At 51.2% G+C, this 62190-nt stretch overlaps 1 protein-coding gene across 1 annotated transcript; it reads right to left on the bottom strand.

Annotated features, from left to right (window-relative positions):
- Positions 1-4429: 4429 nt before the first annotated feature.
- Positions 4430-61454, bottom strand: KCTD16 (potassium channel tetramerization domain containing 16). The gene is made up of 3 exons (XM_065690451.1): positions 61029-61454; positions 59619-60756; positions 4430-10216 (listed from the first exon to the last, which is right to left on the bottom strand). The coding sequence occupies exons 2-3, from the start codon at positions 60448-60450 to the stop codon at positions 9765-9767; spliced, it is 1284 nt and encodes a 427-aa protein (XP_065546523.1). The 5' UTR covers positions 60451-60756; positions 61029-61454; the 3' UTR covers positions 4430-9764.
- Between the last annotated feature and the right edge of the window lie 736 nt (positions 61455-62190).

Here is a 62190-nt window from a genome sequence, read left to right as displayed (position 1 = left end):
TTAAATCCCAAGCAGTTTCTTCCCGCATCCTCTGCTCGCCCAGCTCTATTTCACGGTAAATGGCCACTCTCAGGAACGCAGGCATCGCCTCCCGGTTCCACCAGTACTAAATCTTGAAATCAGGAACGTTTTGCTTCAATAAAGACTAAATAAAATCTGATAAAGGGTTTTAGATTCGGCAGCCTGGAGCAGCACAGGCACGCCTGACTGCGAGCTCGATAAGATGAGATGGTTTTAGTACCTCTTGGATACTGTTTGCCGTGATCTCTGGGGCAAAATGATCCTGATAGCTGCACCTCGCTTTCTCCGCCCGTAAAATGGGCATAATAATAAAAATACATCTGGAAAGATGCGGGTTGATGGCACAGAGAGGTGTTTACAGTATTAATGCTTTTAGTGATTTTTAACAAGTCTCTGATGAACCCGTTTTTCTCAAGCTTATCTTTGGGAGGCAGCTAATTTACATGCAGTCAAATGGCTTCAAGTTGTGTTTGTCTTGCCGTGCTTTAAAAATCCCAGTGTTTTGGGATCATTGTCAGCTATTAGTGATATTTCTGTCATCTCCATCCCGCTTCATGACCCAGGGTTACAGCAGCAGCCCCAGTGCACAGCAGGACTGTCACCACCATCACAGGGAAGAGCTTCTGCCTAAGAGCTCAGCTCAGTCTCCCCTCGGGCAGGTTCAAGCCATTCCCCTTGGCCTGTCCCTACAGGCCCTTGTCCAAAGCCCCTCTCCAGGTTTCTTGTCACCCCTTTAGGCACTGGAAGCCTTTATATCTATATATGTATATATATGTATATATATTTATATATATGTATTATTATTATTTATGTGACAGAAAATTCTGGTTTGTCTTGAAATTCAACTTCTGGATCTTATTTTTAATCTTCGAATGGGATCTAGACCAACCCCAGCAGAGATGTGGGCTTCCAGGGATAAAAAGGGAATACCCCAGTGCCCTTCTTGGACGAAGAGCTTCCTCCCTCCCTGCAGCTCCCTGTGCTGGTGGGGTCAGGGAAAACGCACTGGGACGATCACAAGACATTTCCTGCTTTCAATGCAGAATTCCTCACTGATTCCACAGGCTTTGTCTGGCCAGGTGACTGGGGTGTGTTCAGCCGCTCAATGGTGTCTGTCCAATAAAAAGCTTTGCAAGACGGCTCCCAAAACGTTAATCTGGACTGTGTGACCCAGGCTCTGCTCACCAGCCTGCTGCTGGGCCCAGCAGTGACCTGGATGCTGTGAGGATCAACCACTGGGTAACCAGCACCCGAGGATGGGGTCACCCCTGGTCACCCCCCCAAGCCCCCACCCAGGGGGTGATGCTGGGTTGGAGCAGGGGCAGGTACCGTCCAGGGTGTGTAAGAGCACGCGGTGGGCTTGCTGCAGGTCACACAAATGCCGAACGCCTTCTTTTGTCTTTGGTTGATTTTTATTTATCAATAAAACAATACTACAAAACATGGGAAACATCTGCATTAAATACAGATCCGCTGTTACTCTGCCAGTTTTTAACCTGCTGTATTTACAGAGCTCTCCCTGCAGGCGCTGGGTGATGGAGCCTGGGGCTGGTCTCCGCAATGGGGAGAGCAGTGGAGCAGGGAGCGAGGTTCTGCCGCGCTCTGCTCGTGTTCCGAGACAACCTCAGTTCCCTGCAGAAGGCTCCTCCTTGCCCTGCCGCTGCCCTTGATCAGTGGGGAGAGGAGGGAGGTGCAGGGGCTGTGTCCTGAACACAATGGTCCCACCAACAGTGGAGGGATCTTCCTTCTGCACTGGATGCCGCATTCCCTCTGCTCTGGGGGCACAGCAATTACGTATTCCCAATCGTGCCAAGCCTTGGAATGATGCACGGGGATGCCTCACCCTGCCTGTAGGAACTGCCCTGCACAGCGAGCAGGAGGGGCAGCAGCATCCCCATCCCAGACCTTCTTCTCCGTATGGGAAGTGCCTGGGCAGCTGGTCACTGGGGCGTTAGAGCTGGGGAGAGGCGTCCTCTCCTCTGACAGGGTTTGAACAGTGATGAGGTGGTGCCATTCTTCCCGCTACCACTTACCTATGTGGTACAGAGCTGGCCTGGTGCTGCCCGCCCCGACCACTGCAACTCCGTCAGTGAGGGAAAGAAATACTCCTATGTGTGTGTGTATATATATATATATATTCCTATATATATAAGCTCCTTTAATTATATAGTTGTAAGGCAGATTAAAGTTATTTTCTCCTATCAACTGGCACCCAAGGGAAGCTCTCCTGCTTCCCATGCACATCGCACAGTGCTGAGTAAGGAAGGTAATTAAATCCTCAGTAATTATCACACAGGTACTGTAACCTGCATTATCTTACAGGGATTCTAACCCAAACATCCACTGCTCTCACGCCGGCCCTGACACGACAAGAGGACCAGGCACTAGTCACAAGTGCCAGGACCAGCAGTGTGCAGGCTCCTGCCCTCAGAGGCGTGCGGGCAGCGCAGGGCTGAGCCCTGCTTGGGACAGAGGCTGGGAGAAAGCTGTGTGGAAGGGGAGATGCAGAAGTGTGTGACAATGGCCACACGGCTGCTCCAGCAGTGAAGGCTTGCGACTCCAGTTCTCATTTTTCAGTTCGAACCTGAACTAATTCAAACAAAAATAAAAAGAGCAGAAATGGGTATAAGAAATCATCATTCATTTCTTTGTTGCTTGAAGCTTTTCTTTCATTTCAGCTTAGACAAAACGATTCTTGTAGTTTCACGTTAAAAAAAGACTGTTTTTTGTTTGTTCCAAACTGTCATTAAAAACCCCCACTCAGTCAGCACGGGCAGGATCCAGCAGTCACAAAGGTCTGGGGCACACACACCTCATCTCCTGGCTCCAGGCACAGTGGGTTCCTCTGCGAGCCGTGACAGCAGCGTGGGGCTGGCAGGGCCCCACTGCTGGCCCCACAGCTCCTGGCATGCAGCCGCCCATGCAGGACGCAGACGCCGAGCTGGGAATCCTGTTTCCATGTGGCTCCGGGGCTTCCAGCGCCGTCCGTCTCCAGGCTGGAGCAGTGCGAGCATCCCGCTCGCCATCCGAGGAGCCTGAACTTCCAGCAGTGCTTTGCCTTCCATGTGCTCGTGCAGACACCGTTAACATCCCAATCCCTGCGACGGTGAAGTGCCATATGGGGCTCTGCAGCGCCGGGATCTTTCACCTTCTCCTGGGAAGGGGCCACTGGAAAGGGCTTCTTCTGAGGAGCAGCCAAGTGCCATAGATTAAAATGAAATTAGAGTCACTTGGGGCACTCAGCCCCCAAACGAGCAGCACCTGGTTTCTGGCTCTTTCAGACCCAGCCTGCAGGGATGCTTCCCAATTCGAGTGGGGATGCTGCACATGGGGCCGGAGGAACGATGCGAGCCGGACCGGCACTGAGCCCTGATCCCACCCCAATGGCTCTGCAGAAGGGAAGCAGCCGTGGCAATAAAGCCAGCTGATGAGCCTGTCATCCCAAGGACAGCACTGCTGGGGGAGAGGATGGCAAAGGGCTTCCTCCCACCCTCTTCTCATCTTTGCAGCAGCCCCGGAGGAATGTCGAGCCTGTTCACCAGGCATCATCTGCGGATGGATGGCACGGGGACAGCTCTCCATCTCCAGAAGAGATACCCCAGCTTTCCTTCTGTATCCTTCTCCTGCCATGCCCTGCACTTCCTCCACTTGCAATGAAGCCAGCCCTTTAGAACAACACAGGATAAAAGTATTTCAAAGTACCCTTGGAAATACCCTGGCAGGTGGCCCCCAATGGCTTCTCCAGAAGTATTGCTGCTGGTGACACTACTTTGAAACCACGGAATCAGAAAATCCCTCTTCAAGTCAGGAAGGCAGAAGAATCCCACCCTGCGACCATCAGCTGGGTGCCAGCCCAGCCCAGCAACGCATGAGACAAAACCAACCCCATCGCCTTCCAGGGAGCGTAACCCCCAGCCTGCAGGAACTGGTTAATAGGAACCAATGCTAGATCACAGTGGGCGAGAAAGCATGTATCTAGGTATGCATGTATGTAACTACGTGTGTGTATATGACAGCCGAGGGATGCCAAGTTACTTATTCTTGTCTGTGCTCTTACAGTGCGTGTGCACTGATTGATCTGGACGGCAGGGCACAAATTAGCTGCAGTTTTCAGCACCCCAACACTAATGGCTGCACTGCTCACCAGCACGCTACGTAAGGCCTAACTAGCACATGGGGATGAGGAACACCAAGCAGTTCTCTTCACCCATCAGCACTGTGAACACAAGGTCATCTGGTGCCAGCACCTCCCAGCCTCTAGAAATAGGTCTTTTTTAGCAGCTGAATCACAAGTACCTGGCAGGTGCCATTGCAGGAATGACTCCACACAGGTCCCTGTGACACGGTTGGGTTTTCCAAGCTGTTCTTTCTTTCACGGTGTTATTTGTACCAGGCAAATACAGCAGGCTAAAAGCTACATGATTATTTTCTTTTTTACATACCACAGTAGAAACAGTTACCGAGTTATATTTGTCAGAGTCACAGTAGTTGATGCATATTTGCTATTCACAGACTGCAGAATATTGCCAATAACCTCACTGGTGGGGACTGACAACACAGAGATACATGCATTCATGTGAGACCATTACCAATGATGTCTATACTGTATTAAGCACATTCATTTCTTTAAACACCTTCCAGTAAAATCGATTCCTTGAAATTGTAGTTGAAACTTTTTGTTTTCTCCACAATTACGCACAAAACAACCTGTAAACAGTTTGACGTTACACGTATGTACAAGTGAACCACGTTGGAAAGTAGAGAGGTAATTCAGTGGGTGCCACTTAATCTACGTCAATGTGCAACAGACTGACTCAGCCTCGGCAAAGTCATCGAGTGCTTGTATGAGGTCCGAAAATGTACCAGAAGCAAGGCCCCGAGTAGGTGAGGACGTCTCCAGCCCCCCCGCTCCGGTGCCGCGGGCCCTGCCGCCTCCTCCGAACCTTCTGCCTGCTCAGCTCCCAGCTCTGCCTTGTCCCGTTTGCTTTCGCATTGCTATAGTTTAAAATCTGTAATAGCATCCTTATAAACTGATCCTTAGCTAAGTGGTATCGCTGCCAAGAAAAATAAAGAGTGTCTTTTTAGAATATAAACAATTTAAATTTAAAAGTGCTTTTTTTTTTGTTCTTTTAATCTACAAAACCCCGCTGGGGCATAAACTATCCAGAAGACTGGACAATTACCTTGTACCATGATACACATGGGGCCTTATGCATAAAGTACTCCGCAAGTCAAGTCCACGTTGTACTCGCAATGGTGGGAAGGGCTTCAGGACAGGGTGAGAACCTGGGGGGTGTTCTCCAGCCTTCCTGGGGCTTGGAGAGCGCGTGTGGTGCAGCTGAAGGGCTCTCTCATGTTACGGTCATTGCCAGCTAAAATCAGCCTTGTTTTCTCCTTCAGCCCGCAACTTTGCAAGTAAAATGAATAAACGGACTCACAAAAGTAGAATTAAAACCCCGAAACATCCTCCAGAGTGCTGTGAGGCCTCTGCATGGTGCGTGCATGTGATTTAGGGAAAGGGAAAAGGGAAGCAGTTTGGTCCCCACAGGTCCATGTAAATCCCATGTTCTCCCTTGGTCTCCCCCTGATGCTCTGAGCCCTGCTCAGGTCCCCCCCATAAGGCACTGGCCCACTGTGTGCTCATACAGGGATACATCAGCCTCCCCCCTCCTTCAGCTCCGTGCCTTAAGCAAGACTACAAACAGACCATGGCAATGAAAGGCTGGGCACACAAGAGCACCCCTAAACACCAGACCTCTTTGCCATACACAGAAGTGATAAGAAGCATAAGTGGATGTGAACGTTATTGGAGCTTAATGGCTTCCCCTCACCCTCACTGGTGTGAGTGCCTGTTCTTCTTGAGAAAAGGTGTTTTGGGGGAGTCTCAGTCCCACTGAAGCCAATCTAAGTTTCAAATTAGTTTCAACAGAACCTGTATTTGGTCTTTGTTGCGTGCAGAAAGTAGCTCAAATCCCATTTTGCTCCCTAGCTATTTTAGAAGGAATAAAGAACTCTGTTAACCGAGTTTTGTTCTGGCTTGCTAGCGCTAAGTGACCAAAAATGTCCTAGGGACAGACACGGGTTCTCTCACTGAAAGAAAGTGGAATTGACCTGAATATTCCCAGAGCTCCAAACCCAGCTACCTTATAGCTAACCTGTTATTCCAGCTTCAATTCCCCCCACTGCGCTGCATCTGTCTCCCACCTTTCCCTGATCGCCCCATTTCGGCTCTAACATTTCCATACCCACCTAGTACAGGAATTTCTCCCACCCCTTCCAACAGTCAATGGTGCCACATCCTGAGACAGGGGAGTACAACCACGCCAGGAGGGCAGGAGTGTGTGGCCTCCTCCCATGGTGCGTGTACCTAACTGTAGGTATGGATACGGACTTGTATGCATGTATGTGTGCACAGCGCTGCTTTGGGGAAGAGTCTTCCAGAGTTAACACCTTCTTGCCCTCCTGCGATAAGAAAACCTCTGTGCCTGCGCAGGGTGAGACCATCAGCACTGGCACAAGGTCTGGTCGCTCTTTCCTGACCTTCTGCCACCCACATGTGAATTAAGGGGCTCTGGAGAGCAGCACTTCCCATGGCCGTGGTGCCTGTCTCTGCCTCGCAGCAGGGTCCAGTGCTCAGCTGATGGTGGCAGAACAAGGTGCCCAAAGCGTGGCTCTTTGGTGGGGGGCAGTTCTGGCCGGGGGGTACTGGTGGTGCAGAGAAAAGCAGCAAGGAAAAGAGGGGGAGAAGGGGACTTGGAGCAGCAGTAACGGATGCTGTGCGGCATCCAGCGGCTGAGCCCCAAAGGAAAGGGGGAGAGAGCTCCCCACCACTGCACAGGGGTTTCTTGGGTTTCTTGGCAGCAGGGACTCTTCCACCTCAAGCCTGCCAGCACAAAGCCTCAAAGCACAGCCCATAGGTCCTGCAAAACAACTGCAACATGACGCTGGGCCAGAATGACATCCCTGCACAACACAGCAGCACAAGAGCGCATGAACACCCACATGTACCCCATGCCCAGGCACCTGCTCTCCTCCAGCCCCATCCTGGCTGTGGTTCCTGGCAGGTTGGGCCTGCCTGTGATTACTGCAGTTTAAGACCTTTATTTCTGTAGCACTGGAGAGTAATAACCATTCCATCTAAAACTGAAGACATGAAGGCCACATAAATCAAGCCCATTCGGGCACGTTTCATTTGGTCTAATTTTTCTACAGTTATTCATCATGGCGCAATCCTGTGCGCCCTGCACGTCACTGGAACACACACACACACACTCACACACACAGTGCCTGTTCTTCTGCTGTCACACATTTACAGAGCCCCGGCATTTCTGGTATTAAAAAGAGAAGGGGATGATCTGGTGTGGTGCGGAGGACAAGGTTTTAGCTGCAGCCTGCTGCTGAGGGGTGACCCGTCCCGAACCACACACAGCTGGAACTGAGGGAGAGCCCTGTCTGTCCCCCAGTTTTGTTTGCTCGGTGCTGGGGGGGGGATCGAGATATGGGAAATGTTGAGTAGGAAAATTAAACTACTATAAACCAACCAACAGATAACTGAGAGCAGCCAAATCCATGGATCCTGCACAAAGTGCTGATTTCCATGCGAAAATGAGCAGGTAATGCAGCACTTCAGGCCTGAGCTGGTTCTAGAGCCTGACCCCAAGACGTGCTGCATTTTCTCACCGAGCCCTGCACTTCCCAGGTCAGCCCCTGCTTCACAAGCTCACCCTGTTACCAGTGCTGCGTGCTCACGGCAAGAAACACCACTCTCCTTGCGTGTAAGGCCTCAGCGGAGATGATGCCAAGCTGCCACATCCAAGCCCTATGCTCCAAAGGCTGGGAGATGCACTGCTGGGGGGGGTTCCCCCTCCCCACAGCCAGCTCACACCATGGATCCCTCTGGACAAGTATTGCCTCCTTTTCTGTGGGTAAAATCTGCATCTCACAATAAGCACGGCTGCAGCTGCACCATGGGTATGAACCTCTGCCCGTGCAGACCCAACACCAGTGTCCCTGTAGTGTCCAGCCAGGCGCGGGCACGATGGAGCCCTGCAAGGATGAAGACATCACCTTGCATGAAGAGAACAGAAATCATCTGCGCAGACTTGACTTCACCTCCCATAGCAGCTTCTGAAAGTTAAGAGGGGGGAAGCCCTGGAACCTGCAGGACACTAGAGAAGTTAGAGTCAAAGAAGTGCTTTGTGTTACCAGCACCATCACTTCCCATACTTTTACACATATACAAAATATCTCCCTCTTCCTATGCCTTTAGAGAACAAACAATTTACCTCAAATACCGCAGCTGCTTTGTACTCAGTTATGGACAAAGCAGGTGACTGCAGTAATGCATTTTTCCATCACTTGCCCTAGCTCAGCAGCCTGAGCTCACCCCCAACCTGTACCTGCACCCGGTTTCACCAGCGCTGTGTCTCGGACCACTTGCCACCACCCAGCACCCTCCGGCCCTTGCTCAGGCGCTACCTAGCACTGACAGCCTGCTGCACCCCATCGCTCCTGTTCCCCAAGCTCTGCACCCCGGGGTCTGATCCACGCAGGAGCAGCCTTGCCCATGGCTCCCCAGCCAGCAGGAGCTCACAGCACGGTTTGCTGGCTGCCGCCCTGCCACCGGCTGCGGATGGGACTGGCACAGACGGGGGTGTCTGCGGGGATGGGAACGCGGGTACCTCCTCCTGGGGCGTGTGCTGCCTCCTGAAACGTGCGTGACTCCCGTCCCGCAGCGAGGATCCCCTGCACTGCACATGGCTCCTGTAATCCCTTGGAATGGCTTCTGCGCAGGAGCTGCGGCCAAGCACGCCTGCAGCACTCCACCATCCTCACCAGCACCGGCAGAACTCCTACAGCTTTCCAACTGGGATCAGCACGCATCCAACCCACTGGTACCGGAGAGCCTTGAGAAACACAACAAGAGGCGCAGGGAGGACACGGAGGGAACAAGATCATCAAAAACAAATGGAATATTTTGCTGACGGCAACAAAGCCCCACACACTGCTCCCTGGTCTCCACTGAAATGCATTTACAGTGTCTCAGAGAAGGAGGGGGAAGAGGGAGAGAGGAGAGGGCCCGTGGGATGGGTTTTCTACTGTTCAACCCTCAAAGACCTGAAGAAGAAACAGAACATCCACAGACTGCTAAAAAATGCTCTTTTCGGAGAAAGTGCAGTTATAAGGAGAGAGCCAAAAAATCTTTAAGCAATATATATTGATATATATATACATATATATATACACAGATATATATACACACATATATATATGCACATATATATATATACACATGCTTAAGGTAAACTGTCATGGCATAGCTTGTTTCTGTGAGCAGTGTACATCCCTCCAAACAAACTGTGCACTACGAGGAGACGGGGGGAGGCAGCAGCCCCGGACCAGGACACTGCCTGCCCATGGGCCACATCCACCAGCAGCAGCAGCCTCCCCTCCCCACTGAGCATCCCTTGCCCTCGGCATGGATGTGCCCTTAAGGTATTCAGCTTGTGTAAGACTCAGAGTTTACAAAGAAAAGCGTTTGTCATTGTGCTTCCACGACTGGAAAAATCTCGTTGCCCTAGGACTAGAAATGTTAAGGTGAAAGAGGCAAATTAGGCAGTACAATAGAGATGAATTCTGTTTCGTTTGTGACCTAACAAATAATTATTATTGGGAATTATTTTTGTATCACTTAGAACCTTGCTCTAACGGTGAGCAGGTCGTGTGCTTCCCCTGCCCTGAGCCTATAGGTGGTACTTCCGCAGCAGTTCGGATTGCCAGGGATGTTTCCTCTCTGGAAACCTGTCTGGGATTTTGATTTTGAGGAAATCCTGGATGCATTTTTCCAGCTCCTCCTCAATGGAGAGCTTCTCCTTCACCGCTTTCTTCTTGCTGGAGTTGGACTCGCGGGAGCCAGAGGTGAGAGTCCGGAGCAGGTCGCTCTTCCTGCGGATCTCGGACTGCTGCAGCAGCTGCACCGGCCCCTTCTTGGCCGGCCGGTCCAGAGTCTGTATGTTGGGCTGGCGGGTGACGGGGCCGCAGATGACGGTCTCCTGCGGGGAGCTGGCCTCAGACTGGCTGTCGCAGCTCGACGTGGACAGCTCGTTGCAGGACGTGCCGCTCTCCCCCTCCTTGTCGCCTTTGCCGTTCTTGCAGCAGCAGTCGCAGTGGGACGAGGACCACCGGGAGGGCTCGCCTGCAAGAGGAACAGACCCGCGTTAGCGGCGGCTCTGACACCCCAGCGTGCCCGAGGCAGGCTGCTCGCTCCCACCTCCCGGGGAGTGTCCCCACAAACGGACACCAAAACCTCCACGGGGCTCAGGTGGGAGCTGATCTCCGCTAACCTGGGAGCTCCCTCACCCGCTCCCCTGGCCTGCGTTGCTCAGTTCCCCTCGGGGTCATCTCCCCCCCATCGGCTTCCAGGAGCTCAGAGAACCACAGAATAAATCCCAGCCTGGTTTGGGTGGAAGGGACCTTAAAGCTCCTCCAGCTCCAACCCCTGCCCTGGGCAGGGACCCCTTCCACTGGAGCAGCTTGCTCCAAGCCCCTGTGTCCAACCTGGCCTTGAGCACTGCCAGGGATGGGGCAGCCACAGCTTCTCTGGGCACCCTGTGCCAGCGCCTCAGCACCCTCCTGCTCTGCACACATTTAGGTCACGGGCACCCCACCAGCTGTAATTTCACAGCCACGGGGAAGCAGAGGGGGTGCAGTCCCTCGTGCCATGCTGGAGGGCCAGGTTCTGCTCAGGGGATGCTCTATGGGCTGGGGGACACCCCAGAAGCAATCAGGCACATCTAGAGTGTATACTTCATTACCACAAAACAAGCCTTTCATAAGTTAATTACGGCCTAATAGATGCTAATTTCACTTAATGAATATTCACCAAGGGTGGGCATACAGCGGGTGAGCAGGGAGGCAGAAATGTGTCTGTTCATGAGGTGGAACAGTGAAAACCAGGCAAGATCAGGCTGCTGAAGACGGTGGTGGCTTTGGGGGGTTCCTGGGATAACCTCAGTGCCACAGGTGGGAGATTTCATTGAGTCTGGGTCTGAGGCAGTGGAGAACCTTTATTCCCCACGGGACGAATGGGAAGCCATCAGCTTCAATCCCCAAGGGACCTGCATCTCGTGGGGATCCTCAGTGCAGGGCATGGGTCTCCTCATCCCGGCTCTGGGTGCTGTCATGGGGGACAGACAACGCCCTGTGTTTTGCAGTGAGGGGAAGCGCCTGCAGCAGCACCCACCCATGCAGCACCCGTAGCTGAGCAGGATGGGTGCTGAGCCCCGGCAGCAGCCACCATTCCCGCAGCAAACTGAACATCGCACTGATTTAACCACTGAATTCATTAATTAATGTCTAAATGCTTTGAGATTCTGAGATAAAAGGGGCTAATTAATTCTGGCCTGGCTTGCCTGGCTTTCTCCCTGATCTCAGCACATTCGTCTCCCAGTGCCCTAATTATAATTATTATTAATAGAAGCTTCTGAAGAAGCAGCAAAGACTCTGATGTATAATTGACACACAAACCATCAGCCTTCCAGTTTTTCTCTCCTCTCCCTCTTCCACAACAAACCCACTGCAAGCAGGGAACAGGAAATCCCTGTGCAGAGGGGCTGCTGGCGTGCAGCAAACCAGGGAGAGAACCGAGACAGAAAATCAAACTGGCGCAGAACCTCCATGCTGAAATCAGTGAAGCCTCTTTGTTGTGAGAGGAGGCGCACAGACCCTCACCCTGGCCATCACAGATAACCAGCTTGCTCCAAGCCCCTGTGTCCAACCTGGCCTTGAGCACTGCCAGGGATGGGGCAGCCACAGCTTCTCTGGGCACCCTGTGCCAGCGCCTCAGCACCCTCACAGGGAAGAGCTTCTGCCTAAGAGCTCAGCTCAGTCTCCCCTCGGGCAGGTTCAAGCCATTCCCCTTGTCCCCTGTTTTCACAGCCCTTTCCCTGAGGCCTGGGGTTGGTTTGCTCTGGGGTTACTTTGGGGTTGTTTTTCCCAGGGGAAAAATTCCATGTGAGCCCAGCAGAGGATAACAAACAGCGGGTTTGTTGCTACAGATACGGAGCTAGCAACAAACTGCTCACCAAGAGGCACTGAGATTTCTTACTCAAAGGGAAGGGACAATGCAGGGCACAGAGGTTTGGCACCGAGTGCTCCTTGAGGCAGTGTCCAGACACTCCTTACCCCTACACACATGGCCTGTACCAACCTTTGTCTGTGAGCATCCCAATTTGAGCCATTCTGTTTTACTGCTCTCAATCCAGTCTCATCCATTTCTGTTGTCCTTGTACACTTCTTGATGCTTCTTTTGCTTTAGAGCCCCAAAGCTGTTAGCTTTAGGTTTCTATTTCCAGTTCATATACCCTTTCTTATCCCTCCACCTTTAGCCTCTCAGCTATCCTCAAGCCTTGCTGATTTCTCCACACTTTATCCCTTCTGCTGGGGCTAATTGCAGCAAATGACCCCCACCTGAGCAGCACCTAACACCACGGCCAGGACTATTGGCACCTGGGAATGGGTAGCTCCTGCTCTGAGCCACGCAGCCTCTGAGGCACCCTTGGCCAGCCCCCATCCCCTCCAGCCCATGGGGACCTACCCTGATGCCCTTGCCTCCATACTTCCCTTTGCAACCTGGCAAAGCAAATATTTTCCCTTCCACACCAAAAACATTGAAGAGTTGAAGCTTTTAAAAATACTGCACATTATTCATGTAGTAAATAAAGAATGGATTGCCGCTAGGTCTGAAGATAAGGTGATGGTGGTGAAGTGACAATTTGATTTAGATCACTCATTCATGCGTGCACAACGCCTCTAACAATTTTGGCATCCATGCATGAATTAAAGGTGTTGTGATTGATGAGAGACCAAGGTCTAATTGGTGTTTTAATAAATATATTCTGACTTGGTAATCGAGCCAGATTTATCAGCAGAAAATGCCCCTGTCTAAATAAAATTGCCAAGGTAAAGCTTAGGAACAATGACAAATGCCATGCAAGTAATTGGCTCGGGGACGGGTGCTGGCAGCAGGACGGGCACGCGGCAGGTTTATTTGCATTTGGGATCGAGTATCTTCAGTCAAATTTCAGCAAGCAAACAAAGCCAGGGACGGACTTGACAGTAATGTTACTGCTTTGAACTCTCCCATATGTTCAAAGGAGGCAGCGAGAGGGAAGGAGGGGAACTGATGGAGCCAGGATGTGAGCTGCTCTCTGCAGATCCCAGCTTCCTGCCTAGCCCAGTCTACTCATTTAATTCTTCTATTTTAAAGGGTTTTCATTTATATTTTAACTTGCTAACCCAGTGTAAAAACCAGAATTATTTGCCCATGGCCTCTCTGTCTGCAGAGGTGTACGCCTCATGCAAGAGAACTTGTCCCCAGCCAGCACATACACTTCTATCAGGAAGCTCTCTCCCAGCACTGTCATTTTACCAGAGCTCCTGTGATTTTCCCTAAAACACTCAAATCTGGAAATGAACTTAGGTAAGAGTATCAGATTTGTTTGAAAATAAAAATAAGTTCCCCAAATGGTGGAGAAAATATGAGACCCGGTGTTAACATACCAGAAGGCATATGAAATGAGCCAAAATATTTATATGTGGATCTTTCTCAAAGTAGCATGTGATGAAGTTAAAATTCAGGGTGGGAAGGGAAGCTCAAAGTGTGAGCAGCAGTATGGTAAGAAACTGAAAGCGTTTGGAGAAATTGCTCAGCCGTGGCCATTGGCATGGTCAGGCATTCCTGACCATTGTGAGGTACCCCACAGCGCACAGGCTCCTCCTTGCGCTTCATAGCAAAAGCCTATTCAGAGGAAAATCACTTCCATGGTCAATTTGGTTTTTTGGGCATCACTTTTCTATGCAATAAACACCCCTGACTTCACATTGAGAACAACCAGCCACTGCAATCATCTCCCCAAGGAAGTGGTGGACACCCCAACACAGGACACTGTTAAGATTTGGCTGGACAAGGTGCTAGGACATCTAGTCCAGGCCGTGTTTTGCCCAGGATGATTGGAGCAGATGATCCATAAGGTCCCTTCTCAGCTGGGACTCTATGATCCTGTGATACCCAGCAAACCCATCCCAGGAGGACCTTTCAGCTTCGGGCATCCCCCACCACAACAAGCTGTCGGTAAGGGTGGCTGTCCCCACGGCAGGAGCAGCCTGGCCTGTCCCGTCAGCATCCTTCCCAGGATGGGGTGATACCTCAGCAAATGTCTCCGTCATTAACTCAGGTCATCTGTCAGCTTCTAATTGTTTCTGATTATGGTTTCTTCAAATCAGTCCTTTTCTGAAACCTCTTTATCAGCCTAACCAGAGCTGTCTGCTTCACCAAATCCTCCTCTGGAAGGACTGTAGACATCATTCAGGCTTGTACAACCAGATTTATCTGCCTTTCCACCCTGTAGCTCTTATCCACTAAGGAAAACCTTTGGCTGTACAGAAGCAAGAGCATAGCTGAGCAATACCCTTCCAATTCTCACCTGCATTCTTCACTGACAGTTTAATAAGCATTTAGCCTGAAGAAGAGAAGGGAAATGAATAGCCTGGTTTGTAGGCTGAAGAGGTCTGACTGTTCAGCATTCCCAGTATAAGAAGTAATTCAAGGATTAATCCAGTGCTGCTGGCCTCCTTGCTTTGTACTCCCCTTTCCAAATACTGTGATCAGAAACAATATTTGGCCATCAGGACTGTGGCATTTATCTTCCCCTGGGAAAATGACACTGATACAAAAACGGAAGCAGAAGTGTTCTCCTGCCCACACTGTTTGCTCTTTCCATCTCTCTGTCAAACATCTCCAGCTTGTTTAAGTTGGGTGCAGAGAGAATTAAGAGCTGCCACTACCACCATCTTCCTCCTTCAAGCCCAGCCTTGGCCCCTCAATGTAAGAGTTTTCTATACCTTTTTGAACTTACTATTGCTGTATTTACACCATATCTTAGTACAATCACTCCTTGGACCTTCTGTTACTTTAAATTTACATCCAAGACCTTGGAAGCGGTATGACTGAATTAAGCCAGCCCTGGCTGAAGAGCGAGGGTTTTCCTCATCTCCCCTGCGCAATCCCTGGCATTACCATGTGGGGAGCTCAGATCTGTGTCACCTTCTCAGCAGGAAAAGACACAACCCCCTCTGACAGGACATTGAATTGACACAAAACCTAGGGAGCAATGCAGGTGAATGGAGATTCACACACACACACCCCCCGCCCCCCCAGGTGTTCTACACTGATGTATTCCTGATGCTTATTAAGAAAGAAATTCCAATCGCCCATTAATTCCAACACAGGTATAACCCGAATCAGCCGGAACCATCAGAAAACACGTCCCCTCCCAGGGCCCTAATTTTAGCATTACCCTCATGAGCATTCCTGCAGGCTCCTCAGCAGCTAAAGCAGAGAAACACGGAATTAGATGAATGTCAATGAAGCATCAGTGCCTCAAGGCAAAGCCAGGGCAGCTTCCTCAGCTAGGGCAGGAGTGCCCACTGCGCTTTAGATCTGCAGCTCCACACAGCTCTGGTCGGGCAGGAAAGACCTCAAGATACACACATCTGTATGTATTTGCATACCTACAAGTAAACCCCACAGTTTACATTGCCACTTGAGCCCTGGTTTGGACACCTCTTGTAGTTAGCCAAGCCAAAGTGTGCACTGCTCCTGCTTCGTGAAGATGTGCTCTGCAGTGTGCTGACAGACGGTTATGGAAATACGGAGCCATCACGTTTGAAAATTAGAACTCATGAACTCAGAAAGGCTCTGGAGATATGAAGCTATCATGTCAGCCTATGTTGTTCCAATTAATTGCAATCAATTGCTAATTGAGAGCTATTTTCAGACTTGCCATTTCTCTGAGCATAATCTGTGTGCTCCACTTTGCCCCCACCACAAATGACATTGGTGCAAAGAAATCTCATGGAAGAGAGCATAGAAGAGGACCAGGAGCCAGATTCCTGATTCCGTTCTGCCTTTTGGGCAGGTACAATGAAATTAGGGGCCGTAGATTTAAAAAATCTACAAGACAAGAACTGAGACAAGGAAGCTCAGTCACCTGTTGGGGCTTCACCTCTAAAACCTTCCAGAAAGGCGGCTCCGATATTCCTGAGTACATCCATTTGCTTAATCCCTGGATTTACAGACAGTACTGAAGTCTCACTTGTTGAAACTAATGTCTTCAAAGAACCAAGCTTGGATACAGGCTGGAAGGGGTTTGGAGCAAGCTGCTCTAGTGGAAAGTGTCCCTGCCCATGGCAGGGGTTGGGACTGTGTGAGTTTTAAGGTCCTTCCCCACACAAACCAGTCTGGGATTCTGCGAATAATGGTGAAAAAGTGTCGAAGGCAGAAGGCAAAGTAGAGCCCAGCCTGTACATTACAGTATGGGAAGGGGCTGTCCAAAAATGTGTCACAGGCTCTGGAGAGGACTTGGAAAATGTGGTTTTACAGGCAGGAAGAAGGCAAGCTTAAACTGCACCTGATTAATGGGTTTGCAATAGCATCACTTGCGTGGGAAGAGGAAAAGGAGAAGGAGAGGTGCTTGGCAGCAGGGACGCAGGCAGAAAGATCTACACTCATGCCTCATGTTAGTATGTTCATGTTTTGAAAGCAAGGGCACATCCTTAGGGAAAGGAGGAGCTGGTTGGGATGGGTTCATGGGCACACAGCAGCTTGGGCTGTGTCTTCCCCTGGACTGGCTTTACAACAGAGGGCCCCAAATCCCAGTGGAGTTATTTTGACATAAAAATCCAATGCCCTAAATAACGGCACAGCATTCAGCAGGAGGCTGGGTGCTTCCTGCCAAAGCTGGTGGAGCAGGGAAATCCAACTGGGGTAGAACATGGAGGCAAGAGGCGTTTACAAGCAAGACCAGTGCACTGAGAGGCAGCGGGTCTGTCACTCAACAGCTGCATTCAGACACGCGGCAGCTTGACAAGCTATTTCATGATGTCAAGCAGAAAAATCCCCAGGCAAGGAGATAACTAATTCTTAAATGAGGAGTTTCTGCTAACGGTGCTGCTTTCAACCAACAAGTGAGACTGTATTTTAATCAACTTGCAGCGCTGCTGTCTTTTCGTTGTATTTTACTATGGTTCCACTTGGAACAAACTCAGCCCTCCTTTTAAAAGACCCAAGTTAAAATTGTTCTTCCTGATTATTTAATCACCTATTCTCTTCCCTTTTACATCCCACCTGGTCCTCATATATAAATACCTATCTCCTTGGATGCTGTCTGTGGACATTTACAGTTGCCATCATCATAGGGTTAAATTCACCCCCTTTCACCTCACGTTTATTCTGTTCTTGCAGTCTCTGTTGCTCCAGTTTCTTCTCTCATCTCTTACTCTCAGTATCAAGTGATTTGCTATTCTTGGAGCATCCTCCCATTGTCTCTTTGTCTCTGCTCCAGTGCTGTTCCCAAAAGTCACCCTTCCCATGAACTCTTCTGGGTCTCCTCACTCAGATCTCCCCCTGGACTCTGCTGTCCAGTTCTCCTTTTCCTTTGGGTTACCACCTTCTTGCCTCTTTTCTTTACTAGTCTTTTTCCTTCACTTTACTCACTCACTGCATGGGGGTTTAGGATGCTATAAATTAGTAATTGAGCTGTAACAACAGGCAGTGAACTGCTACAGCTCAGAACTGAAATCACTCAGTTGAATAAGAGGTGATGATGAACCTAAACCCAATGTTACTACAGGTTCGTTAACACATCCAGGCTGCTCATGCTTGCAGAGCTGAGCCTCCTCCCCGGGAGAAGGGGAGCAGCCGCTGGTTCCTGCCATGCCCCAGGGAAGCTGCAGACCTCGGGCAAGACCCTACACCCACGTGGACACCATGCACAGGGTGGGAGGTGGAGGGAAGCAGCTCCTCAGTGCTCCTCAAGCCCCTGCCAGCAGTACCATGTGCCTGGCAGGGAGTCAGTACCATTGGGACAGGCTGAAGCTGCCTGTTGAGCACTGCTGAGCATCACCTGTGCAGGAGACAGCGGCGGCAGCAGCAGCACGGAGGGACCAACATACAAGGAGTTATTAGCCCAGTGGAGCCCCATTTGCCAGCGTTCCCCTGCACATGGGTGGCACTGGCAGAGCTGAGAGGAGCAGCTGGTGGCTGGGTGGTGAACAGTGACATGATGGATGTCATTATTATGGTGTGAAATGAACCATGGCTTGTGCACCTGGGCCAGGGGCAGCAGGAGGGGAGAGGAACAGCTCACACCAGAAAAGGCTCTGCTGAGAGATCCAAGGGAAAAAGTTACTTATTGAAAACCGGTACTTTGGAAATCACTTTCTTCTTCAATGCTTAAAGCTATGACTGATTTCCTAATTGCCATGAGATGGCTTTTGTCTCACCTTTGGCTCATTTTAAACACTCTAATACCCTTCACTTACCACTCAGTGTTGTATAAAATGTCCCTGCACACCCATCATGGGGACACCAGCGGAGCTGCCCAATGGCCACAGCACATCCTGACCACAGTGGCTTGGGCACCTTTCCTCCATCCTGAGGCTGCGTCCCAAATGAAGCTGCAAATTAAATCCGCAGTTACCAGGAATTAATGCTGCAACAGCAGCGCAGCCGAGTGCTGTACCTGACCAGTGGTGTTTGCAGCTCAGTCCCTGCTTATTTACTGCTTGGGACAACAGTGGGTTTTCACTCACACTAACAAATAACTCTTGTTCTGTGCTGTAGCAGCTTGTTTTCAATAGCATTGACCCACATCTCATTTTCCACAAACTGCTTCTTAAGAAGACCACTGCTTGGTGCTGGCAATCAAAAGCACAGACTGGTCTGGGTCTGCACCCGCAGCCTGGGGCACGGATGGTACCGGTGCTCTGCATTCCTGGAAGTATCAGATACCCCTTTCCATAGGGGCAGATGGTTTTTTTTTACCAGCTATTGAAGACACTCTCTCTGGAAGTTTTCTGTTATTATTTTTTTTCCTGTCTGAACTTTATAAAACAGCCTTCTGCTCCATAGAGATAAATTTGATTTACGTGAGAGAAGCATTCCCAGCCACAGTGGGCTTTGCCTTAAATCCCATATCTCGCTGTTCATTGTTGCTGCGGCTTAGCCTGGTTTATTTTCTATCCTTTAAGTGGTGAATTGAACTTTAAGAAATGAATGGTTTGGTTTATCAGTTTTACATTCTAGACCAAGGTACTTCTGCATCAAATAAATGCATGCAGTGGAGACCCTCCAGATGCCGCTTTATTGCAAACACTTTTAGCACCAGCTCCAAGACCAATTCAGTTAGCCATGCCTGGGCAGTCCTAAATGCTCTGGGATCATGAGCTTTGCTCTTCCATGAAGTCAAGAGCCTCAGCAGCGAGCACTGCAGTAGGGTTTGTCCTCCTGTTCAAGGCAGGTCTGTGCAGGTCACTCTGAGGCTCTCTCGCACAGCATTAGCATGAATGAAATACCTGACTACTTCTATTCTGCAGTGTGGGCACTAGTGTGGAGGGGCACTAGGAATTCCAGAAAATGCACCAGTAGCATTTGTGAACCTGTTCCATGGGGGTAAACCCAAGTGGAATCTGGAATGAGTGGCACTTGGTGATGTAAAACAAGGCACAGCCCCCATGCCTGGGTGTGGAGGGATGCGCTGGAATGCACCAACCAGGCAAAGCTCTGACTGGGAAGTGGAGGGGAGATGGGCACAGACAGAAGCAGGTGGGGCTGTGGCATCCCGAGGTGCCCACAGCCCCCCCATAGTCCCCGGGGCAGTGACATCCCCTGGCACCAAACTCAGCAGCTACCCAGGATATCCATCCTGCAGGGAGGGCTCCTGCCACGTTCCGAAGGTTCGTCCCTCACCCGCCTGGAGGATGCTTTGACTGTTTCAAGGAGGGCGCACCTGGGTTGGGTGGGTTTGGGGAAGAGGCCCTGAAGTGGGTTTGGATCCCACAGCTCCACCCTGTGTCTGCACAAGAAGAAATTACAGATTTTGATCCTGCTGGATCTGTCAGACTATCGGATATTTCCTTCCATACATTTCTAAAGCAGAATGCAAAAAGTCTTTGGGGAAGTCACTGATTCCTATTACACTTCTCCATAACAATGCAGAAAGCCTCAAGGATTATGAGTCCCGTACCTCTGTGGATGGAAACCACATTCACAGGAGATCCCAGAGCATTACACATGTATCCAAATAGTAATAACAGAAGGATTTTTTACATGCTGCATGTGGAAATCGGTCAAACACAGAAAAAATTGGACTCTGTCTTTTGACCTAGAAGAAATGCTGCAAACGTAAGTAAGCTCTCAGCTACGGGAAGATGTATCCTAATCCCTCTGGAAATAGTAATGTATTTCCACTGACCGACAAGGATTTCAAAGGAGCACCCCAGCAGCATCTGTAGCATCGTGATGCACTTCTGTGCTCTTTACCTTAGAGAGTCTTTACTTCTTTGGAAATGCCTCCATCCCACAGCCACCCCAAAGCTAACCAGGCAGGTTGTGAGGGCAGGCTGGGCCCAAAGAAAGCTTCAGAGGGACAAAGTAAATACACACACAGAGTGAACTGCAGGATTGGTCAGCCAGGCTTCCCAGCCCGGCTTAGGGATTGCTCCTCAACACAGCGCCGAGCAGCCTGGTGAGGGACTGTGGTTCTGTGATAGCCCGTGAGCACAGCCCTTGCTGGGGCAGACCCAGCCCAGCTGGTCCTGAGTCTGGGAAAGGACCCGGGCTGGCTTCACCCACTCGCACCCACCCCGAAGGAGAAACAGGATCTGCAGCAGAACTCAGGAAACCCCCCACAAAGGGAGAAGCAGCCCTAACTCCTGCAGGTGCTCAAGCCCAGGCTGCTTCCGACCTATAGCAAGATGTGGGGTTGTTTTTCTAATTAAACCCATGGGCCTGATGTCCTGGAAAGCAGCTCTTTAGAAGAGGGAAAGCAGAGGCATGTGGGAAATGGGGCTGCCAGAATTCGGGCTCAATTGTAGACAGGCTTCCTTGACTCCCTTCTATAATGTCCTAGCACTGCTTTACAGCAGAATGAAGGTAACTGGTACAAACACATTTCTTCAAACACAGAATTTCCGGCTTGTTGAACAAACTTTGCATTGATTTTTTTAATTGCATTTCAAAGAAAACAATCACCATAAAATCCACTTTGGAGGAAAACCCTGATATTTCCCTTAATGTAGGAGTGCTCATTCAGGGCAGAATTAAGAACTCGCTGTTGGCATTGTGACTGTCTGGTGGGGACAGCTCTGAGCTGAGGCATCGCCATGCCCAGGTACATGAGGGCTTTCTGCAATAGGAAACCTCACGTTCCTGCTCAGCTGAAGGCAGAAACGGGCAGCACAGTTATGCCCGCAGCTCTCACACGCTGCCTTCAGCTGCCCTGGGAGCTGGGCTGGTTCAGCTGCAGTTCCTGCGAACACCTTGCATTGCCTTTCTAAATAGTTCAGGTTGGAGGAAAACATAACCCCCATCTGCCGGAAAGACTCGGAATAGAACAGGCACAGGAGGGCTGGGTTTGCATCTTTCTTTTCTGCCATGTATTTACCTCTGGCAGTGTGAAATCATTTCACCTCTAGTCAGAGCCTGGAAACGTCACTCACCACCTCAAGTAGCACACTTCTGTTTCTCTGCTATAGGTGCCACCCCATTCATCCAACAAGTTGGCTGGAATAAACGCAGGGTTTATGCACTCTCTGGGGCTTAATATTACATTTCACACTCCTGAAGTTCAACCCATTGCCTTCGAAAAAACAAAACAAACTTGTATTCAACATGGGAGATTAATCTGTAACCAAAATGTTTAATTACTACAGTGAAATTTCATTTCATGGGTACTTGCATTTCTGCTGTGATAAGCATTAGTTGGAGATCAGTGTGCCACCCAACAGTGCCTAAGACAAAAGGATCATTCGTCTGTATCGCAGTCGAGCATAACAAACAACTAAGCCCTGTTTTGGCACAGCTCTGTAACGTTTGCTGTATTAGTCCTTTACGTGAATAATTTACAGCTCAAGGTCTGTCTCGTTGCCACCACCAGATCACAGGACACTCGTCCTGGCTATGATATCACAGTGACACCCTGGCTGCTCCTCCTGCACCACCAAGCCCTGTCCCACCGCTGGTCCCCTGAGCAGGGACCCAGAGGAGTGAGCACCGTCCATTGCAGCACGCAGCCATCAGGACACCACGGAGTCTCTGGTGTCCAACTCCAGGGTACCACCACATCCCAGTACTGCTCAACTCAGTCCCCTTTGGTCTCCTGCCTCCCAGTACTAACCAGCCCTGCTGAGCTCAGAGATTTGAGACGGGGCTGTGCCACTGCTCTGAAACACCCCAAACCACAAGGAGACACCCTGCCTTTAACACAGCACCGCGGTGGGGTGATGTTTGAGATTGTTCTATAGAATGGATGCCTGGTCCTCAGCAAAGGGGAGGAGGCTGTAGGAGCACAGGCTCACGAGCTGCCAAGCCTCAAAACCATCCCAGAATTTACTCTTTAAGATGTTTTGTCACTTGGAAAGCGCCACAAATCCACCAGCAGTGCAGTCAGAGCCTTACGTTCACATTAAACCTTTTCCTACCTCTCTTACTGCATACGAAGGCCATAAAACCAGCAGCAATGTAATTTCCTCATGCTTCAAGGCCCCTTTACAGAGCCAAAATGATTTATCGGGCCTCTGTGCACATGACCAACAGACCCTTAATATTTAACAGCTGTAGAAACACAGCACAAGCGCTTTCTGCATTACTGAGTCAGTTCTGGCCTACACGCACATTAGGAGAACTCTGCACACACTGCAACTGGGCAAATATTAATCACTGAATAATTTATCCTGTGAAGTGATTTTATTCTAAAAAAAATCATTCAGCAGATGTATTTGTCCACCCTAGTGCAAATACATATTTATGATATGGTTATTGCCCTAATATATGTTTTCTGGCATCCTCATTCCAGGATAAACATAATAACAGTTAAATCCACCCTTAGGAACAGAAGGAGGGACTGCGAGAAGTTCCACACACAGGGCTGCGCTTGGCGAGCTGCTGCTGCCTGCATCCAGGGAGCTCTGGAAGTGAGCGGTTGCAGCCTCTTTGAATCTGGATGGCTTCACCGGAGCTGTTATGGAAGCACTGGAGAGCGGACTGGAGATGATGCAAAACCCCCGCACACCGGGCAGCCCGCAGGAATCCCGGCGTGGCTGCGTGACAAGAGGGGCCACCAGCACCCCTCCTGCTCTCACCTCCCTTCACCTCTGCACCCACAGAACAGGAATTGCCCAGAGAAGCTGTGGCTGCCCCATCCCTGGCAGTGCTCAAGGCCAGGTTGGACACAGGGGCTTGGAGCAAGCTGCTCCAGTGGAAGGGTTCCCTGCCCTGGCAGGGGTTGGGGCTGGAGGAGCTTTGAGGTCCCTTCAACACCAACCAGTGAGCACTGCTCTGAGGTGACTCCAGCCGTGAGCATCAGCCCATCTCCAGGAGCAGTGACTGAGAACTGCCTCGAGCTGCTGCTGCTCAGCCAGACCCTGCTTGGCTGCCCTCAAAACACCTGGACAGGGGGAGCTGGACATGGAGCTATCGAGGAAGAAGTTTGGTTTCTAGCAAGGCGTGCGAGTTCCTCCAGCTCCCGTCACAGCATCACAGCAACGAGCCTGACAGTTTGCGGGAAACATACACTGAATTGTAAAACATCTGGGAAATTCCGTTAAGTGATTTATCATGCAACTGATGAAACTGCAATTTAACATCAAAGCCCTAAACAGCATTAAAGAAAGCCTCATGTGCTCAAATTAACAGTAAAATATTTGACAGTGAAAATTATTGTAACAGCAAACCGTGTTGTTCTCCAATTAGCCCAATGCGGTGCAGACAAGGCTCCGCAGGCACCCTGGGATGCACACACCAGGGTTCGAGCACGAGGCCATTCAGTGCAGGCAGAGGAGTGCTACACGTGTTGCTGGGGTACACATCAGCACCTCTGTCCTGCTCCACCCCAGCCAGCTCCCACCTCTTCACCACATCATCCCCTGAGCAGAGAAGCTGTGGCTGCCCCATCCCTGGCAGTGCTCAAGGCCAGGCTGGACACAGGGGCTTGGAGCAAGCTGCTCCAGTGGAAGGGGTCCCTGCCCGGGGCAGGGGTTGGAGCTGGGGAAGCTTTAAGGTCCCTTCAACCCAAACCAGTCCGTATTCTATGATCTCCACACAGCAGTGCAGCACCCAGCCGGCTGCAGCCCACCACCTCTGTACCTCACCTCTGCAGCACTGCAGGCAGGAGCGGGGATTTGGAGGAATTTGGGTTGCAAAGAGAAGGAGCATCCTGCAGGAACTGTTTGCTGCAGCCAACAGCACCCATGGCAATCCCCCGCACTGGGACACGAGGGGCTGGGGCAGCGCCAGCCCTCAGCCAGTGCCTGCCTCATTAGTTGACACTGTCTCCTCCGATACGTGCCAAGAGATCCCATTGATCAGATTAGCAGCAAGAGAAGAAAAATCTCCTTTCTGTTTGTTTTTCTCAGGGCTGCTGGCAGCTCGGGCATGGCTAAAGACCTCCTTTAGCTCCACACCAGTGTGCGAGGGCAGCGGGGAAGGCAGGAGCCAAGCACCTGCATCCCCACTGCTGGGGTGCTCAGGAGGGTTCAGCATCACACAACAGCAAGGGCACACCTCCACGAGCCCAAAGAGGACAGCTCTGCGTGAGGCCCATGGAGCCTGCAAGCTGGCTCCTGCACAAAGCGCCTTAAACAATGGCCTTGGCCCTGATTCCAGCCTGGAACTGGACTGAATGGAGCAAGCAGAGTATTTATGCTCACTCTTGTGTTTCTCCACATCATCCTCAGACAATGCCGAGGGCTGCTCTAGTTTAGGGAACCTGGAGCAATCCTCAGCAGCAGCCCCAAGTGCAGGGAACAGTGGCAGAAGCTGCTGGAACCATCCCACCGCTCCCTCCCTGTGCTGGAGATGCACCGGCTCTGCCACAGGGGTTCACATCTGACAAGGAATGCAGAATGAAGGAAGAATCCCACTGCCTGGAAATGTTTAGTTTGGAAAAGGGATGAATGGAGGGGGGAAGGAAGAGCTCCTTTGGTAGATGGTATTTACTTATCCTCTGAAAGGAAACAAAAACTTCCCAGGGCTGAATGGCTCAATTAAGCACTTGCTGGAATGACAGATTTAGTGCTTGCTCGACAAATACATTTCAAACCAGAAGCAAAACCAGGATGAGAGAACTACCCGAGGGAAGGAGAGCCTCAGATAACCCGGGCCAGAGCTGCCACGCTGCACAGGGAGCAGGCGCTGCACAGCCGGCTCTGGGGTTGGTCCTGCAGCTTTTCATCCCTCGGAGGGAGGAATCGCCCTGAGGAGACGATGCTGCTCCCCAGCCACCGCTCAGCGGGGCAGCCCCAACTGCCACGGAGGCCCAGAGGAGCACCCCAGCCCTTGGGCCCCACCACAAGTGCCTGCAGCCGTGGCTTGCTCTATCTGGTTAAAGTCATTGATGATAAAGCAATGACTTGATGGTTTTGGTTTTATCGGTTACCTGGGACCGGCGCTGTGGACACACCAAACCACCGCGACAAGCGATGGGCTCACGTCCCTGTTTCTCCAGTCACACATGGGCAGAGCAAAGCACAGGCTCTGCAGCTACATCTGAATGAGTACTCTGGTAGTTACTTAAACCTCAAAAATGAGATGCGAGTCCTTCAGTGTAATAGGAGGTGCTGGATTCCGTGCCCCCCCCCCCAGGGGCACTGAGGAGCGTGCTTCTTATTTTGGGCACTCTGCTGCACAGCAATCTCCAGCTCCACTGGGGAGGTTCTGATTAAAGCAGAGGATCTCCTGCATTAGTTAAGGTAAAGCTGCTTCCAGCCAGGCTCTCTGGCAGGCACGTTTTATTTCAGCAAACCAGCAGCGATGGCAGGAATTCAAGATTTGCAGGTGCCCAGAGAGAAGCTCAAATCCTCCTATTGCTAAACCTCCGTGCAATTATGGCAGACAAATAACTGTCCTGTCCTCATCGCCCAGGCTTAGAAAGGATTCGTGGGTTTTCCATTTCAGGCAGACTTTGAAAGGCACAAAGGACCGATGTGTGTAAAACCCCCAGTGACAGTCAGTGACAGTTGGGTCCTTATCCATCATTATGTTCTCCAAAATCTTCACTTTTGTGATTAACATATTGTTTCTTTGGCTCTCTTCTTGATTAACAAGAACCACAGAGAAACAGTTCTGCATCCTACCACTACTTTCTAAGGGAGCTCCACAATTACATGTTCTAATTAATATCCTTGTGCATTCCAGAGAAACTTTGGGATAAGTCTACTTTTTTGGCACTCAAATCGCATCCATACGTGGCCTGAGAGCTTTCCCCCCGCAGCCTGGGAGAGGGTGCGAGTGGTGCAGACATCCTTCAGGACAACTCTTTCGGCCTTTTTCAAGGGAAAATTTGGAATTTAACGCAGGACAAACAGGAATCCATTTCTCACACCCTGGCTTGCAAAAAGCTCCGGTTTTGCAATGTAACAAACCCACATTTGCAGTTTCTGGGGAGGGCACCATGACTTCTACCAGAAGTCATTCCTCAAAGACATCTCCAGTCAAACCACAGACCCGCCACCACCACCACACCACGAAGCGTGATTTAAGCTGGTTTTCACTTCTGCTGCACACGGGTCAAAGTTGATCCCTGTGGACCTGGGGCCTGGCTGGGTCTTGGCCAGACGCTGGCTGCAGGCGGGTTTCTCAGAACTGGGATGTGAAGCTGAGCATGGCCAGGATGTGGATGATGCTGCAGCTCCCACCGGGGCCACCTTCTTTTTCCCCACTTGGACCATTCCCCTTCCCTCTCATCCTTTCCCTTCATCACTCCTTTCCATGGCTGGCTTCTGTCACCAGCCTCTCCTTTTGCTTTCCGATGGGATGTGGTGGGATGCGGCTGGAGCTTTGCCCTCAGCCAGCTCCGCGCTGCAGTAACACTGAGCACAGGATCCTCCTCTGAACCACATTACACAGCTCATCTGTATTGCAATCTGCTGTCATAAATTCTCTGCTCGTTCGACACACTGATTGTACCAGGAGTCCCATGAAAGGAACAATTGCACAAAGCCTGTCGAGTACCAGAGTGTGAATCAGAAATAGGAATTTTCCCTGCAATTAGAAGCAAAATGGTGCTATGACTTGCCTTGCGAGAGGGTGTGCATTCAGAATCAAGGCAAGGAGGAAACGATTTTAGTTTTAAAATAGGGGAACATTTCTGTAGGGAAATAGAAAATGGTTTCAATTCTGAAATGTCATCTTTTTTGCCAAGTCTTTCTATGTGAAAAATTACGGTTATCTCTGCTCTGCCTCCTTGTACCAGCAAAAATGACCTGATGCCTATTGCCAAATTCCAAGCTGAAGGTTGTCAGTGCTTGGATTTAGGATCCAATTTGTCCTCCTGGAAAGTGTGGATCACGGAACTTGCATTTTGGGCATCCCCGAGATTCAGAGAGAGATTTCCATCCTACATGAGAAGTAAGCCAAGCAACCACTGAAGCTACAAGCGATGTTCCATACGAGCATCCATTTCACCCTCAGCCTGCAGGCGCTGTCCCCTGACCCTGTGCCTTTGCCTTGGAAAGCCAGGTCAGGGGCTGAGGGAAGCACTGCTGCCCTCCTCTTCCTCGCAGCACCAGCGTGCCCGTGCACCCTCCGAGCCCTGCTCCCAGCCCATGGCACCCGTGCCAGTGCTGCTCACAACCAGTCACAACGCCACGAGCAGTGGCTGATTGCTTTGATCTGTGCTCTGCCGAGACCCATGGAGCGTAATCATATTCTTGCTTTAAAAAGAGCGCAGAAGAAAGGCAGGCTTTATTTTGATGTTTTAGTGTTTGCTTCTCTGCAATATGTGCTTAAAGGGAACTGGGGTAATTTATCTTTCCAATGCCTGCGTTCTGCATCGGGAGGAAAAAAAAGCAATAGCTGCTGTACATTTGCATTTTTAGCTCGAGCAACTTGACAAGGATTCAGTTAAATGAATCGGCACAGTTTGCAACAAAAGCAGCTGAAGTAAATAAAACCTCCAGGGATGCTGACAAAAAGAGGCGTTAAAACCAGAACCTGCTCTTTCACAATGAAAGAAATCCAGCAGTTGGGGTGTGATCGGATGTTCACTGAGCCTCCCATCAGCTCCAGCAGGCCGGGAGGACCACAGCCCCCTGCGGCTGAGGCCACAGTTAGTTCTGGGATCAAACTAACGCTGGGATCCACTGGTGGGGATACGGAGATGAGGAGTGAGCGCTGCCGGCAGTTCAGGGGAGAGGCTGAGGAACCAGGGGAGTGGAGGGAGCCCCGCAGCATCCCACACCAGCAGAGGGGAGGCGCTGGCTGCAGGACCCACTGGTTGGTGCCTTGGACCAGCACCGCTCCCACCGAGCCCTGGTTTTGTTCAGAGTTTCATCAGAGAGCATGAAAAAAACCTTCATTTCCCATTCACTCAGGAAAGAGGGAAAAATATTGGCCAGCTGCACTTTTTATGGGCAAGTTATGAGCTCTGATCTTTGAGAGCTGAGAAATATGGTGCCACTTTTGCATAACAACAACGTTCTGTGTTTCAAGAGGCTGCTCCCTCGGCTGCCTCCTCACTCCAGGCCACGCTGCCTTCTGCTTTCTCCCGGTGTCCACCTCTGCAGCCCCACTGCCTCCAGCCACACTCCGGCAATTTCCCCAGTCTGAGGCTTTTCCCCTTCGTTTTAACCCTGTCTTTGTGTGAAGGTCACGGGGCTCGCAGGGAGCTGGCTCAGAAGCACAGTTCAGAAGCAGGGTGGACGTGGCTGGTGCTAATCCCTGGCTCCCAGGGAAGCGGATGCTGCGTGCTCTCACAAACCCTTCCCGAGTCCGTATTATCTTGAAGTGCGGCACGTTGGAGAGGCTGAAAGCAGAGGTGGGGCTGATCCGGCTGCCCCTGGGGGAGCTGAGCTGAGCAGTTTCATTGGTGAGGCTGAGCTGAGGGAGAAAGCTTTCATCCTTTGATGCAGCAAAGAGGATGCAGCAGAGCAAAAGGTTTAAAAGGTGCCCGCTGCCCTGGGCGGGCTTTCACCGGGTACCGTTCCCTTTGTTACCCGGGTCCTTTTGGTCCGGTGAATCTGGTCACTCCAATGGTTTGCTTATTTTGTTTGAAAGAGCAGGAGGAAAATCCACTCCTGCTACAGGCTTGTGGCCGGTTGGATCAGACCCAGCAGCAGCTCCCAGTCTCTCAATGGCTCTTTCCACTACAGCTGCCCAAAGCTCCCATCTTGGCCAGCACAGCTGCAAGCAGCAGCCATGGTCAGGTAAAGGCTCACGGGGAAAAGTTGCCACCACTGGGTTTATTCCAGGACAAAACAGCAACAGGCGTCACCGTAGACGTGTCCATTTACCACCCGTGTATCTAGGTCCCGGCCGGTGTTACTGCAGCTGAGTACCCGCAGAACCCACTGAAGCAGCGCTCGCTCTCCCAGCTGGCTCTCACGGGCTCAGGCTCTAATGTTCATTCCACAAAGTGCATGTGCTCACACAAACTCAGCTGCTTTCGAGCTGTTGGCAGCGAAGCCTTGAGCACTCTGAGCACAGGGCTGTCATCTCCATGGCATTCCCAAGCATCCGCTTCCTCTTCAGATCTCATCTCAGTCTCCCCTCTGGCAGGTTAAAGCCATTCCCCCTTGTCCTGTCCCTACAGGCCCTTGTCAAAAGCCCCTCTGCATTTACATAAAGATTCCGTTGCAACCCCCCTAGACAGAGAACACAAAATGCAGAGTTCATCTCAGGACGGTGGTCGGGACAGGTCACCACGTGCACACTTCATGCAGGCAGGAGCTGTGTGCCAGCATCACCCACCATTCGTACCCCTGGCCACCCAGTGCCAGCATCCTCTGGTCACAATAAACCTTCCATGGCTGCTGCACACTGCACAGCTCCACTCTCAGTGCAGCACTCGCACACCATCCACATTAGCAAGAATCTCAGCAAAATGCTGCCATTTTCTGAACAGGAAGAGACAACATCCCAGCACTTTGTTTTACTAAGAAAAGCTTCACACAGGGGGAAAAAACCCCAAGCCTGTTTCTGCTTGGCAGTTGTTTCCCCAGAGCCAGATGAGGTGACACAAGAAGCTATAAATACTTTTTCTCAGACAGCACCTGTATGGACATTTTCATCTGAGACATAAGGAAGGAAAGGCCTTGGACATCGTGCTTGCAGTGAAATATCTCAAGAGTACTTTGAGCTAGAAACGAATACACAAGCTCCCCTCCAGCAACAGATTGCTTTCTAATTCACAGAATGCAAATGCAGATGCTGTGCTTGGCGCTTAACCAAATTATTGCACAACACGTTTGTTTCTAGAGTAGCAGCATTTAATATAGCACCAATAAAGGGAAAATAATACCTGGCATGCCCTGTATTTGCCTGTATTACCTGTGTGGTGGTGGGGATGCACGGGAAGCATCTCCTTCCCCAGGCAGAAGCCCCCACCTCGGGCAGCTGGCTATAACCCCTTTTTTCACAGAGTAAATAAAGCTTCCTACAGCTCCTTACACCCCAAAGCAGTTAAGTGTAGCAGGTTTTACATGCAAGCATCACCTTAATTAGGCTGCAAGTAACATTTCCCCCTTCAACACAAGCCCATTTCTCCCCACCAGGTTTCAGCCAACAGCCTCCATCAGTAGAAACATTCCCTCTAAAACGATTTGGGAATGGGGGGGATTACCGACTTGCTATCAGCTCACACAAATTACATCTTATCAAAGAGGCACTGAAGTACATAATACAATTACTCAAAGAACAATTTGCTGGTACCTTCCCTGTGCCACTGAAGGTCCAGTGTAAGATTAAGTACTGTCAATGAGCACCGATCTGATGCACTTCCCTCCTCTGGCTTGTTCCTTGCTTCCTCTTACTTGTTGTAGCCCAAGTCACTCGCTCACATACAACTGGAATGACTGACAGGCTCCAGAGAGACGGGTGCCCACAGAGGAGCCGGCACAGCCCCACTGCCTGTCAAAACCCACTGGTGACCCCCAGTGCAGGAGATGGAGCAGTGTGGTCCATACACTGGATCTCATGCTCTTTCCCACCTTTGAGCAACTCAGCTGCTCAGTGTACTCCTTGTACAGTTCTACCTATTTATCTGGATTTATACGCATACAACAACCTTATTTACCCAGACAGGATGCTGTGTAGCATGTAAGCAAATATTTGATGAGCATTATCCGAACTTTAAATGTTATTACTAATAAAAATGTCAGCTTGAAAATCAATTAAGTCCCATGGAACCAGATTCTCAGCCGAGATGAATCAGTTTGGTACTGCGGAAGTCAATGGAGTTAAACTAATTTACACAGCTGCTGATGCCATCCAGATTTCTGAACAACAATAAATAGTCTGTTCCTCCCTGCATTTAAACAAAAATGTGACGCTTGTTTTAAAAGAAAAAAGCCTTGCTGTGAGAGCTGCTGAGCTTTTCACCCCTAAGAGGTCTGCCTTTTCCTTTACCCAAGAGAGCCAGAACTGTCGCCTGGGTTCTTTGCTGTATATAATATCAACTTCACTTGACACAACCTTGATGAAATCAATGTCAGAGGTGAAAATGCATCCTGCTTTGGTCTCAGATGGATTCTGCTCTGTTCTCAGAAACTCCCACCTATGTCTTTCTATGTCTTTGAGCCTCTTCTGTAAGGATTGCATTGGGTTTGCCAGCACAGCCAAGGACAGCAGCCAGGGTTCTGCAAGGAGAGAGCCTCACAAAGCCTCTTTCACCTCACTAATCTAACAAAACCTCCCACATTTTATGGCCCTGTGAGGTACCGCACAAGTATTTCATGCCTAGTTTACTAGCTTGAATTACGGACACTGACAACATGATTTAAGAGGACAAACGCTAAATGCTGCCCCGCTCGTGGTGAAGCAGCGCACGTACTGACAGAAGACATCGAATTAAGAGCAACAATTGAATTAAGATCCCTGCTCTGTGCCCTGCTGCAGCCCCTTTTACGTTCTGGGTTCTCGCAGTCGGTGCCAGGCTCACGGCTGGTCAGAGTCCCCAGTTCAACTGGAAGCCTTGGATGGAACGGAACCCAACGCTGCTGAGCATCACCCCCATGGGGCACAGACCAACCCCATTCAGTGCTGTGCTGAGCTCTACACCTCCATGAGCCGGGTTCTCTGCTTCCTGAAAACATATTTCCTTTCTGCTGTCAACATTTTATATAAATATCAACCTGCCGTACCATAAATATTTAATTACAGGTAGCTAATGAAAACACTGCAGTTAATTAAAACCTCCAGGTAGCATGCAAATAGCAAGGAACACTTCCACAGATAAGTGAGAAGACAGCGTATGCTCTGGGTAAAACATGCAATGCCTGCTCAGGTTAATTAAATCCTTCTCAAACAGTTATATTTGTTTCCTCTTTGTTTCAGAACACAAAGCAAGTCCCTCCACCGCTGGGTGCTCAGGTATCACACATAGACTTTGGTAACTGTTTTGTCTCCTATGGCAGATTTTGTTCAGTCTTTCTAAACTCTTGCAAAACACAGGAGTGAGAATTTGCTTCCACACAGACCTTTCAGAAGCTGAGATATGATCTTGGTGCAAATGCAAACCTTTGAGTGTCCCTGCCCGGGGCAGGGGGTTGGAACTGGATGAGCTTTAAGGTCCCTTCCAACCTAAACCAGTCTGGGGCTCTATGACTCTTCAGCGGGCTACAGTACAACTTCATAACGGCTCCTAAGATGAGGTGCTACACATTACTTTGTTCTTTAAACTACTATCATAATATGAAGCAATTATTAACACACACTCAGAGCCAGAATAATTAGCACATTATTACTAATAAATCAGGGTCATCACATAGGAGATACAAGATGATTGTATCACATAGCTGTGGAGCTGAAAAGGCCCAGAAAACATATGGAAAAAATCAGCTAAGACCAAGGAAAGATGAGGCTGACTGGCACCAAAGTGATGTAACTGCAGTGAAACCAAGCAGATGTCACTGTCCTTCCTCGAGGCAGCAGGAAAGTCACTGTCTGTAATTGGACCCTGCATTAGGGAAGAAGTAGCCTGTGATCTCCACCATCCCCTCCCCGGCAGGACCTGCTGCTCTCGGAGCCTGTCATGCACAAACGCACACGGCAAACGAATCCATGAAATTAATAACTACCAGCAAGTTCCCTGAATGTGCAATTATTTCACCCTGAAATGCTCCCGAGAAACCAAAGACAAGATGGAGAACAAAGCAGCTCACAAAACTCGTGTAACGCAATAATTATTCAGGCTGTAATTGGCACTCTGAAAAAGCCCTGTACACAGGACTGGCTGGGCAGAGCGATACCTCCAGTGCTGCAGAGACCCACAGACACATGAGCCTGCTACAGCCACACACATCGAGGGCCACTTATCCCTGCTCTCATGCATTTGCTCCTCCACACAGGCTTGTGCCCACATCCCATTTGTTTTGCTCATTAGGGAGCAGCAAAGCGGAGCCAGCAGGAGCCGGGCTGATATCAGCTCTCAGCACCGCAGCACCGGGCAGAAAGTATTGCTGCTATCTCAGGATACGCTTCACTGAGGCTTCTTCAGCAAGGAAACTCCAACAAACAAGAAGATAAATCACTCCTGAGTGCAGTGCTGAGCATCAGCATCTCCCCCCCTTACACGGCCTTCTCCTGCTGCCCTACCAAGTGAGGGCTTGCAGAGATCATATGGCTTTGAAGCAGTTCATGGGCTCATCACCACATCGCCATGAGCCACCCATGAGTCGGTTCTCACAAAACCTCCCATTTCCACTTCCGTAGCTCCGGGCTCTCGGGGCTCAAGCATTTGGTCCATTTGCAATGGGACCATCTTAGTTTTGCTCCAAAGAGAACCTGGAGTAAAAGCAGCCCGGGAGTCTGAAGGCAATGCTGACGGGAAGTCAGGAACCCTGGCAGCAGGGAGCACGTTGCTGGCAGCAGCTGATTGCCCAATAGAACCTAAATGCAGCTTTCAAAGTACTTCTGATTTTACCTGTGTGAGTATAACCCCATAAACACTTACGTGGATTCACGCAAACACCTCTCTGCACTAAATGGGTGGGTGGATGGAAGCAAGGAAGGAATGCAAACCACAGATACCACATCCAGCTCCGCCTAAAAGGTTGCTTTTATCTGATTTTGTCAGCTTGTAGAACCACTTACATGTCTCCTCCTCCCTGGCGTCCTGACACTGCCCCTGCTCACTGCATGCTCACAGCAGCACACACCAGCCCCTCTCACACCTTCAGTTTTGCAGTGAAAAGCGAGATGAAGTGGAGCCAGTAGACACAGACTGGGCAAGGGGTGGGTCTGACTACTGCCATGGCATGAAATTAACAGTTCCAACCCTAACCATTATATGATCCTATGAAACACACTGGGAGAGTTACAAATCCATTGTATTTTACTCAGAAATCCAGACTGGAACTGCAGGGTGGACACCACCAGCTCATGGGGTATCCATGGCCTCCAAATGACAGGGCTGCAAACAAGGAGCAATTGCATTGGGCCATGGAAATCCCTGCTGCCAGCCAGGTTCTCTGTCCTTCTTGTCCCTAAAACCAGCTTTCTTGTTTCCCCTGTAAGGACCCATAAAAACAGAAACACGAAAAGGCTGGTGGGAACCGGGAGATACACAACTACAGCCGTGCTGGGGATGTCTTCACGCGCAGAGCTGCGGCGTGCAAAGCACCTCGCCTGGGAGTCAGGTAAATCACAAGCTGAAAGATGACCTCGGGGAACAGACTTTGTGGAGGAAAGGCAGGCAGCGAAGATGGGACCATCAGGCTCCTGGTGCAGTGGATGTAATGAGTGCAGGAACAGCAGCATAATAACATAGCCCTCACCCCCACCGAGCAGGGGACCGAGAATCCCATTACGTGCATATACCTACATTATCCTGGGATGAATTACACTTGACAAGGTGCATTTCTACATCCCCTCGGCTTCTTTCAGCCCTCACACACACATCCCAGCATTGCCATAACCTTCCCACGGGCAATACATTACATATATCATTCATGCTTATCATGTACATCGCGCTGATTTCCACAAGCAGGGACAAGAATGAAATCACCCCATTTCAACAGAAAATGAGTTTAGGAAAATCTGTTCTCATTTTAGGGCTGGCTCATCACCGCTATGTGAACAGAGAGTTCCTGTGTGTCCTCACGGCAGCCATAGACATCAGTGCAGTGACTGCCCTTGGTAACGAGCTCAACTGCCCAACAGGGCTTTCCTATGGGGCTGGTGAGCCCCTGCCAGGCACCAGGCAGGTACACGAGCATCACAGAGCGTGCACCACAGGGTGCACCACACCGCGCTTGGGTCAGAGCTGGCTGCCAGTAGCACAGGTTGGGATACGGAGTCATTCCCCTCGAAGGCATTAATGCGATTTGTCCAGAATCTGCTTCCAGATCTTGAAATGCAACCACTGCCGAGGGCCACAGCCCCACGCAGAGCCAAGGGCTTTCCCCAGGGCCCAGAGCAAGCTCCTACCCTCAGACTGCTTGGATGCAGACTCAGGGCTCAAACTCTTCACTCTCTTGCTCCCCAGATTATCTCCTCTTACACCTGCATTTGCACAGGCCCCGTCACTGGCACCATCAGTTATCCCAGATCATTGCTTCTGAATTGTACAGTTCTAAAATAGCTTACTTTACACTACCACCACTATTGTGTTTCAGAGGAATGTATTCATATAGATATTACAGTTATTCAGATTATTTAACTATTCAATTCCAAACCCTAAATCAATAACCCAGGTCCCGAAAGGGATCGGGGGAGTGAGTGGAGGGCAGCAAACCCTTCCCGCCTGCTTGCACCAGGGCAGGATGCTCCACCTGAAACTACCGAAGCCACAGATTTGTGGGACCAAGGGAAATGCAGGGCCCTGTGGTGACACTGGAGGTGGCTGCAGGTACCAAAATGGTATTTCTGGCTGCGAATGTGCACCACTGCTGTGGCACCAGACTGTGGCTTATGCAGTAATGGCTGGTGCTGACCCTGTCCCGGTCCGGGGTCCTGACTTAAGGTCCTTAAAATCACAAGCAAAGGAGGGAACAGAACGGCTGCATGGCATGTGTGCAGAAAGTGAGCCTGAAATGCAGGGGGTATTATTACAAGTCTCTCGGCATCCTCAGTGTCTTTTTAAGCATAAGGTCTCCTGCGATGCTTGTGGCCTTTCTAGAATAACAGCTAACAGGCATCGATTTTCTTTCTTAGCTCCACGTGTCCTGAGCACTTGCTTTGGTTCAAAATGCAAATAGAGAGGAAAGGAAGCCAGCTCGGGGATGGCAAACAGAGGACACACATTGACCTTGGCTGTACTGACCTGGGCTCAGCTGATCTCTGTTCCGGAGTGAGGTAACAGAACGCTCGTGGCCTCTCCCTAGGGACACCAGCCGGGGACCATGGGCTGTGCCCCAAAGCAGTTCAGTGTGGCAGGGCTTTAGCAGAGCACAACCCCAGGACAGCGCTGGGAGTGCGCCATGCTGCGGCCCTGCTGCCCCTCCTGCCCTGTCCCCGCAGGGGACGGTGCCTGGGCCAGCAACAGGGCTGAAAGATGGGCACGGGGAGCAGGAGCAGGCAGGACGTGTGTGCACCGGCTCTCAGCCATGTCCTGCTTGCAGGCAGAGGGAACAACGCTGGTGACGATGACTGCAACGGGAGATCTCTTCCTACAAGCCCCAGTTTCACACTTTCCCGCAGGCAAGGCGGGATGGAGGCAAATTAAAAGCTGGTGGCTGATGCTGCAGATGGTGTTCGAGGTGTGCGGCTGCAGCACCGAGGCGGAGGAAGCACGAACGCTGTAATTGGAAGGTGCGAGGGAGCCGTCGGCACCAGCAACTGCTGCTTGAAATTAATCCTGGTTTTCTACTTTGCTACCCTACTGTTATTCCCTTTTTAATGTCGGAAGGAGCAGAACAGGAGATCCCTCGGCACTGTTCACCCATGAGGCAGAACACAGTTGAAACGCAGCATGCTCCTGCTTGGCTCAGCCTGGCAGCAAACTTCTTTGCCTCAAGTCCTGAGCCACCTCTTTGGCTCTCAGCATTTTCCAGCATAATTCCACTTCTCCACTGGCACCAGACTGGCCACGTGCAAACCCAGGTCAAGAGGATGTTGTCATCATCTTGATTGTACAAGTAGCTCAGCCTCATAGTTTGGGATCATCCTCAGCTTGGGCCAGTCCGTGTCCCCATGTCCTGGCTATATCCACATCTTGCCAGTTCTTCATCCTAATGATTAAAGATGCATTCTCTGCCCTATTTCCATGTAAACCAAATCCTCATCCCTGTAACTGCAAACCTCTTCTCTCTGGCTGCTTTACCTTCCTGCCACCAGAAGATCCTGGGAAAGGTCATATCCCCAAGGGTCACTTCATCCACATCACCCTGCAAACCCGTTCTCTGCCTCCCCTTCCTCACAGCCACGAGCTGCTGCTGCTTTACCCGCCCTGAACCAGCACTCATGATGCCCATGGGAAGGGCAACATCTCCAAGGCTGCTGGGGAACAGCCTCCCATCCTGACACCAGGATGAGGTGTCACTGGGCAGCGGCACAGCCCAGTTTAGCCCTGCAAACAGCCTCCAGCAGTTCTGCCCTGGGCACCATCAGCTGAGTTCTCCCTGATCCTGGCTGTCACCATTCACAGGAAGCAATAGGGAGAATCACGGGCTCTGTGTGTGTGCGGGGTAGGGGGGGGAGGGTGTCTTCACCTTTAACCCATGCAAGCAAAAGGAAAACGAAGCTTTGGCAGCTCGAGCACTCAGAGACCAGCCTCCAAAGGGAGGCAAACACAAGCCCATGATGTTTTCCTTGCAGCAGGGAAGGCTGACACAGGCTGAAAAGAGATGCCCCAAAACACAGGAGGAGACCATGAGCTGCACTGGGTGGCTGAGGAGGCCGGGAAAGGAGATGGAAGGAAAGCTGCGAATGTCACAAGGGAACCAGGGCTGATGCCTGTTCCTTGTAAAAATAAACCCCAAACCCCAGAATCTCTTCCAGCACCGCCGGGGTTTGGAGCCCGTGCTGTAAACAGGCTCATGAACACGCCAGATGCCTTTTTCTCTGCTGTCCCTGCTCATTAGGAAGCTGCAGCCCCCTGGGAACAGCGCTGCCAGAAGTAAATGATGAGAGAACATATTGCCTGGTGCGGGGCTCACCTTCCTCCAAGATGGAAACAACCGTGGGCACTTTGATTGTTAGGGTGAGAAAACCGCTGATGATGTGTTGATGAACACAAAGTTAATTTTCCAAAACATTTCCTACAAAATGTTTCTTCAGGAATTCTCCTCAGAGCCCAGAAAGCAGCTCTAAAGAGCAACTGCTCAGTACTGGCGGCTGCTCTGGGATGCCCATGGAAGGGATTTGGGCAGCATTTTTCAGGGCAGGTCAGGGGGTGATTTCCGCTTGGAAAAATGCCTTTTCTACCTCGTTAAGGAGGAGGGGGAGGCGGCGCGGGCTGAGCTGGTCACTGCTTGTGTGTGGTTGGGTCTTCCCTCCCCCAGAAACCACAGCTGAAGCCCGAGGACAGCAGCTTCCAAGCAGAGAGTGCAAATTCAACAGCAAAATGGAAATATCCCTCACTGCACCCCAGGGGAGAGCAAGGAGGAGCCGTCAGGGAGGGGAAACAGACCCGTGCAGAGGTGACCCTGGGACCAGAAAGATCCCAGGGAACAAAAGCAAGTGAAGGACAGAACAGGGGGTACAACATGCAGCGTCCCAGGAGAGGAGCCTCTGCTGGGCCACAGGGACCTTTCACGGCAGCAGAGCTCACCACTGTGTGTGCAGGTTTCCTTGCCATGGTCAATAACTAAATAAATGTTAATAACCAATGATAAACACACACAAAAGAATCAAAGGCATGAAAAAGGTCTGGAAAAGTTGCTGCATGGAGCAGCTGGAGGCCTGTGCCGAAAGCCCCCACCACTGCCCGGCTGGGAATGCCGAGTGCGGATCCGTGCTCACCACGCTCCCCTCCACCCCCAGCGAGTGCAACTGGAGCGAACGCACTGATAAATGCTTAAGCAGCACTTAAAAAGGAGCGTGAGAAACGCAGGCTGAGGATGAGAAATTGAATCCTAAGCCCATAAAGCAGTGCTCGAGCGTGGCCGTGCCCGAGCCCTCCCGGCTCCCAAGAGGTTCACCCATAGCCAAGCTGCAGCTGGTGGTGATGCTCGGGGAGGTGCTCAGCTGTTGCAGTGCCCACACACCAAAAGGGGACTGTTTCTAGGAATTTCTATGAGTTCCTGATATCAAAAGACATTTCCAGCATTGATGCAGGATATGGGGGTCTGAGCAGGGATTCTTTCTATACCTAAAGGGGCTGCAGGAAACCTGGAGAGGGGCTTGGGACAAAGGCCTGTAGGGACAGACCAAGGGGAATGGCTTGAACCTGCCCGAGGGGAGGCTGAGATGAGCTCTTAGGCAGAAGCTCTTCCCTGTGAGGGTGCTGAGGCGCTGGCACAGGGTGCCCAGAGAAGCTGTGGCTGCCCCATCCCTGGCAGTGCTCAAGGCCAGGTTGGACACAGGGGCTTGGAGCAAGCTGCTCCAGTGGAAGGGGTCCCTGTCCGTGGCAGGGGTTGGAGCTAGAGGAGCTTTAAGGTCCCTTCCAATCAGTCTGCGATTCTGTGTTCCTATGAAGAACACAGTTAAGCTCTGCACACCCAGTGTACAGCAGATATTCCCCACATGGATCTAAGCACCCACAGCGTTGGGTACTTCGCATTTCTCTTATTTTCTGACTAAGAAAGCATCAACTTTGCAACAAAGCCCATGGACAAATGGGCTCAAGAATAACACAGTTTTCCAGTATAATTTGTACCATACACTGCAGCTAACATGTATTATGTTGAGGGATTGCCACTTCCCCGATTTTCCAGGCTTCTTAAGCCCATAATACAGAGCACATGTCAGGGATTTCATCGCCTGCAGTCAGTGGCAAGAGTTATTCTTCCTCACTGGCTAAGAAGGTAAGACACACAGTTATGCTCTTCTGCAGTGTATGTCTCTGGAAAATACAGATCTCTGCTGTAAATTAAGGCCCATGGAGCAATACATCAGTTCAAAACCCAGCAGCATGGGGAAAATGGCTTGATCCATCATGTTGGATGCAGAGGTTGTGGTGTCGGTCTCCTTAACCCTGTGGCAGAGAAGGGATGGATCCATCCCTGCATCCCCACATCTCCCACTGGAAGAGATGCATTAGCTTCCCACAAGGGCCAGACCCAGCAGAAACAGGTACCTGGCTCCTCATCAGAGCCACAAAAGCAGGAAGGGACAGACCTGGCTTGCCTTTGCCTTGCTATCGGCACCAATGCTATGGATGCAGGCAGCCATGGACCATCACCTTACAGCTACAGTTCATCATCTTGCTTTCCATTTACCCCAACACAGAAATGCTTGCAATAAAGTCTGGGGCAGAGACACATAACCCAGGAGCACAAGCAGCTGACAGGCTTCCCGTTCTTTTCTTCCAACACTGACACATACCAGCTGCAGAATGTTTTGTCCTTGAATCACTTGGGCATGACATTTATTTTCATGTATCACAAACTGTATGGAGGATGGGAAAAAACAGATTCATTTTGTACTTTGGATTCAACCGTACTTAGCAGATTATCTGCCCAATGCCCCTGCGCTGGTTTGGTTTTGGTTTTTAAATAATCATACTGAAAGTAGGGGACACCCCCCCCCCTTTTCCTTTAAAATTAAAATTCACTGATGAAACACACTCAGCAGTAAAATAGTTCAGTTTTGCTCATCATCATCAAGAAGCATTTGAGTGACAGAGTCAAGTTAAAAAGCCCTGATTAGCACATGAAATAACATAAAAGCGCCAAACAAAAGCACAGCTTCAGATCCCTCAAATACAAGTGGGCAAAGAAGAGATTTATTGGGCAAAGAAGAGATTCAGAGCGGCCCTGCGGAGAAGGACTTGGGGGTGCTGGTCGATGAGAAAATGAACATGAGCCGGCTGCAGTGTGCGCTCGCAGCCCAGAAACCAGCCGGATCCTGGGCTGCATCCAAAGGAGCGTGACCAGCAGGGCGAAGGAGGTGATCCTGCCCCTCTGCTCTGCTCTTGTGAGACCTCACCTGGAGCATTGTGTGCAGTTCTGGTGTCCTCAACATAAAAAGGACATGGAACTGCTGGAACAAGTCCAGAGGAGGCCACGAGGATGATCAGGGGACTGGAGCACCTCCCGTATGAAGACAGGCTGAGGAAGTTGGGGCTGTTCAGCCTGGAGAAGAGAAGGCTGCGTGGAGACCTCAGAGCAGCCTTCCAGTACCTGAAGGGGGCCTATAGGGATGCTGGGGAGGGACTCTTTGTCAGGGACTGTAGTGACAGGACAAGGGGTAACGGGTTAAAACTTAAACAGGGGAAGTTTAGATTGGATCTAAGGAGGAAATTCTTTCCTGTGAGGGTGCTGAGGCACTGGAATGGGTTGCCCAGGGAGGTTGTGAGTGCTCCATCCCTGGCAGTGTTCAAGGCCAGGTTGAACAGAGCCTTGGGTGGGATGGTTTAGTGTGAGGTGTCCCTGCCCATGGCAGGGGGGTTGGAACTGGATGATCTTGAGGTCCTTTCCAACCCAAACTATTCTATGATTCTATTCTATGATTCTAAGTGCCCCAAATAAATGAAACCTGAGTGTTAGCAAAGCTTCCCTGCAGGATATCCAGCTCATGGGGGAAAAGAATCCCCCTTTTCTTCCAGAGAAACCTCAGATGGCAGCACCTTTTGCTCCAGTCTTCCTGAAGGAACTCCGCAAGCACAGCAGAGCAATAGGAAGAAAGGGCCTCATTTAGTCTTGCAGGTATTTAAAGCCTGTTGATCCTAATGAGCTATCATACTTCAAACCAAAGCAGACGAGATGCATTCAGCTGAGTTGCATCCCTGAACACCAAGAGCTTTTAGAGCTGACCTCAGAGCACACCCATCAGAACTCCATCAGATAATTACCACCAATTTGGCCGGGGCAGACCTTTGACCCCACACTGCATAATCTGGGGGAAATCCAACCCAGCTGTAGCTTCCTCCTTGTTAAAGGTGTTTTAATGGGCTGTTCTGCTGCCTCACATGCTCCCACTTGTACTGCCTGGGTACTGATGAGTCCAGATCTGCATAAGCTCAAGGGCTCTGCCTTCGCTTCTCACACATGTATTTTTATGTTGATGGTACCTAACTGGACAAAAGGAGGATCTGATGCCATCAGGGATACTTCACTATAGGTGCCAGCTGGGCTTTTGCATTCCACCAGTCCAGATCCACATCAGGAGCTTTTGTCCCACCAAAGATGAGTCTGGCCCCATGATCTCCCCACGGTGCAATAGGAGCTCCAGGATGCAGCACTGAGCCCCATCCCACTCTCTTGCTCCCCCAAGGGCCAGGCCAGCCCCTTGCAGAGCTGCCTCCTGTTTGCTGCCAAGGTGGCACTGATTCTACAGAGACATTTAACCCGGTCCCATTTTAATTTCCGCATGTGGATCCAGTAATTGTTTGGATTTTCACAGTGAATCCACGTTTCAGTGATTTGCATTTAAATGTGTTGTCAGAGAACTTCCAGAAATCTTTAATAAGCCAGATTTGCATTTTAATGTGCACTTAAAGAATTTCAAGCAATCTTTTCATGTGAAGAGTGTTATCTGAGCGATGCTCACATGTGAGGGGGACGAGCGCTGCCGAATCACTAACCACAGTTCCACCGTGGTGACACAGCCCAGCCCTGCTGGACTTGGCATAGGGAACAAAGGTCTTCCTGAAGATGTGCTTTACAGGGGGGCTGCAGAGGAGGCGGGGGGGGGCCGGGCTGGTGCAGGGAGGGCTGAAGAGCAAATCACGGCCGGCTCAGCCTTCACCGTGACCAAGAGCACTTTGGAGAGGCCTGAGCCCACCAAGGGCTCCTCAGAAGCCTCCTCCCCGTGGCCACAACCCTCTTGCCCAGCCAAAGCTTCCATCGCAAAAGGACAGAGACCAGCACATGGACCACGTCCTGCAGCCTTTGGAGGAGATCAGGAGCTTGCCATGGGCTCGGGGAGCGGCTGGGGCTGTGCAGATGTTTTGGCATCCCTGGCTGACATTCCTCCCTAAATCCATAGAGCACCAGCACATGTCTCCGCTATGATAATCACTACGAGCAGCGTGGTTTAAGCGCTAGGGAAAGCATCTGTGCTTCTGCTGATCAGCTTTATCCCATACTCATTCCTAAGCAGAGCAAAACTCTAAGCCAACGTGAAAACAAGTTTATTTTTCCATCTGTAATAGCAGCGAAGAAACGGCTCCTCCAGCTTGGGCTGTCTTATGACAGATTTGTACATCCCTGCAGATTATCTTAACAGAAAATTAGGTTTCTACGTTGCTCAGGTTCGTTATGTTCTCACTTAAGCTCCAAATACATTCAATATGCAGAATCACTCAGCTGATCGTGTAGTTAAATCATGCACTGAAGTTTCACTTTTATTGAGTTAGCTTGGGTGTTTTCAGATTACCAGAACAGACACAGGACCTTGTTTCTACAGAAAAAAATTCTCAGATCAGGTTTAGCTTTAAAATCAACCAGTCTAAAAACCCATTTCTAAGCAGTCAAAGCAGCGTAGAAGCCACTGCTCCAGTGCTCTCATGTCCTCACATGTCCCCACATACCCTTCACCAATGCTCTGCCCTCTGCTACATCCCCAGAGGCCACCCCTGCAGATAAATGGGCTTCACTTCAAACCCATTTATAGCTGTACCAACTGAAGAAGTTGGGTTAGGGACTGCTTCCGATAAGTAACTGACAGGGTCGTCACCAGCAACAAGTGGAGGAACCCAGAGACTATCGTAAGATTAAAATCAGCTCTTTTAGGCCCCAGGAGTTACCTGCAGCTAAGGCAGTGCCAGTGGAATGCAGGAGCTGTGTCCCGCTGCTACACCAATGCAAGGCTGAGGCATTTATCAAGACCAAATGACTTCAGGAAACAAAGACCAGGCTGTGCTCAGGTCACAACTTCACTGTACCAGTGGCCCAGGCTGCTTCCTCACCTCCTGGGTGCTGCTCCTGCCATCACCTGTGGGCTGCATCCCAGCGCTGCGAGAGCGAGCTGAGGAGCTGGAGGAGGAACGGAAGAGCTCGGACCCAGCCTCCTCTGCCCTCCTTTCCCCGCTGAGCCTGGGGAACCCACAGAGCATCCCCATGCCGCGCTCAGCACAGGTACCAGTGATGCGAACACTGGCGCGCTGCTCCCCGTGCGGAGCTCGCAGCTCGCCCTCCGCAGCCCTGCCGGGTCTTGCAGTGCAATCAGGACCTTATAAACTGCCATTAGCAAGGCAGAGGCACTCGCAAGGAGCCAGCGCAGTAATTAGTGCAAAGCCAACCGGATACTTTGGAGTTTAAATTATACAGCAGATAATTGGGGCATAAGTAAGAATATTTGTTTGTATACTCGCGATGGGGTCACCGACTGCTCCCAGAGCAGAGCTGGCATTGATTGGAAACCAAAAGGCTTCTGCTGCTTCAGCCAATTATTTTCCCACCACAGATCAGAGCCTCAATGCGAACGAACAAATACGGCAGTTTTTGATCAGCTGAAACATTGGGTATGTGAGATTTTTATCGCATTCTTCATTGCAACAAACATAAACAGCGTGTTGCAATGCACCAGCACTGCCAGCTCCGGTGGGTTTTCTGAGCATCTGACAGCTGATGTTCAGCCTCCAGTTAATGGTGTTCAGCATCTAGAGACAGGGTGCTCCAGGCATGGGGGACCTGGGGGGTCTGTAAGGTAAGTACAAGTGTTACCTGAGGTTGCCAGACCACCAGTAAGCTTGTGCCTGGGGCAAGGCTATTGGTGGGGGCATTTTAACCCTGCCAGAGGCAATGCAGCTGGCCAACTCACCGGTTTTACAAGCCCAGATTCCTGCTCCACTCCTGCCTGCCCCTGCAGAGCAGCCTGAGGGGAAGGCTGGCATCCCAGGGGGGACACGGCTTGCTATGAGCAGTAAATCCCACACTGGTACCATGTGGAACTGATCCTTCTGCATTGTTTTAAAGAGCTGCTGGTCCACGTCACACATCCTATTTGGGATGCTGGTGATGCATTCCTAGGGAAAGCACACTGAGTGGGCTTTTAATGCTCAGTAATAAGCTGTTAAGGAGAAAGCACAATGACAAGAGAGGTTTTGCATCATCCTACATTGAAACAGTGCTTCTAAGCACAAGGAAACCTCTCCTTGTTGTAGAAGCTAGCTCTGTGTTTCTGATCGGTTTGGGAGGGTCCAATAAATACATGGGTTATTTGGCACACTGGGATCGGGCTGTGCATACACACCAAATAAAACTGCAGCCACAAAGCCTGGAAAGAATGTAAAGGTCTCACTGAAATCATCTGAGCAGTGCTGGTGAAGGGGCACAGCAACCCTGCTCCCCCAGCCACCAAGGCCTTCCTGGGTTTTACTCAGGACCTGTGGGTAGCACATGTCGGCTCGAAGGCCTGATGAGCAAGAGCTGTCAGATGGATCTGGTCTCCTCCGGGGACAGATGTGACGTGTCCCTGTCCTGCGGAAGGGGGTTGTTTTATATAAGGGTATATCCAGGTGGACATGTTCAGAGCAGCTCAGTAAAACTGTGACTCCTGTACACGCAAACAGCTTTTGGCAAGCCATATCTCCATGAATCTATCAAACCTGACCTGTCTTCCCAAAGTGGCTGTGTCGCTGTGCACCGAGTTGGTGCAGAAGATGATGGGGCGTATTGTGACAGGCAAAACCACGGATGAGCACTTCACCACATACACAAGCATCCCCTGGTCTGCGTTTTCAGATAGGAGCACAAGAAAAGGCCTTAGGTTGAACACGGTGCTGTTCAGGTCCATGGCTCCAGCCTGCCTCCCCTGAGCCCTGGCAGCCGCACAGTGCAGGGGGGCACAGCAGAGGCCAGGGTGCCCCCTTTCAGCACAACCCTCCCACCCCAGGCCCACGGGGAGGACATGGTGGGAACAACCTGAGAGGCTCCTGAGACATCCCTGCTTTGGCTCAGGCATGTTCCTGTATCTGACTTGGGCGTCACAGTAGGACACTGATAACCACGCGCTGGCCATGGACAGCAGTGAGAAACACAAACAGTCTAATACCTAATAGCCTTCTGCAAAGCCGTTTGAAAGGAAATGTGATTTTCCCTCACGGAACATTCTTTAAGGTTTAAGTTAATCTGTTCTCTTCAGTTACTTCATCCCTTGGGAATAAGCACATTAAAACACCGACGAGCTGTACAAGCAAGAAAAGGCATTACAATGCCATTATCAATACAAAGCAACTTAAAATGCTTCCAATATTTAGAGAAGAGCCCCAGCATGACTGCAAACAAAATCTCTGATCACTTTTTCAAACAATATTTAATCTGTCCTATAGCTATGGCTCTGGAAAACTTCATCTGCAAACAAAAACACAGCGTGTAACTGAAGTTGTCACTACAGCTGAGCAAACACATCCTGCCTAATAGTTTACTTGTTGTGCCATACACTTTACAGACCATTACATACTTGCTTGGAAAGAAAAATGACTCCATGCCATGGAGAAACACGGCAGGGTGAGGTGCAGGAAATCTGGGTACAGGAAGATTTCCCTTTCCCCCGCACTATGGTTTATGTCACCAAATGGTCCAGGGGACACTGGGAACATGACACCGGAGTTCAGGTTTGGGTTTATGGCTGTATTAACACAAGCAGCTGTACTGACACTGGTTCCCGGTCCGGGTTTGATTTCAAGCCATCTGGGGCGTGCCACAAGGGGATCAGCGCAACGTGCCTGTCCTTTCCCCTGCAGGTAACCGGGGAGACAAAACCCCGCTGTCTTAAAGCAAGGAGGCAGCTGCGAGGACGCGATGGAGCTGCTCTCATACACGGTGCTGCAATGCTCCCTATGAAATATTCATCACTCATCCCCACTCACCCTGTTCCCATCAGCTCTCGAGCAGCCGAGCAGAGGAGAGGCCGAGCGGCAGCCCCAGCGCTGCGCACAGCCTGCCGGGGACTGCAGGGAAAACCAAACCAGCTCAAGCCCCTCTGGCTATGGCACGGCCTTCTCGGTCAATGTCATTATGCACGATAATTATGGAAAACACTAATTATCAGAAACACGTGGCGCACCTCCAGGGGATCCCAAAAGCCCTCTCTGCATCAGCGCGGCCGCCCCAGCAAGAGGGGACACACCAGCCCCATGGGCATCTCGCTCCAGCAGTGCTCTGGTCTGCAGCTTGCCCCCGTGTCCCCGCGGCCCCCAGCCAGCCCCGCTGCACCCTCCAGCCCACCGAAGCCCTTCACATCCTGCACCAGCTGCCCAGGAAGCAGAACTAACTGGAACCGAGGGCTCCATGGGGGGAGCTGGGGTCCCTGGGTGCCAGGTCCCTGGGTGAGGGGTCCCTGCTGTGGGAAGGTGCCTCCATCCCAGACCCACTGTGGTTTAAGAACGGGAATAGTGTCTTCTAAACCACCGTGGGCTTGATGAGCAGCAGGGAGATGGGTACATTTGCATGCGAGAGGAATGAGTAATGGCAGCAGGCACGAGGGAGGAATAAATGAACCTTATTATACCTACACCTGCAACTGGAGGCTTTGCCCTTCTGCCATGAGTTTGCAGCATGTTTCGTGGAAACCCTCCCTGCAGCGGCATGGCCGGATGAACACGTGGAATGCATCCAGGACAGGTAACAGGCCAAGACCGATCTTTGCAGGTCCAGCCACTGGATCACAGTCAGGCCTCAGAAATGAGTTCCCTTATTGGAAGCAAGCTGGGCAGACACGCACTCGATGATCTAACCCTTGGGAAACGTTTTCCCCAGTCTGAAGAGCCCAGATACCTGCAGTGCGTTTCAGAGCAGGAGGCACTGGGACTCTGCTCCCTGGGCTGGGCTCCCAGTTAACCCCCAGCACCAGAGGCAGGCACGGGCTGCCCTGTGCCCAGCTGCCCGCAGCAAACAGCCCAGAGAGGAGGAGGAGCAGCAGCCACGTCAGCCTCACCCCCGGGAAGATGTCCCAGTGCAGCCCCCGCAGGCACGCCGCCAGAGCAGGACGGAGGCTGGCACACGGAGACAGCCTGGAACATATGGTCAGAACCTCCCCGAGTGTGGGACATGGGGTGGGAGAAACAGCACAGAGAATGCGTGCAGGGGCTCTGTGACACTGGGATCTGTACAGGAAAATCAGTGCCATGCAGTGGGTGTGAGGTGTGCACATGGGCATCAACGACTGGCAGCGGCAGAGATGTTTTTCTATTAAATTAACCCAGAAATTTCAGCCTGGAGAAGAGAAGGCTCCTGAAGGGGAGACCTGAGAGCAGCTCCAGTGCCTGAAGGGGCTGCAGGAAACCTGGAGAGGGGCTTGGGACAAGGGCCTGTACGGACAGGCCAAGGGGAATGGCTTGAACCTGCCCAAGGGGAGGCTGAGCTGAGCTCTTAGGCAGAAGCTCTTCCCTGGGAGGGTGCTGAGGCGCTGGCACAGGGTGCCCAGAGAAGCTGTGGCTGCCCCATCCCTGGCAGTGCTCAAGGCCAGGTTGGACACAGGGGCTTGGAGCAAGCTGCTCCAGTGGAAGGGGTCCCTGCCCGGGGCAGGGGTTGGAGCTGGAGGAGCTTTAAGGTCCCTTCCAACCCAAACCAGGCTGTATTCTATGATTCTATGTCACAGCCACACACATAAATGCACACACGCACACAGAGTGAAAGAAAAAGGACAAGTAGCGCAGTAACAACAATAGTCGAAAAGTAATTTGTTCTTAACCTGTTTCAAATAAAAATAACAAGTGTGCAAGTTCACTCCTTGGACCATCTGCAGCTCGAGTTGAAATCCTGACACCATCTGTTCAATTGGGACTTTAATACTGTACCAGTATGCCAAAGCACGACCACGCGAGCAGGGACGCAGCCGCCTCCTGCACCACACAACTTGCTGCTCTGCTGTAGTGATCTGGGGAAGGAAAAGCAGCCAACCTGGAGCAAACTGCACCCAGGTGTTTGCTGCTCCCCGTGGGGTGCGGGGGACAGGCCCAGGACATTTGTGCTCCGGGGGCTGCCCGCACAGCCCTAATGTAAAGAGGCCGTTTGGGCAGGACATCCAAGGAGTGACAAGCAAAAGGAAGGAATCCTGGGGGTTCCCGTGGGATGTTTTGTTCTCAAGCACAGCAGCACGTTTGCCACCCTGCAGAGCTGGCAGCCCCAGCAGAGCCCTTCCAGAGGAGGGATCCACCACTGCTGGGGTGAGCTTCAGGTCCCTTGGCACAAGCCTTTGCTGGGCCATGGAGGTGGCTGGGACTCGCTGGTCCTTCTGCACCTCTGTCAGGCCCATGGGGTCACCCCCTGGCTGCCTCTGTGACGGATGGAAGAGGAGATGCTGAGATCCCAGCACCCCCCGGGGTGGTTGGGATTGTGAATTCAGGGAAGAGTTTGGACTCAATGGCAAAAAAACATCTTGTGAAGTGTCTAAAAAAACCTACCTTGCTAAATGAGCCTTGCAAGATTCATACCCTCTTTTAACTAATTATAGCTGGAGAGGCTGTTGAAAGCCTCTGCTTCCTTTTTATTGGTCCTAGTGGGAAAAAATCCATTTTGAAATGGAAATTAAAATAATATCTGCCCAGCCTTCTTTAGTCATTTCTGTTTGGGTTTTTTTGCTTAGCAATACTGTAGAGTGACAACCCATATATCATGTCCTGTGCTGATTAGGATCAATTTCCTCAAGAAAGAAAAACAGAAATGCATTTCCTTGCCACTGTAGGATATAAAGTGAATGTAACTGAGGGAGGGGAGGAAGACAAAACACTGTTAAGCACTTAAATCTTAAAGACAGAGCACACATCCTTTTTCTCCTGATCAATGGAACTACGTAGGCATCTTCATGAAATGTAATTAAGTTTGTTCCCAAGAAATCTATGTGTATTTCCCTGCAATCATTTATTTACTACCTGCCAGGTAGCTTTTAGCTTTCACCCAGGAGAAGACTGGGCTGTGCTGCAGGAGATGCGCAGCAGAGTCTGCCTCCATGAGGGACCATGGGGAGGTTGGCTCTTCCTTCGCTGTTGGGAGGTTGGCCATCTTCTTGCAAAGAAAAGCTATTGATGCCTTTAGACACAGCTCCAGTATGATGATGTTTGTACCAGAGCCACCAGCCAAAGTCGGAACAGGAATGTAAAGGGAAGAACTGGTTCTGCTCAGCAGCAGTGAGTGCTGCGGGAGCCGTGGCTGAACCCAGATGTGGCGTGATCCTGGGTCTGCTGCTGCTTCATTGGGAATACACAAACTCAGACCTCTGCTCTGGAGCCAGGCTGAGAGAGCTGGGCTGGGGCAGCCTGGAGAGGAGAAGGCTCCTGAAGGGGAGACCTGAGAGCAGCTCCAGTGCCTGAAGGGGCTGCAGGGAACCTGGAGAGGGGCTTGGGACAAGGGCCTGTAGGGACAGGCCAAGGGGAATGGCTTGAACCTGCCCGAGGGGAGGCTGAGCTGAGCTCTTAGGCAGAAGCTCTTCCCTGTGAGGGTGCTGAGGCGCTGGCACAGGGTGCCCAGAGAAGCTGTGGCTGCCCCATCCCTGGCAGTGTCCATGCAATGCTATTACTTGACTTCTGCCTTCACTCTCAGGACTCTAAAGCAGCAGATTCTTTAATCAAATCTTTACTGGTGAAAGCACTTTTATCATCATCTTTAATATTGTCTGTTGACTAGAAGTAAGGCAGGCCAGCTTTCTACCTGCACTCTGAATTGAAGGAAGGGAATGATTTAATCCTCAAGTAATACAAGTGCATTGACTTGAGAGAATGGAGGATTTGTTCTCTTGAATGCTCACAAATGAATGGAATCAAGAATAGCTAGAAACTCCTCTGCTCCCAGCTGGGAAACACACGCTTTTGCATCCTGATAATTGTGGCTTCACCAGGGAAAGTACAGACAGCCTCGGGCTGCCTGTGGCTTAGGGGAAACAGCATCCAAGGGAATGACAGAATTCATTCGAGCCATGAGTACAAACCCTCTCTAACCTACAAGTCCTGTGCTTTAGGAGGTGATGGCAGGATTGAGAAAGCTCTTGAGGACCAGCTCCCTGCACCAACCTTGAGATCGCCTAAAAACTAGAGAATAAACTAAAGCCAAAGTACTTCTGAAGCAAGCAGCAACTCATCAAATCCCTTATTATTGATCTTTACTGGTTTAGATCTCATTTTCTTCGGATGCCCCAGTCTTCCTGCTCCTGCCCAGCCTACACTCATCTGCCATATGGTAACACACTAAGGCATCGACCCTGCAAGAGAAAATCCCATCAAGTTTTGCCTGAAAGCATCCACTATTGATACAGGTGTGATCAGTACATTACTGATGCAGGTGTGATCAGTACATTATTAATATGGGCATGATCAGCACATTATTGATACAGGTGTGATCAGTACATTACTGATGCAGGTGTGATCAGTACATTATTAATATGGGCGTGATCAGCACATTATTGATACAGGTGTGATCAGTACATTACTGATGCAGGTGTGATCAGTACATTATTAATATGAGTGTGACCAGTACATTATTGATGCAGGTGTGATCAGTACATTATTAATATGGGTGTGATCAGTACATTATTGATGCAGGTGTGATCAGTATATTACCAATATGGGTGTGATCAGTACATTATTGATGCAGGTGTGATCAGTACATTACCAATATGGGTGTGATCAGTACATTATTGATGCAGGTGTGATCAGTACATTACCAATACGGGTGTGATCAGTACATTATTGATACAGGTGTGATCAGTAATCCTGCTGTCCTATGGGCATGCAAGCAGTAAATTTGCAAGAAGCCATTTTCACTTCCCAGTCTTGGGATCAGCCTCTGCAATCCTCCTGGTCCTTTAGGGAACAAAATGTTGGACTTGCCAGCACCACCAGAGAAAACTGTGAGCTGAGGAAAAGTGGTAAAATTCCTTGTGTAGGAGCACAGCCCCATTTCCCCGGCTCTCCAATGACATGCTTTTGCCTTTTGCTCACTCAAGCTTTGGTCTCAGTTTTTGGCTTTGAGAATATTTAAAGTGCAAAATTCAGTCAAAATCAGCATGATCCACTGGGTTCTATTTCAGCCTGATTTAATTCTGGTGTAAAAATACACTGTGATTCAGTTTGATGGAAATACAAGCTGAAGTCTTCAAATACGTCTCCTCCAAAATATGCAGGGAGAGAATTTTTCCTTTGAATTTGGCTTTCAGGCCCTGGCCACAGCCTAGCACTCGGCAGCAGCACAGGGGCTCCATTCCCATCTGCAGCCCCAGCTCGGAGCAAGGACGAGCATCCCTTGGGCTGCTGCTCCCTCAGAGTAATCCTGTTCCTCTAAAAACACACTCCAAAGCGTGGGGTCATTTTCCTGTTTGAAATGAGAGGTTTGGGGATGTTGCAGTCTTTTTCCAACAAGCCCCAGAGCCCCATGGAACAGCGACAGAGGTTTCCACAGGCAGACTTCGAGCAGTTTGTCTGGAGGCTTTCAGGATGGATTGCGAACCGGGGCTCTCTCCACTCTATTTTCTGTAGAGGAATTTTTTAGCTGCCTTAGCAGCTAATCAATGAGCTCCTATAAATCACTGATCACTTGGTGAGTAGATTCAGAAGCAGCACTGGAAAAAACTTAAGTGATTTATGAGCCAGCTTCCTACGTCCAGGGGGTTGCCGGAGCTGCGCAGTGCTCAGCCCAGCACCAGCCCATGGTTCTACACAGCTGACAGTCAATAGGAGGGCACCCTAAGTGCACACCGTATATTATGGGTATTTCAGCAAAGTTTATACCCAGCCACTGAAATGTAAAAACTATTCTGACTTCCAGACTCCTCGCTTTCCTTTAAACATCATTAGAAAACTTATTTAACAGGCTAATCTGGGAAAACTAAGGAAAACAGCCTACCCTCCACTCTGATGCCCAGTGTACTGCTGCTCATTCTCTGTGTTATTGACCCAGATCCTACCAACAGGGACAAAACCAAGGGACATTCACTCCTGAAGGAAAGTCCAAGGTTCCTGGGGCAGCCTCAGGCCATTAGCACAGAAACGAACACCAGCCTCCGACGTGAAACAGCAAAGGGAGACCTCACCTCATGCACTGAGCCTTTATACCATGTGTCAGCCCCCAGAGCTGCCTCTGCATGGACTTGAGAGGCACCAGCCCTTCCCAAATCAACGACACATCATCAGGGCTGGAGCTTGAGCTCCACTGTTCCTTGAGCACTTGGGTCAAACATCAGGAGGCAGAATAACGGCAGCGATGTTTTATGTATTCCAGTACTAACTAGAGCTTGTCTCCTGAAAGTAGCACAGGGAAACCACTCAGGCAGGGTTCCTTGGCCAGCTCATTCACCACTACTGAAGCAATCCCACCAAGCTGAGCTACTCCCTTCAGCCTGTTTTCCTCCTTTACAAAAAACTGTACATCTCTGGACAAGTTTCATAACCGGTTCCGCTTTCTCTTTGCAAAGATGTAATTCAGATTTTGCTCCTTGTCTCCGTTATTTACCGTGTGCCAGCCTTGAACTTGAGAAGCCGGGAAAAAAAAAAAGGAGGAGAAACTGAGAAAATGTTGTGGTTACAAATTTAAACCAGTGCAGGATGGCTGGACAGAAAAACCCAACCTGCTGCAAGTGTCCGTCTGCCTGCGCAATATGGTGCTGCCACGCATTGAACGGCAAGTATCTGTGCTGTGTTCACGGACTTACGCGCCTTTGCCCTTTCTGGGTTTGGCTTCATGAGAACCACAACCACATTTCAGCAAGTTTTACAGCAGGCCAGACCTGCCCAGGCTGGGGAGAGCTGCACGAACAGGCTGGTGGGAGCCCCTCCGTGCGGCCACTACCACTGTCAGGGCAGCAGACTGGGCATTCCCGCTTCCGCACCTCCCGACTGGAGTTGCATGCATCTCGCCCGCACACACGTACATCACAGCAAACCCCTCCTCTGATCAGCCTACCAAAACGGTGCTCTGGGACCTCATGCGCACAGGAAACATCCAGCTCAAGGCTGCAGTTCGAAATACACTGAGTTTTTCCTTCCCCCCTAAGTGCCAGCCCTCCCTGGTTAATCCTTTAATCCCCATGGCCTCCCCTGGATCACCGAGCGGCAGTGGTGCTGGTGTGCCCGGTGGGGTTCTGCCCCCAGTGCGTGCCGGTCTGTCCCGCAGCAGCAGGAGTGGTGGCCAGGCACAGTGAGGACGTGACCGCAGCCCATGCCCATGGCCAGGCCCTCACGTCCCTGAACCCTGCACGAGTATTCCCAGTGCCCGCCAATGCCTGCAGTGCACGAAGCACCCGCAGCGCTCAGCACGGCTTGGAGAGAGAGGGAAGACGCAAGCACCGGATCAAACCCCACTCAGCACCCTCCCCGGGCAGTGCTGGTTTTGCCTCCTGAGCTCAGAGCCCCCCTTGCACTGCAGAGACCTCCAGGGATGCGGGGCAGAGGATTAAGGGCTTTCCTTGGCAGGAATCTGCCTGGCTGCTGCACGGGTGTTGCGCCAGAGGGAGGATCTGCATTGCCAAGTGGTATTTGGGAGCAGCCAGGCAACAAATCTGTGCAATTATGCTAAATATCAATCCCAAATATTCAAGTCAATGAAGATCATACCCAAAGGGCTATGAAACAATCAGCTGTGTGTGAACACCGGGGAGAGACAGAGGCCAGTACCCAAATGCCATCCTTGCCGGCTCCTGAGCATCACTGTTCATACGCTGATAGAATAAACTCCGAGTCCTACATTCAGCCAACTTTTTAACCAAGTTTTGCCTCAGTTACCCATTGAGCTGGAGATTCTTAGACTTACCTGTCAGATTTGACACTGCTGGTTTCCAATACATAACAGCACTTTTCATCTGTGGAATAGCCCTAATCAAAAACTCTGCAGCCTTTTCAGCCTGCCATGACAAACTGGTTAGAATTCAACTGCCGCTCAAGTCTGAGCAGCAAAGCTGGGAGCAAGGTCCTTCTGACACAAATGTGCTGACAGACTTGGCTGGTTACAGACTCACCGCCTGCAGATGATCAACCCTGTGAGAGGGAGTTTTGTTTGGCAAGATGGACCAGAGTCACTGATGATGACAATAATTATCTGGAAGCAGAAACATCTCCTGTCCGCAGGGAAGACAGCTTGCGTTATTCGTTGGATTAGACATTATTTTGTTAACTTTTGGGTCATTTTGGTCTCCACTGATTTAAAACCAGACAGAACCAACTACTGGAACATATGACAGTACCAGTTCAAAGAGAGGGGAAAACAGGCAATGTTCCTCTTCCCCATGTAACCCATTTGACAGCACAGCTGTAGGTGTCACTGTGCAAGAGCATTCGGTTTTGTTAGTCAAATTTCTACCACACAATTAATTTATGAGTCAGTGGTAGGTACATCAGAACGGGATCTTTCAGCTCTGTTCACACATGCAAAGTGACAGGCTGCGGCCGGCTGCATTAATCCCAAGTGGATCATCTTGTCTAAAGAACACCAGGATTATCCCAGATGTACATGTCCGATGGACGGCCATCAGAGCGCGTTCACAGAGGGTTTCACATCTCCTTCCTGCTGCACATCCCCACCCAAGAGGATTCTTCTGTTTATGCCAGGATAATCAGAAACCTACTTCAAGAGCTTCTCTGCACATCAGCCTCCTACCAGCAAGAGGAAAGCTCTCCCGGCCAGCACCTCCTTGAAAGAGTACGGTGAGGCAGCCCACTTTTACAACTGTCCCCAGCGCGAGCAGAGGCAGCAGCACATGCCCTTGAGGAGCCAGAGCCTGATCATTCATCTGGGGCTTTCAGAGCTGCAGAGCCAGGAACATCTCACAGGAGCATCTGCAGGTGCTTGAGCTGCTCCCCATGTGCAGACATGCAAGTGGCTGGCGCAGGGCAAGGTTTAAGCAAATCAGACTGGCTGTCCTGATTTCCTCGTGCCTGCTCAGACTTCAAAGCACGGCCTTAGGAAGGGCAGGGACAGTTTATCTGAAATCCCTGTATTCTTTTCTGCTACTGAACTGGAAGGAGAATTTGTCAACCCCTCTCCTCCTATGGGAAAACATTAAGGAGGCATTTCTGTCTCCAGGTAATTATTGTCATCACCAGTGACTGATCTCAGAGAGAGCAGGGACACAGCATCAGGGGCTCGGGGGCAGTAGCACTACCCAGACAGGGGCTGCTATGCTGTTTTCCCCATGCCATCCCACTGCCATGTCATGCAGTTCCTCACTGCTCCACAGACACAAGCACACAGCCTGCCCTGTCCCTGATCTGCTCTCTGAAGCTAAAGCCTTCTCCACTCCCAACCTGCTTGTTCGCTCTTCTGGCAATCACAGCATCCACGTGCAGGGCTGTCACCACAGCCTGGCAAGGCTGCAAGACTGGAGCGAGGCAAGAGGAGCTGGTTTGTAGGTTATGGGAGGCGGTGAAAAGGAGTGTGCTGCTGCGACGTCAGGAATGGGGCCAGGCTGCAGAAGGCTGAGCCAACCCATATGCTTTAACACCCCCCGCCCCCAGCACCACATTTACCAGATGTTCAAGTGCACACTTTTGATTCATCCCATTGCAAAGGTTGGAAACATGTAAAGATGAAGATCCAAGCACAGGCTGTCACCCTCTCCAAAAATGACAGTGTTTGGAGATGAGGTTTTACCTAAAGATCATCAAACCAGCGGAGGGGGCAGCACCCACAAAATGGTTCAAGTCTGAAACGCAGCCTTTGCCAGCATGGAATTTGAGTAAATTTCTTTGACGTAGGAGAAAGCGGAGGGAAAGCAGATGCCTGAGCAGAACCTCACCTCCTTTCCCCAACCCATATCCACCTGTGAGCAGGACCAGGCTGTGCCTCCCACCCACCCACCCCACAGGAACTGTGCCCCAAAGCAGTTTGATTTCAGCGGTACCACACCAGCACCGCCTGCCTCCAAACCCTGTTTGAAGCTGGAGAGGAGCTGAGCGGCGCTCCGAGGATTGCAGTGTCATCCACAGCCCTTCCCAGCAGCCACGCAAAACGGCTGCAGGTTCCCTGGGCTCCCTGCGTGCCCTGTGCTTCGGGAAAGCCTCCTCCCCAGAGAGCCGGAAGCTCCATTAGCCTTAATAGCACCTAAATTTGAACAAGGGGAGAAGGCGTCATACAGCATCCATCGTGCCATTCTGTTAACAGCCCACACTGCACCCATGTGAGCCGCTGCAGGTTCCAGCCCCTTTGGACCATCTGATCTGCTTTCAGAGGGATCTGCACATGAAGAATGCTCTTTGTCTTCGTCAACCGCAGGCATCTACCTTCTGAGCAGCTTTTGGAGCATACAATGTATTTGGTGTCTCAGAAATACATTCTTCCCTCTATTATTCCTCCTTCCTCTCTCTCTTCCTCCTCCTCCTCCTTCCTTTCCCATCTCTGAAGACTCCTTCTGGCCATGCACCTCACAGGAGTCATGGCATGTCTCTGCACAGGCCACCTCTGCATCTGCCTAACCACTTGGACAAGACACCTCCCATGCTTAGGCCCATTAACCAGCTCACAACAGCCTGATGAATTAATGCTTCTGTAGACACAGTTGGCAGCTTCTAATTAAGTAACTATGGCTAAGCAGCTGCAGAGAAGTTGCAATGCCACCAGAAAACCAGATGTCAATTTTATTGGTCCTCAAAGTTTCAGATGAAATTATTTGGGGAAATTTGGAATGAACTGACATTGGGAAACTTGGGAAGGGGGTGCTTTCCCTCCCGGAGCATTCTGTGCCAGCTCTCAGCTGCAGCCAGACCCCGGGCACATGGCTGGAGAACCTCTGCAGCCCACCAGCAGCTTCAGAGCCAGCAGCCATGGCACAGAGCGCAACAGAGTGAGTAGCATTGAGCTAAACGAGAGCGGTTTGGCATCACGGCCACTGCTTTCGCTTTTATCTGGGGAAGGACCCTCTGGAAAACCCATCTCTGAAACTGCAGCAGTGTCAAAAGTCCACAGAACTGGCATGAGCCAAAGGCAAAGCCTGCTGCACTGGGTAAGGGTTTCCAGGAACCTGAACTGGATCGGGCTTCCCCTGCACTGGTGAGAGAAGATTTTGTGACACCTACTCTAGACTTCAACTCTCCAATGCTCCCAAGGCACCTCTGGGTACCCAGCCCTGGCCGGAGCGATGTGGGAGCAATCCCTAAAGGTAGGAATTTGAGTAACACAAAAATGGAGCCTGTGTTTGCTGACTCACGCAAACCCCACTTCCATCCCCCTTCAACGAGCAAACCCTGGTGCCCACAAGGAACTCATCTTTTTTTCTTATTTTATATATAAATGCTGACACAATTTATCCTAATCCATTCCTTTAACTACAGTAATTCTCCTCCTAAAACTTGTACAAGACACTGTGATTTCAAGCAGAAGCAGCCTAATAACAGAACTCATCCATCCCTGTTGGAATATAAGCGGATCCATGACCTTAGAACCATTTTGCTAAGAAATCCAGCTAGAAAACTAATTTTAAGTAAATCTATGCACGTCAGAAATACAGATGGCTTCAGGATGCTAACTTAAGCACCATTACATAAGCAGATCAGGGCTGCCTGTTGAGCCCAGACACCAGAGTAGATGGTGCTGACTCTGGTATCACACACAAACTGTTCACTTCCCAATACATCTTTCATCCCAAACTTTTGCCATCTCTCCTTGGTACCAGCCTTGTCCTGGTGAGCCCCGCACACAGTGCCCATGGCAGAGCATCACCTTCCCCAGCCCCACTGCCAATGCAGCCGCTGCCTGAAGCCCATTTCTACCAGCGGGCTGGGAAATGCCCCATCCTTCTCCCTCCTGAAATGAAAATGGAGGAAGAGCCGCATGAGCCTCTCAAATATTTAAGCACAGCAGTTGTGGAATGACGTTCTGGTATGGAATTATAGAATCAAAATTACCCTGGAGTTACCACTGGTAACAGTGCCTCTACCTGAACAGCAACTTAGGAAGGTAATGAGCCTGCCGGAGCTGTCAGGTGAAATCACCACAACAGTACGCGATCCGGGGGCAGGTACTTCCCATTCTGAGGCCAGTTTGGTTCTCCCAGGCATGTTGCATAACACGGCACAGCGACCGCATCCTTCTGCCCCGAGCCCTCATTTCAGAGCACACCGGCCGGCTCCCAGGAGGCTCCCTGTGGAAAAGCAGCCAGGGACGGGATTTTGTTTTCCCTTCCCTGCGGGCAAGTGTGTCAGCTTTGCTGACAGATGGCTTGGCTGACTGCGCCTGACTATTACCAAGCAGCCATTACCTTTGTAAATGGAATCCCATCTGAAGACTGTCTGTAATTCACTCTGCAGGGCCTTCGCAAGGCTCAGGCTCCATCCCGCGCAGCCTCGAGGGCTGCGGGGCAGTCCGAGGCGTGATTTACACCGCCGGAGACAGCAGCACCCTCCAGCCCCAGGGCTGGGTGCTTCTGGCAGTCTGTGCTGCCACCTAGCCAGGACCAAGCCACCGGGCTCGGCCTCGCCTCACACTGCCAAAGCTCAAACTGAAGCACATCCCCAGGTCTCAATGAGCCTCGGAGCGTGGCAGGCAGGAGGCAGTTTGCACTCTGGGCTTTGAGAACTGTACGGTCAGCAGAAGGCAGCAGCTTAAAGCAGGTCGTGTTTCCCTCAGAAATGACTTGTACTTACGGTAGAAGACGTATTCGGTGTAGCTGGACCAGACCTTGTCATCTGTGTACTGGTTGACAAAGGAAGCTGTCACCGAGGAGTTACAGGCCACCATGTGGAATCCACACTCGGATAACATGTCGAAAGCCCTTTCCAGGTGCTTGAACTTGAGATAGAACCTGGAGGTGTACCTCTCTGGAGCCCTGTCTGGGTCTCTGCTTTCATTCAAACTTTCTCCAAAGACCTCTTTGACCAGAGCAATCCTTCCGCAAACCAGAATCCTCGGGACCCTCCTGAATTTGGCATCTGCTTGGCTCTCCCTGCCCACAGTGCAGGACCCCCGGTACCCGATGGTAATGAATCCCCACTTGCGATCAGGTGGCAAGAGTGACGAGGGTGGGCATATTCTTGTGTCACTGCCTTGGGAGACCTCTTCATAGTCACTGTGGCAAAAATCATCAGGGCTTTGCTGCTTGTCATCGGGAGTCAGGAGTTTGACCAGGTCTGGGAGCTGGAAGTACTCAGCCTCCCTCTTGAGCCTCCCCTTCTCTGGGAAGTGGTCAGGCAGAACCACTTGCTTGTCCCTGAGATAGTCCAGAATGTAGCGGAAAAGGAAACCGTCTCTGTCGATGAAGAATCTTCCCTTGGAGTCCTTGGCCAGATCATTGGCCGTGTCTCTCTTTGGGGTGAACATCTTCCAGAGCAGGGAGTGAGGGGTGCCAACCAAGGTGGAATGGCGAGTGAAGTAAACCTGGCCACCCACATTTAGCTCCACGACCTCTGGGAAGGAGTGCAGCCCCGACCCCTGCTCTCGAGAAGGAAGGTAAGTCCTGCAGTTGCCACTCAGAGCCATTGTACTTCAAAACAGAAACCAGCAGCAGGAAGCAGCAGGACTATCAATCACATTAAAGAGTGGAATAAAGCTTCCAACACTGAGGAGAAACAGGGGGCAAAGGGGAAGTGAGAAAAGAAAAACAGCCAAAAGGTTTGTTAAAAAAAACCCCAAATTGTCCATGAGTGACAGGGAGGCAGAAGTGGCTTCTACCCTAAGCCACAGAGGCTGGAGAGCAATCACTTCACGAAACGCAATCACATCATTACATCTTCCAACAAAGCCATCAAAATCAAGGTCAAGCCAAGCCTATGGTCCTTCATGGGTCTGTCAAAAGGGAAAACAAAACAGGACACAAATTACCCTTTTAAGCATCACAGAAGCTGCACCAGAGAAAAGCAGCTCAGTTTAGAAAGCCAAGCCAGGTCTCCTGCTAAATAGGTCTGGCATCTTGCAAGTTCTACACTGCTTTTTCACAACCACTAATCAAGGGAAGGACCACATATGACTCCACCGATTAAAGGAAAAGACATACTTCATCTTTAAGGAAACATCTCATTTAGACATGCACATGAGGGGACAAGAACAGCGAGCCTTACCTTGGTTACAGTCAATGCACAGCTCTTGGAAAGGAAAGCAAAATCTCAAGACACTCAGAACACACAGACAGGCACACAGAGTCCAGCGGGTACGAAATCCGATCCCAGCAAGGGACAGCAAAGGCAGCAAAAGTGCTCTTAGCGACATCCGTGGAGGTCTCAAGAGTTAACCCGAGTCGCAAGTTAACCGTGGCAGGCGAGGACAGAGACCGAAGCACACAGCACGATGGGGAGAGCAAGAAAAAACCCCACAGCAACCCCCGAATGAACCAGACGGGGCCCGGGGAGCACGGGCCGGGGGGGGCGCGTTCCGGCAGCCTCAGATGACTTGCAGAAACCCCGCAGCCGGCGCTAAGGGCTGCGGGGCTCCGGCGGCTCCGCGGCGGGCGGCACAGCCATCGCCCCGCCGGGGCCACCGGCGCCGGGGCCGCTCCGCCGGGGTCCGCTCCCGCTGCCGGCGCTGCGGGGCTCTGCTCGGCTCCGCGCTGCTCCGCTCAGCGGCGCGGGGCCGGGAGCGCGGCGGGCGATGCCGATTGCATCATCTTAAAGGAGTCGGGCCGGGACCGGGCGAGCGCCGGGGGCAGCCCGCGGACAGCGCCGGCACCGAGGCAGCGCCGGGCGGCGGCCGCCCCGCTCGACTTCGGGTTTAGTTCGTCCCGCTCCGCTCCGCTCCGCTCCGCCCCGTCCCCTCCGGCCGGCAGCGCCCGCTCCCCGCCCGCCCGCCGCCCGGACGTGCCTTCCCCGGCTCCTCGCAGCCGCCGCCGCGGTCTCAGCCGGCGACGCGGGCGGGCGGGGCGGGGGCTCCCGGCGGGAGGGGGCTCCCGGCGCGCCCGCCCGCGGCTGTGGGGCAGGACCGTGGGCGCCCCGCGCTGCTGGCGCTCCGCGTGTCCCCGGGGCGGCCGCAGCCCCGGGAGCCGACGCGCGGCGGGAGCTGCCCCGCACCTCGGGGCGCTCGAACGGGAGGCGGCGGAGGGGGGGGGGGGGGGGGAGCTGTCGGGGCTCCGCGCGCCCCCGGCCCTGCGCGCGCCGGCAGCGCCACCTGGCGGCCCCGGGCGACCGCGCAGAACCGTCCCGGCGGCGCCGAGCGGGAGCGGGGCGGAAGCGGGGAGCGCGGGCGGCGGCGCCGGGAGCCGGGCGGTAACGGCGCGGCCGCGGGCCGGGA

The sequence above is a fragment of the Lathamus discolor genome, chromosome 10, assembly GCF_037157495.1.
Source record: "Lathamus discolor isolate bLatDis1 chromosome 10, bLatDis1.hap1, whole genome shotgun sequence".
NCBI lineage: Eukaryota > Metazoa > Chordata > Aves > Psittaciformes > Psittacidae > Lathamus > Lathamus discolor.
Note: the sequence above shows the minus strand (reverse complement) of the source record. Positions and strands in the feature narration are given on the sequence as shown.

Bases quoted from the DNA above. Each gene is read 5' to 3' on its own strand.
- KCTD16 (XM_065690451.1), bottom strand. From the start codon at position 60,450: ATGGCTCTGAGTGGCAACTGCAGGACTTACCTTCCTTCTCGAGAGCAG. The intron at 10,217-59,618 runs GTAAGTACAAGT...TTCCTCTTGCAG, and splicing joins CACCGAATACGTCTTCTACC to GCGAGCCCTCCCGGTGGTCC.